The sequence below is a fragment of the Anopheles gambiae genome, chromosome 2 (assembly GCF_943734735.2).
Source record: "Anopheles gambiae chromosome 2, idAnoGambNW_F1_1, whole genome shotgun sequence".
NCBI lineage: Eukaryota > Metazoa > Arthropoda > Insecta > Diptera > Culicidae > Anopheles > Anopheles gambiae.
In genome coordinates this window covers 59,100,606-59,172,694 of record NC_064601.1, presented here as the reverse complement: position 1 = coordinate 59,172,694, position 72,089 = coordinate 59,100,606, and the positions used below count along the sequence as shown (strand labels likewise).

The 72,089-nt window shown below is 41.6% G+C and overlaps 1 protein-coding gene and 2 long non-coding RNA genes across 5 annotated transcripts; 2 read left to right on the top strand and 1 right to left on the bottom strand.

The window, feature by feature from the left end:
• The first annotated feature begins 2,349 nt into the window (after positions 1–2,349).
• On the top strand, positions 2,350–7,428 carry LOC133391495 (uncharacterized protein K02A2.6-like). The gene is made up of 5 exons (XM_061646133.1): positions 2,350–4,478; positions 4,543–5,422; positions 5,494–5,647; positions 5,752–5,886; positions 7,042–7,428. The coding sequence occupies exon 1, from the start codon at positions 2,350–2,352 to the stop codon at positions 3,517–3,519; it is 1,170 nt and encodes a 389-aa protein (XP_061502117.1). The 3' UTR covers positions 3,520–4,478; positions 4,543–5,422; positions 5,494–5,647; positions 5,752–5,886; positions 7,042–7,428.
• Positions 7,429–38,887: 31,459 nt separating this feature from the next.
• LOC133391862 (uncharacterized) lies at positions 38,888–41,105 on the top strand. 3 transcript variants are annotated; one of them, XR_009765319.1, is made up of 9 exons: positions 38,888–38,995; positions 39,252–39,305; positions 39,366–39,419; positions 39,479–39,592; positions 39,652–39,763; positions 39,823–39,876; positions 39,951–39,998; positions 40,056–40,112; positions 40,302–41,105. It is a non-coding gene; the product is annotated as an uncharacterized LOC133391862 (long non-coding RNA). The 3 variants fall into 3 exon arrangements; XR_009765320.1 differs by lacking the exon at positions 38,888–38,995 and having other exon boundaries at positions 39,082–39,305; positions 40,302–40,358; positions 40,424–41,105; XR_009765318.1 differs by lacking the exon at positions 38,888–38,995 and having other exon boundaries at positions 39,082–39,305.
• A 1,710-nt stretch (positions 41,106–42,815) lies between these two features.
• On the bottom strand, positions 42,816–44,802 carry LOC133391470 (uncharacterized). The gene is made up of 2 exons (XR_009764968.1): positions 43,303–44,802; positions 42,816–43,233 (listed from the first exon to the last, which is right to left on the bottom strand). It is a non-coding gene; the product is annotated as an uncharacterized LOC133391470 (long non-coding RNA).
• Between the last annotated feature and the right edge of the window lie 27,287 nt (positions 44,803–72,089).

The following is a 72,089-nucleotide window of genomic DNA, read 5'->3' as shown; positions in this document are numbered from 1 at the left end:
CAGATAATTGCTTCGCTATAGAAAAATTCTGTCATCGATGTCAAACAAAGGGCCACATTCAAAGAGCGTGTACATCTCATGGTACGAAGCGTGAAAACATTGAAGAAGGAGAAAAGGCACCCTTACCAAAAACACGAAAAATCTCAGCACTGACGGCTGAATTAGACGAGCAAGTTGTAAGTGCGGGATATGAGGGCTCTAATCCTTCCTGAAGGGGTCACATTATGTTGTTCACTATTTAGAATAAATTATGATTAGAAGTTCTTTCGTTGGAAAAGAAAATACAATTTGCCTTGTGTATTCATACTTATTTTTTAAGTTTAGAATATTGCACAAAATTCACCAGGGAGCAACGCCATCAGAACAATAGGCGGGGGCACATTCGGGACAGTAAGTACTAGTGTTCAGCGGATCTGTTATCCACAGACTATTGCAGAATCGAAGGACAACGCATGTGCAGCGATTAATCCTGCTACAGCATTATTTAACGGTGCATCAGAAGGAAAAGTAAAAAAGGAATACGTGATGTGCTCATTGGACCGGCTTGGTATGGAAAGCACAGGTTCTGTTATAGGTTCTGTGGCCGGAGTTGCTGTTAATTTTTTAAAAGATTCGGGTGCTGAGGTGAACACTGTCGGGGACGGCGTTTTCAATCGGCTGATGAGTGATCCTTTATCTCACCCAATTTACGCCATAAAGGAAGGAACTGACAAACCATTGAAGGCATACGCAACTACCCAGCCGATAAAGGTCGTGGCTTCTTTCTTAGCCGAATTTACCATCACAGCAGACCGCCCTTGCTTGCTTAAAAAATTTTATGTGGTTCCGGGAGCGAAAGCACTGTTAGAGCGTAGCACAGCAACTAGGTATAGCGTATTACAGCTAGGTCTACAGGTTCCAATAATAGACTCAAAAGAAATGAAACATGTTGCAAGTCCACGAGAAATGTGTGCTGTAGAAGTGCAAACGCATTTTCCAAAGTTTAATGTGCCACCGGTATTGCTTTCCTATGACAAAAATTTGCCACCATCAAGGAAAGTGTTTACAAACATTCCTCCGGCATTTAAAGCAGAGGTTGAGATGAGGCTGCAGGACTTATTAGCATCCGATATAATAGAGAAGGTAACCAGTGGCATGGATAAATCGTTTTGCTCGTCACTATTAGTAGTGCCTAAGGGTAAACAGGATATTAGATTAGTTGTAGATTTGAGAGGGCCAAACAAATGCGTCATAAGAACTCCTTTTAGGATGCCTACTTTGGAAGAAATACTTGCTAGACTTCGAGAGGCTCACTGGTTCTCAACCATCGATCTCACCAACGCTTTTTACCATATCGTTTTAGACGAGTCGTGCCGACACTTAACAATTTTTTTCTCTGGGAGCGATACATATCGATTCATACGTTTACCTTTCGGCCTGTGCAATGCTCCAGACATATTCCAGGAAACTCTGCAGACAGTTGTGTTAGGAAATTGTCCCGGTACGGTGAATTACCTTGACGACATCCTCGTATTTGGGAACACAAAAGAAGAGCATGATCGACATCTTAGTGATGTTTTATCTCGCTTGCGACAACATAATGTTATGTTAAACCCGGCTAAATGTGTTTTTGGTAAACAATCCGTAAAATTTTTAGGCTTCCTTCTTTCTCACGACGGTTGGCGTGTTGATGAAGATAAAAGGAAAGCTATTGCAGGATTCCGCAAGCCAGAAACTGTTCAAGAAGTGAAAAGTTTTTTGGGTCTTATAAATTTTATAGAGAAATTTACTCCCAGCAGAGCCGAAAAGACAGAAAAGTTGAGAGCACTAGCAAATTCAAATACATTTTATTGGACGAAGTATGAAGATTTTGAGTTCGACGAGATAAAAAGGATAGCCTTAAATTCAATCGCAAAACTAGGATACTTTGATCACAAAGATAGGACGGAGTTATTTGTGGATGCCTCCCCACTTGGATTAGGAGCGGTACTGGTTCAGTTCGATGAAGTTTAAAAGCCTCGAATAATAGCTTGTATCTCGAAGTCGTTAACGAAAGTAGAAAAGCGTTACCCTCACACACAGAAGGAGGCGTTAGCTATAGTATGGGCAGTCGAGCGATTTAGTTATTACCTTACGAATATCAGTTTTACCATTTGGACTGATTCGGAAGCAAACAAATTTATCTTTGGCAGCCAATATAGATCAGGGAAAAGATCGGTTACACGCGCAGAAACGTGGTCCCTTCGTCTCTTACCATTTAATTTCCAAATTAAATGTATTCCCGGAGATCAGAACATTGCGGATGTATTGTCTCGCCTGATAAATGAGTCTCAAGTAGATGAGCCGTTCGACGACGACAACGAAAGGCATATGTTATACGCTCTTGATACGTTGAATATGAGTATGTCATGGTCAGATATCGAGCTTGCATCAGAAGAAGACGAAGAGTTAGCAGAAGTACGGCTAGGTATAAAATCAGGCAAATGGCCACGGCATCTGAGTCGTTTCGAATGTTTGTCAAAGCAGCTGAGGACCCTTGATTCCCTAGTTTTCAAAGACGATCTAGTTGTTTTGCCTAAATCGTTAAGGGAAAAGGCATTGACTACAGCACATGAAGGTCATGTGGGCAGCAACGCCACCAAAAGAATTCTACGGGACCATTTCTGGTGGCCCAATATGTCTAAAGAGGCCCAGATTTACGTTAGTAACTGTATGACCTGTTTATCCATGTCAAAGAGAAATCCACCAGTCCCATTAATAAGTCGAAATCTTCCGGAAGGGCCGTGGGAGGTACTACAAATTGATTTTCTTTCAGTACAAGAGTGTAGCTCAGGTCATTTACTGGTTTGCGTAGATACGTACTCTCGTTTTTTGCACGTTATGGAGTTAAGGCTTATTGATGCAAGTTCAACCAATGCATCATTATGCAAGATTTTCAAGACATGGGGTTTACCACTAGCTATCCAAAGTGATAATGGGCCTCCTTTTCAAAGTAAAGAGTTTATAGAATTTTGGGAGCATAAGGGAGTAAAGGTTCGTAAGTCCATACCACTAAGCGCTCAGTCCAATGGAGCTGTTGAACGCCAAAACCAAGGTATTATTAAAGCAATAGCTGCGGCGAAAATAGAAAAGCGAAACTGGCGTGAAGCCCTCGAGGAGTATGTCCACCTACATAACACTCGCAAACATCATGCTAGATTGGGTGTTACTCCTTTCGAGCTGCTTGTGGGATGGCGTTACAGGGGCACTTTTCCTAGTTTATGGGATGCAAGAAGTAACCTGGATAGGGCTGACGTGCGGGAAGCTGATGCTCATGCTAAATTAGTTAGTAAAATATACGCGGATGATCGTCGAGGCGCTAAAATTAGTAGTATCAAAGTAGGCGACAAAGTGTTAGTTTACGTACCCCAGAAAACGAAGACAGATCCTCGTCGTTTTCTAAAGAAAGCTACACAGTTTTGGCTAGGGACGGCGCAAAGGTGGTTGTTCGTGGTGAGAGCGGTACTGAGTTTACAAGAAATGTGCGAGACGTTAAACTAATCCCAAGCAGTGCAGAAAATGAAGGCTTAATGGAAGATGAAAATGACCAAAATATGGAAGAGATGATAGATTCATCACAGGTTCCATGTACGAATGATAGGATAGAAATGCAGAGACCACAACGCCAGATACGAAAACCAGTATGGTTAAACGATATGGAATTATATTAGATTGTACTAGATTCTTGGAATAAGTAGACGAAATTGAATAAAAAAAAAACATATAAAAAACAGGTTTCGGTGTTTAAGGGATGGGATTTTTTTGTTGTATTTTTATAAAATAATTGTTTTTACGTATAATTACTAATTTGAAATTTCAATACCGGAGAGTAGAAGAGAGGTAGATTGTAGGGATTATAAGGTATGGGAGGAAGAGAGTGAGAGAGAAAAGAAAAAAAAGGAGATAGATGGATAGTTGTATCAACAGCGAGAGAAGGACAAGGAATGGAATTGAAGAAAATAAATCGTCAGTTGAGTTAGAACTGTCAGCTGGAACACATATACTGTGAGTGCGTGGCGTATTAATGAGATCCGAAAAGCGTATTTCCTCCTCCGGTCACTACACAAGTGTTTGCGTTGGCGGTGATTTTGTAAGTATTTTATGCAAATTTTATGATATTTATTATTAAAAACGTTTTGTTTTGTAGAATAAACATAAAATCAACCACGGAAGCATGATTTAGTTGTGGTGGAAGCGAAAAAACAATGCTTGGAGCATGGAATAAAGCCGAATGAAATTTCTAACCTTCACGCACGACGCCACCGCTAGGTAAGGTATGTTTATGTGTAATTACGATCATTGTTCCATTTTAGGGTGTGATTTATGCAATATAACCGTTCCTGGCGGGGATAGTCAATAGTCGATACCCTTTGCAGCTGTGAAGGGGTGCAGAAGAAGGGGCTCGTTACCACCCTTCCCACACCCGGACGCTTTTTCCACGGATGAAGAATATGTTCCTGGTGGGTTGAACTTGTTGTGTTTTATTTGAATGGTTTGTAATGTATGTGACCTTTCTCCCGGTAGGCTGTATGCGCCAAATCTAACGGTGATCCGTATCGTGAACGAATCGGCATAATCGGTGCCGGTCCCCGGCGGTTTGTGAAAGTGGTGGTACACAACGGTATAGAGTACGATAGATAACATGCAACTGATCTGCGAAGTGCGCCCCACCTGATGCTGGCGTTCGGCAAGACACAGAAGGAGATGGCACAGGAGTTCAACGTCTTGAACAAGGATGTGCTAGATTTGTTCCAGATCGAGGACCGCGACGATGAGGGATAGTTGCTGGAGCTAATTAGTGACATAGCCAGAAGTGTACAGGCAAGTTGTCGGCGATTGCCGCCCTGCGCCATGCCGTTGTGGTGATGCGAATTGATGGAGCGGTCTTTTCCCGCTGCTTATCTGCTCTAAAGGATGGGTGTGCTTGGGCCAACAATCAATTAGCCGGACCCAACACGAAATGTACCGCGCAAGGCTTCATATTGCTGCGCCAAGCGGCCAACGACTTAAAGTAGGACGTGAACTACGGTGGCATTGCGCTGATGGCATAGCGGTTACATAATGTTTAGCAGTATCATCAGCAACGTGTTCCTCGGCAACATTCGGCATGCGTTTGTGCACAATCCGCATCTTTCTATCCATCTTATGATGCGTTTTCCTCTGAAGCTGTGAAACGGTTGCCAAATGTACTGGAATATTTTATAGTACTGGAGTATTTGGCCGTAAACGTACTAGTAAATTGAATTATTAAAAAAAGACATCAAAACAGTACACTGTTGCCTCGAGTCGAGTACAAGCACCGATTTGAAAAAAAAATGCGCCTTAAGAGCTTTATTGTCATATGGAGCAGGACGACCACGACGAACGGCTTTGCTTGCTTGCACTTAAACATACACACCTTTGGGTAAGTACACTTTGGGGACCTTTATTCCAAGCACACAAGTGTTTATGTAAATATATTTAATATACTTTCAGGTTGTATGAGTCCTGTATAGCCTGATTTGTGTAAAAGTAGATGGTCGAGCTAGCTGTGGCCACACGTCCTCACTAGCGATTCTTAGATTAAAAGCGGTTGATGAAGCTCTTATACACCTCGAAATTGATTAACGCATGATACAAAAGTAAGCAAGTAAGTATACGACAAATGTACAAGTGACCATTTATGTTCTATATTAGTTATTCATAAATTATGTGATTTATGGTAATACCTTGACATCAATCCAATTACGACAGGTCCTTGGCTTACAGAGCATTAATGTGTGCCATTGGATGTCCTTGGTTGGGATCTTCGTAGACTAGAAACCCGCTTTTGTTGACGATATAGGGCGGTATTGATTCCGAGCCAATCCAACGTAATATATGCCTATGGTAAGACTACGCTTACATTAATACATTTAATTAATACACAAAAAGGCATATCATAGTTTAAACAGTATGGTTCTTTTGTTAACATGCCCAGCCTGATCGTTTCTTTTACGATATAGCTTGCAGTGGCACTTGCCTTTCTTGAAAATCTTGCATTAAGCCTAGGTAGCGAGGCGATTGAGTACGGAGACATTAGACAAACCGTCAAATTAAAATGTAACATAGGAGTGAAACTAAAATATGTATCTGAGTCAGTAATTATCATTTCTTTCGGGTTCTTTCTCTACAACACTTCATAAGCGATTTGTTTTAGAATTCATTCGTTTGTTTATTATTTCCATTCTTATAAGTTCACAGCCACAATGCCATATAGTCTTGTAGCATATAAAAAAACTGATTTAAAATATCTAATTTCGTTATTTCTTAGGACCTCCTTTGCTCTTTCGTGTGAATGAGCCACGAGAAACGCTTTTTATTACGCCTGATACATTGGCACTGTTTTTTGCATTTTGTAGTTTTTTTTTGAAAAAAAATTTCAAGTAACGCAAAATCAACTTTTCGGCTACCTACATTTCCAACATCTGCAAATAAACGCAAAAAATTTACATGTTTTCGGAAGGCTACTTTTGGTCCATTACCTCCTCTTCCGCTCCTGCTACATTCAACCAAAAATAATCGATTGAAAATAAGATATAAGGCCTCGTGAAGTCGCGCTTTTGTTTCTGTTGCCTTCATTTTGGCCCGCAATTTACGCTTCACCTCCTCAAACTGATCCTCTGAACCTAGATTCTGCTCAAAATCACCTAACTCCTTTTTCGATGCAATCAACGCAATAATTCCCTCACTTTCTTGCGTATGTGGTGTAATTTCGGGCGTTTCTTGCGGAACAGGATTTTGCTCGTGTTGACTCTGCCACTTAATAATCTCCTCGTTTTGCATTTTAACGTCAACAACGATTTGGCTCAGGGTATAAATCTGTTTGCTGTTTTGCAGGGCAATCTCTGCGCATTTGCATTGATTTCCTGCAGCCCCGCAACAGCAGACAGAAGAAGCTTCGGTGGGCTGACGATTCATTTTTCATCTGCAATTATGAATGTTCATGTTACTTTTATTGTTTGTGTATAGTTTTGATAATAAATAGGTTTGCTTTACTTACAGGTTGTTGCAGAGCGGGTTTTAACGCAGCGATGTTGTTGATATATCGGCCGATTTATTCAACAGAAGGAGGAACAACGATATGACGCCAACGCACAATAGCTTTTCAATAAAATGTACACACACGAATTTCTTTGAATTTTTCATTTTGACAGCATCCATATGGGAGGTTTATAATGCCGGGATTTGGGGATTGAAGCAGACCGAAACGTACCGCAGAGCCGCTGTAAAGCAATGCGCGTGACGTCACGGATCGTTGCTCATTTCGCCTTGTTCTCTGAGTGACAGCCATACCATCAAGGCCAGATCAAGGCGAGAACAAGGCGAACGGTTTCCATACAGATTCTCTCTGAGATTGTTGAAAAGGACACGTACCCGTCTTGCCTGCCTTCTCTCCTCGTTCTTCCTTTCATCCAGCGTTGTCGTCGTCGAATGGTGTCCACACGTTAAAAATTCTTCCTGCTTGCCTCCCTCTCGCTGCTCCAACATGCTGCGCTAGCGCGCTGGATGATCGTCCCTACCTTCCTGCTGCTTCTCCTCTCCCAGGCGGTAACACGTTGGAGGATCGTGCCTGCCTTCTTTCCTCTCCTGTTCTGTTGTTTTCGGAACTGCTAGGGATAGAGGGAAATATTAAATGTTTTGCCAACGGTTGTTCCATTTAACCCGAAGCGCAATACTTACCAACCAATTGAATACAGGGTTTTCCAATTGAGTATAGACTAGCAGCATACTTTTTTTGAATTGTCGCAATAGATTCTTGACTAGCATCCTCTATTTTTGATTACGAGCAGTGGATTATTGACTAGGAGCAATTGATTTCAGCAAACCGGTTGCTGGCGCGGAGTGTCCAGATTGTTTTTAGAGGTTATCGGTAGGAAATCTAAAGCAAATTCGGTAATTTTCATTAAAAACAACTTTTTATTCACTCATAAATTTTATTAAATTCCAATTTTATGGTTGAAAGGTCAATACTTAGAAAAATATTTGATTTTTGGTTAGAAAAACTGAGTTTTAGTGTGTTCAATTGTAAACCGATATTCGATCGAAAATCGATAGAACTACATCTGGTCACTCTGAAAAACTTGCTTAATCTAGCTTTTGGTTAGGTTCCCTACGGACAACGAGCGGGTAATTTTTATCATGGTGTGCGTAAAAACCTAGAGTTAAGCCGATGGAAGATTTCCTAGGCTTAAAAAAGGGGGCGGGAACGGGTACCGCGGTTCTCTCCCGCTCCCATATAAAATACACGGTGCGCTCTCTCAATGCTCGCGCCCATGCGCGAGCATCCTTTCGTGTGCTTGTGTTTGTTTCTTTCGTGTTGCGTTTCTTTCGTTCAGCGATCGCTCACACTTGCTGCGTATTTTTTTGTTATGTAAAACTAAACAAAAAAAAACAAACACGCGTAGATCTTTTTTTCATCACTTTATTGAAACATTTATATTTTAACTTTACACGATTTCACACATTTACGTAAGTTGATACACAATATTTGACTAAAATAAAATTGATCGCTCCATCGATGCAAACGTTGAAATGGTCGAATATCTGTGTAGATCCTTTTGTACACGTTGATTACTGTAAAAAAGGTACGAAATGAAGCTGCGCGATGTACATAACATGCATTACGAATCATTCGCGCAGCTTCATTTGAATTCGCACAACACTTGAACACTTGAACACTTTACAAAATCATAACATCAATCGTCCAGGACTTAGGCTGACGCACGTGCGGCCGCTCGCTGTCGATCTTTGAACTGTACTGACGATTTCGTGTGGTAGCAAGAACGAGAGCACACAGAACTTTCGGTACAGCAGTGCAAGCGAGACACCGACATCAGCACAGCGCTGCGAGCAGATCAAACTGAGCGAGCTGGCCGAAAATGAACACACACATTTCCACATGTGTAACTGTGTTAGTGCCAAAACTGTGTCGAAACCAAAACGCGCTCTCGCCTCCGTGTATTTTACACCAATTATCCGCTTAACTCTAGGTTTTTTACACACACCATGATAAAATATCCCGCTCGTTGTTTGTAGGGTTATGCCTGTTGGTTAACTACTGCATATTTCAATTCAGCCGTTAAGTGCTTTTGTGTTGTATTGTGAATTAATAAAATCAAAACAATAGCACCAAAAACCTATCAGATAAAATATATCTTAGTTTGTGGATGATATATAGCAATAAAACAATCGCTTTTAGCTAATGAGCGGATGATATTTAATATTATCCACAGATTATTATTCAAGTCGATCTGTCACACCGGGTATTATAAACACGACGCTCTTAGGCTGTCATGCAGGGACCTGCTGAAATCAATTGCTCCTAGTCAATAATCCACTGCTCGTAATCAAAAATAGAGGATGCTAGTCAAGAATCAATTGCGACTATTCAAAAAAAGTATGCGGCTAGTCTAAACTCAATTGGAAAACCCTGTATTGTTTCTATCGTGGTCCGTGCTCACTTCCGTTCGTGCGTGTGTTACGATTTGCTGTAGAAAACGAATATGATTTGATATCACGATTATTAATACCATTCAGTTTGATAAAGATTGATGTAACCCTTTATTAAATGCTGTACTTACCAAATAGTTATCCGTAGTGGTTTCACAAGAGAAAAAACGAGCACGCATCGACTCGTCCTTCTGCTTGCAAACTTGATATCTCACTGCCACTTTTTCATATGAACGCGAAGCAGCGCCTTCCTCTGGTGGCTATACAGGTATTCCTCGGTATACGCCATACTCGAAATACGCGATTTCGCTATACGCTTTTTTCTATATTTGACAGTTCTTTGAGCAAATCGTACTTATTTGAGAAATCGAATGGCAAATGCAAAATAAATTCCCTTTTGGTTGAATATTATAAACCATTTCAAAAGGTATAAAATTGTAATATTGAGTTGAAATCAGATCAAATAAATAACTTAGAGGCTAAAACCTACCACTTCATGCAAAATTATACGAAAATTAGCTATAATTTGACTGAAAACCTCGAAATTTGACTTTCGCTAATATTCGAGATACGTTATTGTCTCCGGTCCGCATTGATAGCGTATATCGGGGAGTACCTGTACAATGATACAAATAGCGGAAGAGAGGAGAACGCTTGCGTGAACGATTGGTGTAGCAAGCGAAATTGGACAAGTCCCAGAAAAGCGAGACGCAAGAGTTTCTCTCTAACGATAGAAAGAGAAGAGCCATATGAAACATGAGGATGTTTGGTGTGACACAGCCAAGTTGCGAGCAAAACCAGACCAACACCCAGAAGAGCAAGACAGAATGAAAATTTTTCTGAATGTTAGAAAGAGAAAAATGATAGATACACATAAAAATCGCGCGATAATGCCGGTTGGGAAGGAAGTAATCGCTAAAAAGCATAGTTCTGCTTAAAAAATCTATCCTTTTATATATCGTGTCCTTGACCTTGAACATGTCATATTTACACTTTTAGTGGCAATGTCTCAATCTTATCCTCCACCAACTCCACCTCCAACTTTTATACTCTTTACAAATTTTCAACTTTAATTTTTCCTTACCATCTTCTTTTTCTTATTTGGTGGAACAACTTTTTTATATTAAAGGCCTGCTTACATCATTAACGGGCGAGGCGTGGTGATGAATTGGAGTAAAAATTGCTTTGTGTTAGAGCTATTGCTTTTATGCAATTGATTTTGCATTTGATTTTGTTTGCATTTCCTAAAATATGTATCAGATATTATTGCTGAAATGCTAGTAGTAAAAGAGTCGCAATAGAACCATTATTATGTGTCTAAATTGTATCGTTTTTTCATTTATTTCATTAACAGTTATGTTGTTGCATGGTTTACCTAATCCTTGATGTCTGTTTTTATATTTGGTGTTACCTAATTTTGTATCGCATTATCAATTAAATGCATTGAATACCACCCATTGGAATTGCTAGCAACCAGCCTTGCATTACAAATCATTGCATAATTGTTTAGGAAATTTTGAGCATGTTGTGTATTATACAAAAACAGAATACTAAAAGCAAAACCCAAACACTTTTGTAGTTTTAAACACACAGTTATAATAGTTTTTCTTCACGCTATAAATTTTGCGTAATGTCATACGTCGTACGTAGGCATGCCGACCTATACAGGCTTTCGAGAGTTTTTCAGTACCATCCTGTCGGATAGTCAATTTTGCGAGTTGACCGCTATACCTTAGGACGTACAGGAGTTAGAAAAGTACATTGTTAGTACATGAAGTTCATGAAAAACCCCCAATTGAATGTTTAAAGTCTGCAGGAAACATGGTAAATGTTGTGATATGTTGCGCTACTCAACAACGGCCAACAACGCGGGAAGGGTTTAAGCTTACGATGTAGGTAAAAACCGTGTATTCACTGATAATGTCGTTGCCCTTCTGCCGGCCCGTACCGAGTGCCCGACCACCGCTCGGTTCCCGCTTGATGCCCTCTCATTCTCCCGAGAGACCCGACCTCCTACACTCACACATCACACGAAGACCCTTGCCTGTCGTCGGTGAGTGGCCTAATGTGTTAGGCAGGTTGGGCCATAACATCTCCCCCTTTAAAACACGAACGCGTCGAACCATCGCGGGGGTCTTCTATTCCTTGAAGACCGACGAGGTGAACGTAACATGGTAGTACTGGTCTCCGGGGGTGCCGTCCGCTCCGGGGAGAGTGGTTGAGGGAGAGGGTCCGAGCACGATCCTCCTGACGTATCGGTTAGTGGTAATTCATCGCTCACCAACGGAAGTTTCCATTCATCCAGTATAACATCAATGGGTAGTTGAATGGATTCGCTACCTGGCTGCAGTATCTGAGGGATGTCCTTCGATGCTCGCTTCCGCATTTGGTTTTGATGTCTTCGGAGCATTCTGCCATCTGACCCTTTTAGTTGATACATGACGTTCCCCAACTTACTTATCACTTCAGCCGATATCCATCTCCATGAATTCCGCCCATACACTTTTGTTAAAACAGCGTCACCTGGCATAAATCCTCCATAAACGATATTAGTTTCCCTTTCAATTACAGTTGGCGGGCGCAAAAGATCGAGGTGGGTTCTTACGGGAAACTTAACCATCAATTCCCCTGGCGTTTCATTCCCCTCAAGCGCCGGATTAGGCGTGGTACGATAAGACTGCAGAAAAGTGTCCAGCGCCTCATCTATAGACATGTCTCCTGTTTGTATCTTTCTTAATGTGCGCTTTAGGGTGTCTACAAACCGCTCTGCCTGTCCGTTGTGTAGCATATCTGCTATACACAACTTATTATAATACACACTATCAGCTATAGACACATTGTAACACACTTTGGAAAGCCAAACCACACCATTGTAACACATTCATTATAACACATTCAGTAAATCAGATCATACCATAGCACCGCACCCGGAAGAGTTCAGGCCGTCCATTCAAACAAATAACAGATGTGACACACTTATCAAAAACAACCGAAACGCACAACATAAGCAGGAACAGTATGTAACCCAAAGCAGGAACAGTATATGCGTTAAACCCAAAACAGGAACTTAGTGACAAGAATCGTTCTTGTCAACAAAAGACAAACGTAACTAGCTGAGTGAAAACAATAACTTTCCAACATACAACCCGGAACCAAATGTGAGAAACCCTTAACTTCTTTTGAGTATAAATAAAACCAACTCCGATCATGGCAAGTCAGATTCGTTCGGACTGTCAGGATAGGACTATGTCTATCCTACATCTATCGACTTCTCATTTAAAGAGTTTAGTTATGTCCCCCTACCCAAGGTAAGGCCTCTAAACTCCAACGTTTCCAGTAAGGGAAACCTCCTAAAGGTTTCTATGATCGCCTGGACGATCAAGTGTCGAAAAGTCCGCTCGAACGAAGTTTTATTCCACCTCGGCTCATGTCAGCGAAACACTGACCTACCGCGACGGTACTCGAAGTACAGTTGTACGATCATCGCATTACATGGCGACCGTAACATCATCCGAACTCATTACATGGCGACCGTGACCTTAATCTGCAATCGACAGACAGAAGTGTAAGCAAATTATTTCAAGTAAAATGTGATACGTACAACGGTAACGTAAAGCTTAAGTGTCGTGTGACGAACCAAAAGTATTGTGACCATAACCGGCATTCGGCGGAAAGTGAAAAAAAAGTGTCAAATGTGCAATTTTTTTTACGGAACATTCATCAACGCAGCTGGCGCAAGTAACTCATGTGTAAACAATAAACAAAAACAATAACGATGAAAGAACAGCTACAAGCAGGTCCCGTACAGTGCAGAATGAAAAATAAAAACATTTAGTGCAGTGTAAGTGCGAAATGAATGTTTAATTGATGAACAAACATTAACCGTACACAGTGTTGTGAGAACCTACCTAAATGTGTAAAAACGTATTAACGCCCATGCGATCGGTTTACCTAGTAGAGTAACCTTGAAATGGGAAACTATAGAAAAAAGCTAACTTTTAACAACAATCCAAGTTCAGCACAGTACAGTAAAGCAATCGATACGATTCTTGGAGCAAGTGATATGGAATAATAAAGTGCAGTGCAAAACAAGCTGTGGTCAGCGCGATTGAATGGAACAACCGTTCCCACCGTGGAAGACGAAAAGACAAACCGAGCCCACTGCCCAATATGGATTGGCAGATAAGAATGAACGAGTCGGGGTTGAGACGACAGAACATCGAGCGACGACTGATGACATCGCAGAACTTCACATCCAACACCGAGTATGTACCTAGCACCGATTAAACACCAAGCACCGGTAACGAGCGTAGCATCAGCAACAGCAACAACAACAAATACATGCTATGTACTTAAACAAGGTACCGTAAATTCGAAATATTACTAATGAGGCTGTATAAATTGGCAAGAGTAGCATAAAAAACAGGTTAGGAATGTATCCCCCTTGCATGTTAGATACAGATAATTATCCACAAAAATGATAAAAGCAAATTTGAACAAAAATGCGAAGGCAAGCCAAAAATTAGAGTTTGCGCTGCATCAGACATGCCCAAACGCAAAGAAACGCAAAAGAATCAAGTTATTACTATCAATGATAGCATATTAAAATATTATACCCAGCAAATAATTAAAGAAGTAAGAAACAATTATATTTTCGATACTGATTTTTTTGAGCATCAAGTTTAGAAAAAAAAAAATACAAACACTACAGAACATTTTCTATGACCTATATGTCTAGCACAAATCAAACAAAATAACATTTTTTTAATTAAACTATATAATCTCAAACAATTTAACGGAATTGAAATACATTAAAACGCGAATAATGGCACAGTTCAATTTGGAAGACGCTTTGGCTCTTATACCCATGTATAATGGCTCAAACGAGCAACTTAACTCATTTATAAGATCGATACAATTTGCCAAAAAAATGTTTCCAGTAGATCAGGAATCAATACTAGTTGAATTTATTTATACCAGATTAACAGGAAAAGCTGAATCAGGAATAATTTCAAATGTATCAACAGTAGCAGAAATTGTGGAAGATATAAGATCAAGATGCGAGAAAAAGATAGAACTAGGAAATATAATATCCGATATGAAAGCACTAAAGACAAAGAATACAAAAATCCTATGCAATGAGATAGAAGAGCTTACTGAAAAATTAAAAAATTTATATATACAAAAAAATATACCAGCCGATGTTGCAAATGAATTGGCAGTAAGAAAAGGAGTGGAAACTATTATTGATAAAATTACAAATACAGACTCAAGAACAGCTCTCATTGTAGGAAAATTTGAAACAATATACGAAGCGACTAGAATAGTAAATGCATTCATTTGCATTAGTGAATCTAGGCAGAACATCGCACAGATACATCATTTCCAAGGATCAAATAACTATAACAGAAATAACAACAGGGATTTTCATCATAAAGACACCTTAATTAATTATCAAATTTGTCCAAATTTTAATCAATCAATAACAACTCAAACAACATCCAACAACTACAGTTATAGAAATAATAACAACTTCAGTTTCTATAAACGCCACCATCAGTTAAGCAATTGTAGTAGTCAGAGTCAAGTTAACCAAGGATATGATAATCGCGAATTCAACTATAATACTAGTAGTCAGGACAAATCCAATAATATCCAATGTTATTATATTAGAACAGAACAGAACAGAAACTATGAACAGTTTAATAATAATAATCAACTCCATACAGATCATATTTACCACCAAAATGATGAAGATTATAGAAATACTATTGAAATGAAAGACCATGCTAAGAAGTATTATAAAAAGATTAACAGCAAAGCAAACTATAATGACAGAAAATATGAAGATAAATCAAAAAGAATAAATGCATCAAATAATGAAACAAATAATGATATGAAAAGATCAAGAGACGACTATGAAAGAATAATTAAAGAAAATAATAACTTAACAAAAGAATTTGAAAATGATTATAACAATGATTATAAACATAAAAACATGCAACATATACAAATGATTACAATAAGCAATAACAATGAGAAAAATAAGGTTGAAAAACAAGTAACAGATAGTTTAATACTGCTAGACAACATGGAAATGAGTGATGAAATTAATTGCAACGACAATCATGCAACTGAGCCAAAACATTTAAAGAAAATAAAACGTAACATCAAATCAAAGAAAAAGTATATAAATGAATTAAACAAAGAATTATATTGCCACGATAATAAGGCTAGAAAAATCAATTATTCCATGTTATGTGAAGAAAATGTAAAAGAACCAAGAAATAATGTTACTTACGACAAGATTCTAAAAGAGCTCAAAGAAAAATTTCATAATGTTATCTCCATGCAAAAAGTCATAAGATCTATAAAAGCAGAAAACTCTAGAAACGAACCCAACAAAGGAATCATAGGAAAATCAAAATATTTTAGGAGAAAACTAAATATTCACAATTCTTTATCTCTAGATAATAGATCTATTTACATAAAATATTACCCACCTTAAGAGATAAGTAATGATTTAATTAGTAAACCAAAAAAGCATAACAAATACTCAGTTTAATTAAATGAAAAGAATAACTTCAAACAATTTCATTATTTTCGTTATTCTCCTAAAGGGAGGAGGTGTAGCATATCTGCTATACACAACTTATTATAATACACACTATCAGCTATAGACACATTGTAACACACTTTGGAAAGCCAAACCACACCATTGTAACACATTCATTATAACACATTCAGTAAATCAGATCATACCATAGCACCGCACCCGGAAGAGTTCAGGCCGTCCATTCAAACAAATAACAGATGTGACACACTTATCAAAAACAACCGAAACGCACAACATAAGCAGGAACAGTATGTAACCCAAAGCAGGAACAGTATATGCGTTAAACCCAAAACAGGAACTTAGTGACAAGAACCATCATTCTTGTCAACAAAAGACAAACGTAACTAGCTGAGTGAAAACAATAACTTTCCAACATACAACCCGGAACCAAATGTGAGAAACCCTTAACTTCTTTTGAGTATAAATAAAACCAACTCCGATCATGGCAAGTCAGATTCGTTCGGACTGTCAGGATAGGACTATGTCTATCCTACATCTATCGACTTCTCATTTAAAGAGTTTAGTTATGTCCCCCTACCCAAGGTAAGGCCTCTAAACTCCAACGTTTCCAGTAAGGGAAACCTCCTAAAGGTTTCTATGATCGCCTGGACGATCAAGTGTCGAAAAGTCCGCTCGAACGAAGTTTTATTCCACCTCGGCTCATGTCAGCGAAACACTGACCTACCGCGACGGTACTCGAAGTACAGTTGTACGATCATCGCATTACATGGCGACCGTAACATCATCCGAACTCATTACAGTTGGACTGCGGATGAAATGGTGGCGTAGTTATATGTTGAATGCCGCGGCTTTCACAGAATTCCTTAAATGCATCACTTGTGAATTGCGGCCCATTGTCACTCACAATTGTAAGGGGCATTCCGAAACGTGCAAATAATCCTCGTAATATGGCAACCGTAGCTCGTGTGGTAGTTGTGGAAGTTTTTATAATTTCTGGCCACTTGGAAAACGCGTCCACCACTACTAGGAAGTAGGCGTCCTGAATTGGCCCAGCGTAGTCCACATGTAGTCGTTGCCAAGGGCCGGAAGGTTTCGGCCACGGTGCTGGTATTGCTTGAGGTGGTGACTTGGCAGCCGCTGCGCATAGTTCACAAGTAGCTACGTACTGTACTATTTCATTGTCCATCAGTGGCCAGTACACATAACTTCGCGCAAGCGATTTCATCCGTTGGATTCCTGGATGACCACGGTGGAGCTGTTCCAAGCACTGTGTTCGAAGGTCTGCGGGTATAACCAGCCTCTCCCCGAACAAAATGCACCCTTCAACCGTCGATAGTGCCTCTTTGCGGTCATGGAAACGCGCTAATTCCGAGCCGTAGCTAGTCTCACGCGGCCAGCCTTCTTGTATATAACGATAAACCTCTCGCAGCAAAGAATCCGATTGCGTACTTTGTTCTACGTCTCTAAAACAAAGAGGAGAGGAATTAATTATTGCATTCACTGCTACTGACCTTACATCTTCCTCCAAGCTAAGGCTGGCGATTACGTATTCGCGTTCCGGTTTCACGTGGTTTCTTATAAGCCGCGAGAGGATGTCTGCATTCCCGAAATGTCCTGATTGCACGTACTCAATAGAAAAGTCGTACAGCTGCATGGTCAGGGCAAATCGCTGCAATCTGGTAGCTGTATAGACGGGAATGCCTTTCTTCGAGCCAAAAATCCGGAGCAGGGGACGGTGGTCTGTTTGGAGTCTGAAATGACGGCCGTATAGCATCTTATGAAACTTGGTAACTGCATAAACGAGGGCCAAGCCTTCGCGATCAATCTGACTGTAATTAAACTCCGCCTTGGTCAGCGCTCGTGAAGCATGCTGTATAACCTTAACGCTTCCATCTGGAAATTTATGGCTAATAGTAGCTCCGATTCCAACGGATGAAGCGTCTGCTGATACAATTATTTCTGCCATAGGATCGTAGTGTGTTAATAGCAGCTCTGATGACAGTATTTCTTTAAATTTCTTGAAAGCTGCTTCGCATTCTGTTGTCCATTTAAATTGTTTTTCGTTCTTTAGAAGATTATCAAGGGGGAATCTTAGATCGCGCATCATTGGAACAAATTTTCCGTAATAATTAATTGCCCCTAGGAAAGATCTAACTCCGGCAATATCGGTGGGGGCTGGTAAATTCTGTATAGCGCTAATCTTTTCAGGGTCAGGACGTATTCCCCTGCCATCGATTACATGCCCGAGATATTTAATCTGACACATTTTAAACACACATTTGTCAGGTCGTAATGTGAAACCAAATTCCTCAATTCGTTTTAGTACAAGATTTAGCGTATTATCATGGTCTTTATCTGACATGCCTCCAATTATGAGATCATCCATATAGCCGCAAACTCCTGTTATTCCTGCCAACATGGTATCAATCAGTTGTTGAAATGCTGCTGGGGCTATTTTTATGCCAGGCGGTTGTAGTGGTATAGCCCACGATGGGTATTTATTGTTAGCAGCGGGCGAAATTTTTCATCAATCTGCACCTGAAGAAAAGCATCGGAGAGATCAATCTTACTGAAAATTTGGCATCGGGCTAACTTAGCAAAAATGTCCTCTGGCAGTGGAAGCGGGTACTCATGTGGTCGTAGGATGTCATTCAGCCCTGTCGAGTAATCACCGCAAATCCTGATTTTTCCATTTGCCTTCCGTACAACCACTATAGGGGCAGCCCAATCCGAGTAATCCACGGGAGTAATGACTTTCAGGGCTTCCAAACGGTCCAGTTCTTCATCGACAGTCTGTAGCATTGCATAAGCCACGGGGCGCTTAGGACGAAATACAGGGTGACTGCCCTCTTTTATTTCCAATTTTATGCTCGATTTTAAACAAAGCCCCATGCCCTTGAAAACTGTCGGAAAACGCTTCTCCCATACTGACTTAGGTGTACTCACCGCATCGATGTTACTACAGAACTGGTCCATCGGGATTGATCCGAGCTCAAAAGCTTCCACCACGTCCGCTCCCAGCAGGAAAAGGTTGGCCCGTGCGACTCGGATTGTTGCCTGTTGAGTTCTAGAAGCGATGGTTATTGATGCATCAAACTCACCCTTTAGTTGCAGATAATTTTGCGAGGCTGTCTTCGCTTTTACTGTTGCTGCCATCAAAGGAGGCTGTCCGACATCCCTCCATAGCCCCTCGCTGATCACTGTGATATCGGACGCCGTATCGAGCTGCAGCTTAACAGGTGTTCCATTTATCAACACGTTCACATATTTCCGCCTTGCTTCTACGTTGCACACATTTACGTTTACGACTCGCGTTGCAACTTGTGTGCTCCCTCTCTTGTTGTCCTGTCGCTGAAATCGATTTGCTCTTTCACAATATCCTTCCCGATGTCCATATCTTCCGCAATCCGTGCATACGTGTGACTTATATGGACATTCTCTCTTCCAATGGGGACCACCGCACGACCAGCACGCATTCGTTGGCTTTTGTAAATACATGGTGTTTCCTCTGGGATGTGTCTGAGTTTGTTGACCGAAAGGTTGGTACTGCTGCCGATAAAACTGCTGTTGATGCGATCTTTGGCCACCGTTTTTCACCGCAAACACTCGTTCTCCGTGATCATTAGCGATCAACGCGCTATCCACCTTTATATTAGTTATACGCTGGCATTCCGCCGATAGTTGCTCCAATTTAACGTCATTCTTCTCCTCAATGCGGGCAAGCAGCCGATTGCGCATGTCGGTATCGATTTCTTCCTTAAGCCCGCACACCAGGATAAGGCACTTAAATTGCTCCTCATTCATCCCAGCGAACTCAAAATCGACACACGCCCTATTCACACGGCAAGCAAACGTGAGCAGATCTTCTTTGCACGATTTAGCTATCTGCATACACTTGTAGCGTTTGCTTAGTAGAGACTCTGTTCTGCCGAAAAGCGCCGTTAATTTTTCAACTGTCTCATTGAATGACATGTCACGGGGTGCGCGGGGTAAAATAAAACTGGTATAACGTGCATGTTCTACGGTGCCCAGCTTACGTCCTAGGAGCCTTACTTTTGCACCGTCGTCGAGTTGGGAAGCGTCCCGTAGAAACAGATCTTCATACCGCTCAAACCATGCCTTAAATGTTGCTCCCGACTCTGCATCATACCGGAATTCACTTATATTGCTTGCTAAAGCTTCGAGGATAAGCTCGGGGTTTGTCGGTGTCGAACTTTCTTGCGGAGGCTGTGGATGCTGTAGCAACTGTGCTGCCGGTTGCTGTTGATATTGCAATATTTGCGTCATAAGCTGTTGTTGCTGACTCATTTGCTGCTGCAATAGTTGAATCATCTGCGAAAGCCCAGCGTCCGGGCTCGAGGTCGATGCACCTTGCTGCGATGGCGCTCCGGCCATGTTCTGCGACTGTGGCTGAGCTGGTAACGCTGCACTGTTTGGCAATGGCTGTTGCAGTTGCTGCTGCCCGTTGCTAAAACCCGCGTTTCCCCAATTTTGCGATAAACGTCGATGTTCTTCATCCTCCATCATTTCGTCCGGGTTTAACATCCTTCTACGCTTACGCGAAATTGTCCCGTCTTATTAGCGCGATACACACAATATAAAACACTTAGAGTTCCATAAACGACACACTTTTAACAAATAGCACGCAAATTAAAATTCGTCGGGTTCGATAAAAGAAATAAATACTTGTTTGGAATAAAATAGTCTCTCTTTTCTTTTACTCTCGTCGCCACTGTTGTGATATGTTGCGCTACTCAACAACGGCCAACAACGCGGGAAGGGTTTAAGCTTACGATGTAGGTAAAAACCGTGTATTCATGATAATGTCGTTGCCCTTCTGCCGGCCCGTACCGACCCAACAGTCAAAAGCCGAAGATTTTATATTGACCTTTCACTTTTTCTATCTGTCTCTCGCTCTAATTTGAGCGATTTTCCCTTCGTGAGTATCCACGAGCTCCCTCGTGTGGTTGTTGTTGTTGGAAGTTGAAACCGAACCCCCTTCGTGCGCTGCCAAAATCAGCGAAGAACGAAATCGAGTGGCTCAAGCGAAAAAACGAAAAAAAATGACGAACGAGTGTGCTGTGACAATAACACACACACACACACGCACAAGGCGACACCCGAAATCTGGTGCGATACCGGCTTTCAGTGGAGCAAGTACACACATGCACACATTTGGCCACACCAGCGCTCTGTTCTAGTGCAGGTAGTTTTCTGCAGTCCACGGTGATACTACACACAGCCACGCACTTGGCGATACACGCTGTGTGGTGCGGTGCGGCGGACGTTCAGAATTCAGTGGTGCAAATACACACATGCATACACTTGGCGACACACGCTTTGCTTTGCGGTGAGATTTGTGTTCTGTGTCCAGTGGTGCAAATATACACACACACGCACTTGGCTACACACGCAGTACGGCGCGGTTGGCTTGGCAGAAGCGCATACACACATTCACGCAGTAGGCTTTACTTTCAGTCCAGTGAGGTTGGTGCTTGTGTGGTGTTTCAGCTCTTGGTGTTCAGCGGATAAACCCCGTAAAAAATGGAGTTTTGTTTAATTTGAGGTAAGTAAAAGTGATTAAAATTATCAACCAACATCCCCCCTTCTAATTAATATCATTTTTTCCATTTCATGTGTGTTTCACGGCGAACGGAGACAACAAAAACCTGTGGCTGTGTCGTAGTGTTGGAGCAGTGGCCCGTACAGTGCAGCGAGAAAAACCAGGAGCAACAGCGATGAGGAGCAGAAAGTGCTGTGCTGAATTTGTTGTTTTTCACTGTGCGAGTGTAAAAAGTGTTTTTTTTTTAATTATGTGCGGTGATTTATAATTAAGTGCAGTGATTATTGTGCAAGTGTTGTGTTTTTTTGTATTCTATGTTGGTTCGATATTCAATAAATCGAATTACGATAGTATAATGGTGTGCACTGTATCATTTCGGAAAGAAATCCTGGCAAAAAAGGGGGAGGGGGCTATTTTAACGAAGGGTCGTGCCGAACCCCGTTCGGGTTTTGCTTCGGCTTCGGGTTTGCTTCGGCTTCGGGACCCGATGGATCGGTTGAATAATTTCGCCAACTCAGCTTCAAAGTCAGCTTCAATCTCAGCGGATCTCTGAGTGCTGGTGACCGGTGGGGAGTGCCCGACCACCGCTCGGTTCCCGCTTGATGCCCTCTCATTCTCCCGAGAGACCCGACCTCCTACACTCACACATCACACGAAGACCCTTGCCTGTCGTCGGTGAGTGGCCTACCCACCGGTCACCAGCACTCAGAGATCCGCTGAGATTGAAGCTGGCTTTGAAGCTGAGTTGGCGAAATTATTCAACCGATCCGTCGGGTCCCGAAGCCGAAGCAAACCCGAAGCCGAAGCAAAACCCGAACGGGGGTCTGCACGAACCTTCGTTTAATTAGTCCCCTCCCCCTTTTTTGCCAGGATTTCTTTCCGAAATGATACAGTGCGAACCATTATATCAACATTATTCGATTTATTGAATATCGATCCAACATAGAATACAAAAAAAAACACAACACATGCACAATAATCATTGCACTTAATTCTAAATTAACGCACATAATAAAAAAAACACTTTTTACACTCGCACAAAGAAAAATTAAAATCAGCACAGCACTTTCTGCTCCACATCGCTGTCGCGCCTAGTTCTTCTCGCTGCACTGTACGGGCCACCATCTCCAACACCACGACACTGCCACAGGTTTTGTTGTCTCCGTTCGCCGTGAAACACACATGAAATGGAAGAAAAATGATATTAATTAGAAGGGGGGATGTTGGTTGATAATTTTAATCACTTTTACTTACCTCAAATTAAACAAAACTCCATTTTTTACGGGGTTTATCCGCCAAGCGCTGAAAAACCACACGAGCACCAACCTCACTGGACTGAAAGTAAAGCCTACTGCGTGAATGTGTGTATGGGCTTCTGCCAAGCCAACCGCGCCGTACTGCGTGTGTAGCCAAGTATGTGTGTGTGTATATTTGCACCACGGGACACAGAACACAAACCTCACCGCACAGCAGAGCGTGTGTCGCCAAGTGTATGCATGTGTGTATTTGCACCACTGAATTCTGACCGTCCACCACACAGCGTGTATCGCCAAGTGCGTGGCTGTGTGTAGTATCACCGTGGACTGCAGAAAACTACCTGCACTAGAACAGAGCGCTGGTATGGTCAAATGTGTGCATGTGTGTACTTGCTCCACTGAAAGCCGGTATCGCACCAGATTTCGGGTGTCGCCTTGTGCGTGTGTGTGTGTGTTATTGTCACAGCACACTCGTTCGTCAGTTTTTTTCGTTTTTTCGCTTGAGCCACTCGATTTCGTTCTTCGCTGATTTTGGCAGCGCACGAAGGGGTTTCGGTCCCAGATAGCAAAGCCGAAGGCCTTTGTATGGGAGCCATCGCGCTGATCAAGGCTCACTTTTTCGCGCGCATAAAGCAAAATGTGCGCGAAGGCGAAAACACCCGAAAGCGCTTCGTGTGGCCCTCTCTCGTGTTTCTAGTGTTATTCTCTCTCGCATGTCATCACTCTCTCCCAGTTTTTCGGATTGAAATGAGAATTCACTCTCTTGATTTGGTTGCGGCAGCCTAGCTGCTTCACACTCTTTATTCTCTTCTTTTTGCAGTTCCCACAAGAGGATTCACACATGTGTTCTCACATACTTACATACACACACACGGTGGTTGGAAGCCTGGCGCGGCTGTTTCCAATTCTGTCTTCTCTTCTTTTTCCCTCTTCACACCGCGCTGGAGCCCGTTTCGTGGTGCGTGTGTTCAGCCTGCTTGGTTCAGGGAAGATGTCATCAGATTTGGCGCGCCTCAACCGCGGTGTTGTATGAAGGCTGTTGATGAAAATACACAATTAATACACACACTTTGTTAAAAAGATTACACTTGATATAAAGATGTGACAAACTTACCTTTGTGCTTGAGGATCAAATGAAACTTGAACGCCTGTGCACACAGTGTCACACTTTTTAAGTAGTTTGAGGAACAGCTAGCGGTAGCAGCAAACATCTGAAACTTGTAATGTGCAAAACATTGCATATTAGAAGAATATTAGAATTAGAATAAATATCACATAGCACTAGACACTTAGAAAAGGACACTTACCCAAACAATGAGATGATAAAAATTCGTCCTCCGAAGCAGAAAGAACACCGCGGATGGCGCAGTATGGAAAGTGTTTCACGCAGGAAAAATAGTTCACGCAGCACACAAACACACACTCTCACATCCACGGTTCAGAGCACACTGAAGTCGCTCTTTGGGTTGGATGGAAAAGAGCAAACACCCTGATGAGTGCGATGGAAGAAAATGACGTGTGTTCAACAGGGATGGGTAGAATCCAACACACGAAGTGTGCAGGAGAATTCTCTTCGTGTGGCAAGAGAGAATTGACTAACACCCTGATGAGCGAGAACGCAACAAACGTTGTGGAATGTAGAAACGGGATAGGAATAGTAAGCGAAGGCAGTTTGTGGACATGAGGGGGTTGAAACTGGGAGAAAAAAGCTTCGGTTGCTACTTGGGGTTTCAACTTCCAACAACAACAACCACACGAGGGAGCTCGTGGATACTCACGAAGGGAAAATCACTCAAATTAGAGCGAGAGACAGATAGAAAAAACGAAAGGTCAATATAAAATCTTCGGCTTTTGACTGTTGGGTAATGTGTTAGGCAGGTTGGGCCATAACAGTAAATAATGTCATAGAAATGAAATATGCGATTTCATGGAATAACCAGCTCCGCTAGGCTCCAGGCAACCACGGCTCTGGAGTCGGTTATAACGCAAAACACCAAAACAATCCCTATTCAATTATATATCAAACGGAAAAATGTGCTGGAAAATGAGGAAGTTACTTAAGCTAAGGGGCGGTTCCATGATACACTCGTCAACTCGTACGACTTTACAACATGCCCGTTGTGGGTTTAAGCCTCGAATGGACCGATTCCCCGTATAAGGACTGTATTGAAAGCCTGTATGGGCCGATATGTCCACGTATGACTTTAACGCCAAATAAAAGAAGAAGAAAAAGACTGTAGTTTTAGTAAAATATTAAAAGAAGTGAAACTATGTTCAATAACTCGGCCTGTAGTGTTCGGAAGCGTAACGATCGACAATGCTAAAATATATTGCCCGCATCCGCCATTCTTTTGAGGAGTTCATCCATTCCATTTTCTCGTACGCACTTAAAAATATTTCACGACCTCGGTTAAAAAACTGCCGAAATCCGTCGGCTCTTTCGATTCTTGCTGATATGTCAGTTGAAAAAACCCAGTAGCCGAAAATCAGTACCATTTAAAACTGAAATATCAGTTAAATAAATATTTGAACCGAAACTCGGCAACACAACATGCCGAGCACATAAGTTAACACTGCTGTCACCGAGATAATCCGTCAAAATAACCGAGATTTCAGCTTTACTACTTGGATTAGCCGAGGCTCGGTATTCTATCTGTCATTCGCCATTCTGTTAATCTCGTGCTAATGAAACGAAAACCTGTCGGAGTGATGTTGTGATGTAAAATAAAAAATGTAAAAAAGTGAAAATGAGTCTCTCAGCGTGAAAAAACGAGAATCAGTAGCGTGCGATCGAGCACAGGTATGGAGCGGGGTTGGGGCTAGGAAACTCCATCAGCGCACGCAACCGGTGCTCTTCAGAGCGTCGCTCGGAGCAGTCCCTATTCAAGGATCAGATGAGGAAGCTAATCCGGTTGTTTCAACCTTTGCCAGACCGTTCAGACTTCCAGGATTCATTTCCGGTCACCTACACGAGGTAAGTATCAACACTCGATCACATGAAATCTAAAAAGGGTTTACTCAGACTTGTTTCACTCTGCCCGCTTTACAGAACCGTGCCTGTACCAGTGCCCGCTCCTTGGCCGGCTCATTTTCCTGTAGGGGAAAGCGGGGCAAAATGGGCATGTGGGGCAAAATGGGCACCCTCTATTTAAGCATTATTTGACTACAAAGCTACTTTCCAATGCTCAAAATGTATTCATTAGAGTGTTTTATGAACACCATGTAAGTTTCATAACCCTAACACAAAAAATAACCAAGATAAGTGCAAAATAAGGTTTAGTAGCATATTGATGTAATTTTTGTCACTTCGAAAATAAGCTTAACCCAGTGTCACAGGGATGCGTTGAAGTTTTACATTATATACTATTAAAGATATGATATTTCTATACAATTTGTCTGAAGAAAGCAAGGCGATCGAATGCGTATTTTTACTAATATAACATAAAATACAAAAATGCTTCACGTGGGGCAAAATGGGCAGTTACGCTTGGGGCAAAATGGGCAGATACTTTTGACAAATGGCGTTTGGTGAGGCTATGGTGTTGTATTTGTCGCCTCAATAATGATAACAGACACAGCTTCAAAAGAATCGATTTTGTAGATTTAAACGTGTAAAAACTGTTTTAATTTTGATAACATATTTTTGGAAGAATTTTAAGGGCTTTCCTGACCAGCAAAACAAAAGATAGAACGAAAATACAATTCACGAAACGGTGCGCAAAAGCATAGACCATTACCTAAGCGCAGTTGTTGTGGCCCATTTTACCCCAGTGTTTTGACGTTTCACAGTTTATTTACATATGCCCATTTTGCCCCAGGGCTATGCCCATTTTACCCCGCGTGTCAAAATAGCTTCTCGTAAATCATCAACTTTTATTTTACACTGTTTTCATGATTTTAAGTTGTTTTCATTCTATGTGGCAATTTTAATCCATAGATAAATAGTGGAGGCATACAATAATGCATGAATAATTGTATTTGTGGCATATTCAATGGAATATTAAGTAAACTGCTTAACATGCCCATTTTGCCCCGCTTTCCCCTACCACGAGAATTGCCGATCAAAATTCATGAAATTCATATTATTTATCGAATGAAGGAAGTAATAAAGATGATAAGTATTTTTAGCAAATTGGAATTGTTTCGTGCAATTATGAAGCTAATAAATGCAATGGTTGTATTTCTTGCTGGTTTCTTTCTTTTGAAATAAAGAACCTGATATTCACATTGCGGAATATCGTTCACTTCCCTAATTAAATTTTCCCATGAACGGTTGCATCTGTGCCGCACATGCCGTTAAGGATGTTATTTGTGTGTTCGTTGATTTTAGCGTGAGATGAAAACGATATAGTAGGGAGAATGAAAAGAGTACATCACAATGCAACCATCACGGCCTATGTGTTAGCTTCCCTCTTCACTTTTTGTTAAGCGTTCAGAAATAAGGATTGTGATTAAATTCAAATATGTATTGTTTGGTATTTGAATTACTTCATATCAATTCTATAATGTCTTTTCACACAATATAGACTGATCAAATGTTGAGAATCAGTGAGATTTCCGGATGGAAAATTGAAAAACAATAATAGACAATAATAGAAAAACAATTTTGACATTGGACTTTTCAAAAAATCACTAGAAAATTGCTTGTCTTTATTAATTCATTTATTTAGTGTATTTATTTGCATGGATTTAATAGTGGCCTAAGTAACTTTAACCAACTATCTTAACACTATGTGTGACGAAATAACCTTAATTGGGGTCAAGAGTAAACTAAACTAAACTAAAATAAAAGAGTGTTAAAAAAAAGTCAATAAATGATTTTTAAACGTATCAATCGACATATTATAATCAGAATACGAATAGGACGAGTTAAAACTGCGAGATTTATTATTATATACCAACCGATTTACCCGGTTTCACACGGGATAGCATTATTGTCTCGTTTTAATTAAAAATAAAAGACTATCTGAGAAGTCTTAGAACTATTACAACGATTTTATCCCAAAGCTTCGTTTGTTATTTTCTGGCGTAATTACCGTAGGTAGTTAAGATCTGCCATAGTAATCATTCATTTGGATAGCAGTGAAGTTATTGGTGTATCCAAATACCAGGATAAATAGCCTTGAGTGTCGAGCCCCTGACACCATGAAAGAGTTGGGCACATGGCAGGTATTATTTTGATGATATAATTTAAATAATTATAATATATATATCTATTACAGAATGTTCCGTTTTAAATTATGTTCGCCGAAGGCAAACTGAATTTAAGTTATTTTATTTACTCATTGTAAGGCTCTTCCAGTTTTGTTCAAGTGACAGTAAACGCAATGAATTTATTTTTTACATCAAATTTCGACAGTACGTAATTCCTTATTCTTATTCTTCTTATTTGTCAGAACTATCGGTATTGATCTATCAGCGACTTATTGAATACCCAAAGCAGGATAATCAGTGCTACGTATTGAGGACTCGGTCCATACCAGGCATAAACCCAGGACTGGCATCATGTAGGTAGGTCTTGCGTGTTGACGACATTACCACGGGACCGGCCATTCCTCGCGACTTCAATACGATTCCTGGTGTACAAACATTTGCAGTACATCAATACTTTTGATTTGACTTTTTTCGATAAAGAAATTCATTTAAAAATGTGTAAAACCTAGAGGCGTTTACAAAACTTTTTTTGGCTCCATCACGACACAATTGGTGGGCACAATTGCCCTATGGCACACTTGCCCCAAATTCCGCGTCTCAAAACTAACTCTTGACAACTTGGTTACATATCGACAACAATAAGTCTATCAGAATGCAAATCATATATTATGTTACGATATTTTACCCGTTGATAAAGGTATTTGTTGAGCATCTAGATTTGCTCGTTATGCGAAAAATCGTTATGCAGAGTTCCACTGTGTATAGGTTTTCTATATTTATTAGCAACACCCAATTGTATAGTCAATCGTGGTAGGGACAGATGGTCCCGAAGAAAATTGATTTCGTTTGAACATTTAAACGAGCGTTATCGGCCAAGGCCTACCTGCACTGCTAATAGACTTGACTTACAGCGAGTTATTGAATATCATAGCAGAATAGTCAGTCCTACATATGGGAGCAGCGGTCGATTCGGAACATGAACCCATAACGGGCATGATGTTAAGTCGTGCAAGTTGACGACTGTACCACGAGAATTGCCGATCAAAATTCATGAAATTCATATTATTTATCGAATGAAGGAAGTAATAAAGATGATAAGTATTTTTAGCAAATTGGAATTGTTTCATGCAATTATGAAGCTAATAAATGCAATGGTTGTATTTCTTGCTGGATTCTTTCTTTTGAAATAAAGAACCTGATATTCACATTGCGGAATATCGTTCACTTCCCTAATTAAATTTTCCCATGAACGATTGCATCTGTGCCGCACATGCCGTTAAGGATGTTATTTGTGTGTTCGTTGATTTTAGCGTGAGCTGAAAATGATTAAGTAGGGAGAATAAAATGTGCACATCACAATGCAACCATCACGGCCTACGTATTAGTTTCCTTTACATAATCACTCGTTGTTAAGCGCTCAGAAAAAAAGGATTGTAATTAAATTCAAAGATGATTTGTTTGGTATTTGAATTACTTCATATCAATTCTATAATGTCTTTTCACACAATATAGACTGATCAAATGTTGAGAATCAGTGAGATTTCCGGATGGAAAATTGAAAAACAATAATAGACAATAATAGAAAAACAATTTTGACATTGGACTTTTCAAAAAATCACTAGAAAATTGCTTGTCTTTATTAATTCATTTATTTAGTGTATTTATTTGCATGGATTTAATAGTGGCCTAAGTAACTTTAACCAACTATCTTAACACTATGTGTGACGAAATAACCTTAATTGGGATCAAGAGTAAACTAAACTAAACTAAAATAAAAGAGTGTTAAACAAAGTCAATAAATGATTTTTAAACGTATCAATCGACATATTATAATCAGAATACGAATAGGACGAGTTAAAACTGCGAGATTTATTATTATATACCAACCGATTTACCTGGTTTCACACAGGATAGCATTAATGTCTCGTTTTAATTAAAAATAAAAGACTATCTGAGAAGTATTAGAACTATTACAACGATTTTATCCCAAAGCTTCGTTTGTTATTTTCTGGCGTAATTACCGTAGGTAGTTAAGATCTGCCATAGTAATCATTCATTTGGATAGCAGTGAAGTTATTGGTGTATCCAAATACCAGGATAAATAGCCTTGAGTGACGAGCCCCTGACACCATGAAGGAGTTGGGCAGGCATTATTTTGATGATATAATTTAAATAATTATAAAATACATCTATTCAAGAATGTTCCGTTTTAAATTATGTTCGCCGAAGGCAAACTGAATTTAAGTTATTTTATTTACTCATTGTAAGGCTCTTCCAGTTTTGTTCAAGTGACAGTAAACGCAATGAATTTATTTTTTACATCAAATTTCGACAGTACATGATTCCTTATTCTTATTCTTCTTATTTGTCAGGACTACCGGTATTGATCTATCAGCGACTTATTGAATACCCAAAGCAGGATAATCAGTGCTACGTATTGAGGACTCGGTCCATACCAGGACTGGCATCATGTAGGTAGGTCTTGCGTGTTGACGACATTACCACGGGACCGGCCATTCCTCGCGACTTCAATACGATTCCTGGTGTACAAACATTTGCAGTACATCAATACTTTTGATTTGACTTTTTTCGATAAAGAAATTCATTTAAAAATGTGTAAAACTTAGAGGCGTTTACAAAACTTTTTTTGGCTCGATCAGACGATTGAACGAGTCCGTTGCCAACGCGCTGGCAGAACCACCTTTTAAAGACGTGGAAAAACGAACTTCTGACACTGACACACTGATCTTTTCAGTTTGAGATCTAAATAGCAAGTCTTTATTAAAAATTCAAAAAATTCTTATAATCTATTTTACATTCTAGGCTAACCTGATTTTCCGGGGTACGCTTTACTCTTATTTTTTGCCTAAATCGCATGTCTGATTCTTTTTCCGCGAGGACCGAGGATGTAAATGTCCGCCCGCATTATCCTTCGTTTTCCATGGAGTTTTTTACGGCGTTCCCTTTTTGACTCGCTTGGCCTGTTTTATTGCTTTACCCTATCTAATGTTCGCCGTGTGCGGGCGTGGGTTGTTCATCTTATTCGCCGTGAATGAATGCATGGATCGCTCTCGTATCTCCTGTTGTTTTATTACAGCGAGTTGTGCACATGTAGATCGTGTTATGCTTATTTCGTATCCTCAAAAAGGATATTGTAGGATTGCGGTCATGGTCCCTAAGTATGATGTTTTGCTAGTCTAAACTGTTGATTGTTCTGTACTATCCTGTTGCAAAGTTTGTTCGACTGAATGTGCTAGAAATCTGAACTTATTTATAATACGCTTTTTCGTACAGCATTTCGTGTCTATGTTTTATTGCTTTGAGTAAACACAAAAAGATGGCTTGCGAAGTATGTTGATTTTTACGAAATCTGTGATTATCGTTACATTCGTAAATTACCGTTAAGTTTGAAATGTGATCGTCGTGGCGATTGCTCGTAAGAGAAATTGATTTAAATGAAATTCATAAAATTAAGGGTGTTATGTTTGCTACAGTTAAAATAAGAAGAAAATTTTATTTGTGTTTACTTCGAGAAATGCTCGTTAAAGTTAAAGCTAAAAATTTTAAAAAAATGTTCGTTAAAAATGATTGATTTAATTAAATTATCGCGTTCTCAATATTCAGCCCCTAGTAAAACTCCTAGTTCACGCGACCGGTAGTACATAGTGGAGACATTATTGTTACAGGGTTTCACACTTTATCTCAAGACCACGGGACCCCTTCCCGATTATGTCTTAGCCAAAGACAAGACTGCGGTATGATGTTTGAAAACGTTGATGATACCTGAAAACGTTGATGATACCTGAATTCATCGGATGCAATGCTGAATCTGCCGCACATTTCTCGAACATACTGTTCCGCGCTGAGGACATGAGGTCGAATATTTTTTTACACGTATAACCTTTGTGTGCGTCAGTGTATGAGAAACACCCAATTATCCTTCTCGTGTTCTGATTTCGTATTTGTAATATACCAACGCGTTTTCCCACGTGTAATCTGCCGTACGGTACACTCCGCCAACGCATGATGATCCCTTGATGCTGCCGATGACGAGCGTTTGCTGTCTTGTGGTGTAATTACGTTTAAGATCCCTAATCTTGTAGTCAATTGTTAAAGAGACTCCCCCTAAATGTTGTGCTGCCCTGTATTCACTCGGTGTGAATTCTTTCAATGTGTATGAATAACTACGCTCGTAATCTGAGGTGTGCGAGAATGCTCCACAGTGTCTGATAGATCGTTTAATTATTACCTTACATCAGTGGTCGGTGAACTTTTGAATCAAAGGGCCAAATTTAGTAAATAATTGAGTGCCGCGGGTCAGGAGAATGCTGTGTTTTTTTACTATTGCACTTTAATTTTTACATTTTAAACTTTTAGAAAAATTTTAGGCATAATTGTTGCTTTTTCTGAAATTATATCATCCAAGCATGGTTAAAAAATGAAGACACCTTCTTTAAAAACTAATAGTAATCTTTAAACAGTTGAGAATCGGCAACAGATTGTCAAAAATGTGATCAGTCTAAAAATAACAGAAAAGGATCATTATCGCTTCTTGATAATCCCATCCTCCCACGCTGCAAAAAATATTGACGTTATTTTGGGGATGATACAAAAGTCTCAATGACTGAAAAATTATCGAAGCAAACATGCATCAGTATATATCAAACATGCGCCGTATATTATCAAAATGCTTTATGGACAAGTCATGCCATGTCAGATACATTGGTAACGGATACGTTATGAAAAAGCACTTTTACAATCGTTGTACTTGTAAACAGTGACAGTGTGGTATCATCGTTCTCGTTAAAACAACAGGGGGTTTAAAATGCTCGTTTTTGCTTTCCAAGACAATCGAAAATATCCCTGAAATAGATTTAAAGGAGACCAACAGATTATTGTGAAATTAAAGAGAACGAATAAAACAAAAAAAAATCGTGAAAATGTATGGAGCTATTTCACAAGTGGTTACATTACTGGGTTATCTGGACCGGGAGATCGATACAACCGGCCAAACAGTGAAAAAGTACTTGGGAAACACGAACACACATATCAGGAAGCAGAAATCGCGTCCACTGGCTTCGCAGCAGCAAACAAGGACGCAAAAAAAAATCAATGCGTTCATTTTAGGTTTATTTCGGCACAATTTCGTCATGGCACTTTAGTGCAAAAACTGGAACAACATCCGTCACATGTGTTCCATCGAATTTTTCTGGACCAACATGATGGAAAAGCTTTTCTCTAAAATTTTTGTCGAGAAAAGATGCCTTCGTCCATCGTGGTGAAAATTCCGGATAACTGACAAAAGGCAACTCGCAAAACCTGAGATTAATTTGTGCAGGTGAGCTTAAATAATTACGTTTCAAATGATGTACATGTAAAGAAATTATCTCTACTAGTTTTGTTCTACAGCCAGCCGAAAAAAACGCATTTTTTTATGTCAACTTTAAGGGAATATTGATCTTGAGTTTGAACTTACTGAGCGGTCCGTCATTCCATAGTACTTTAATTAAAGATGAAAGAGTAGGATGGTATAAAATGTTATTGTAAAAGATATTCGGTAATTTGTATACGAATAGATTCTTCCCATCTTTCAAAATCAGTCAAAGCTTTTTATTCAGACCAAAATCGACAATTTTCATTATTGTCGAAATTCTAAACATTAATTTCCACCAGTTTGAGAATTTATGTTCTTGAATGTAATCTGTTTTAGCTTCATGCACGTTCAAGTAATGGACTTCTTCCTCTTTCGTTTCTGACAATATGTTTTGTGGCCTTTCGTTTTCCTTTAACAGTAAGAATGGCGGACCCGTCACCCATTTTGATGGTCCAGAAATGTTTTTTGTAGCTTCATCAGCTGGATTAGAATTAGAGGGTATCCAACGCCATTGATTCGTTGTGTTAGTGTCCAATATCTCACCAATGCGGTTAGAATTAATTGTTTGTATATTCGGTGGGATGAGTTTATCCAAGCCAACACTGTTTTTGAATCAGACCAAAAGGTGGTGTTTTTCACGGGAGCTCGCATCTCGTTAATTACTGATTCCAGCAACCTAACGCCCAACAAGGCAGCTTGCAATTCCATACGCGGAATTGACAGTCCTTTAATTGGGCCTCTCGCGCCTTAGCCGCGATCAGTTGTACGTGCGGGACGCCTTTCGGCGTGCTCCTGATATAAATTACGCGTCCACAAAAACGTGTAACTCCAATTCTGTTGTTGGACAATTTAATACCCATCTGGCAATATGTATATCCTTTATAGGATCGATTCCCTTTAACCAGTCTGTAATGAGTTCGGACGATAGTCACGGTCGCCATGTAATGCGATGATCGTACAACTGTACTTCGAGTACCGTCGCGGTAGGTCAGTGTTTCGCTGACATGAGCCGAGGTGGAATAATACTTTGTTCGAAGCGGACTTTACAACACTTGATCGTCCAGGCGATCATAGAAACCTTTAGGAGATTTCCCTTACTGGAAACGTTGGAGTTTAGAGGCCTTACCTTGGGCAGGGGGACATAACTAAACTCTTTAAATGAGAAGTCGATAGATGTAGGATGGGCATAGTCCTATCCTGACAGTCCAAACGAATCTGACCTGCCATGATCGGAGTTGGTTTTATTTATACTCAAAAGAAGTTAAGGGTTTCTCACATTTGGTTCCGGGTTGTATGTTGGAAAGTTATTGTTTTCACTCAGCTAGTTACATTTGTCTTTTGTTGGCAAGAACGATGGTTCTTGTCACTAAGTTCCTGTTTTGGGTTTAATGCATATACTGTTCCTGCTTTGGGTTACATGCTGTTCTTGCTTATGTTGTGCGTTTCGGTTGGTTCTGTTAAGTGTGTCACATTTTGTTTTTATATGAACGGTGTGACCTGAGCTCTTCCGGGTGTGTATGGTATGATCTGATTTACTGAATGTGTTATAATGAATGTGTTACAATGGTGTGGTTTGGCTTTCCAAAGTGTGTTACAATGTGTTTATAGCTGATAGTGTGTATTACAATATGTTCTGTATAGCAGATATGCTACACCTCGACAGCACAGCTCCGTTCCTTGCAAACCATCGACCATGAAACTATTTGCCGCAAACAGTACGCCTATCCAAGTGTATGGAGAGTCACTCTACACGTTGGATCTTGGTCTTAGACGCGCCTTTCTGTGGAACTTCGTGATCGCAGACGTGGGTACCGCAATAATAGGAGCCGATTTCCTCCAGCATTTTCACCTTTTAGTGGACTTGCGCGACAAATGCCTCGTAGACGCCTTAACCAACTTACGAACGCCGGGTTTTCCTGATCTACATCCTGGGGAGCCAACCGTAAAGGTGTGCGATTCGACCTCGCCAATCGCCACCTTGTTGAGGGAATTCCCTGGGTTGACTGCACGGACCGCGCCCGGAACGCTCCTGCAATCCGACGTCACGCACCGCATAGAGACTACTGGACAACCGACCTTCGCCCGTCCGCGTAGGTTGTCCCCCGAAAAATACGCTGCAGCTCGCGCCGAGTTCGAGTCTCTCGTAGAGCTAGGAGTGTGCCGACCATCTAACAGCAGCTGGGCCAGTCCTCTGCACATGACGAAAAAAGCAGACGGGACGTGGCGACCCTGTGGCGACTACAGGGCCCTCAACGCGAAAACAATTCCAGATCGTTACCCACTACCTTTCTTGCAGGATTTTACTATGCATTTGCAGGGAAAAACCATATTTTCTAAGGTTGACCTGCACAAGGCATATCACCAAATCCCGATACATCCCGAAGATATACCGAAGACGGCGATCACAACCCCCTTCGGATTATTCGAGTTCACCACGATGCCCTTTGGCCTACGAAACGCTGCGCAGACTTTTCAGCGACTCATTCACGATGTCCTCCGAGGTCTCGACTTCGTGTTCCCATACATAGACGATATGATTGTCGCCTCGTCGTCAGAGGAAGAACACCACGAACACCTGCGCCAGCTGTTTCAGCGTCTCGAACAACACCACCTGGCCATCAATCCGGCCAAATGCGAATTCAACCGAAGCGAAATTGCCTTTCTTGGCCACTTGGTCAACGCAGAAGGGATACGTCCTCTCCCAGAACGGGTACGAGCGATCAGCGAGTTGAGTAAACCAGCGACGATAATGGAGCTGAAGAAATTCCTCGCGATGATCATTTATTATCGACGCTTCTTGCCACATGCCCTGACGACACAAAGCATCCTACTTGAGATGAAACCGGGGAACAAGAAGAAGGACAAGACACCGCTAAAGTGGACGCCCGAATCTAGCGAAGCATTCGACCGATGTAAAGAGCAGCTACAACAAGCCGCGCTTTTAGCTCACCCTGCCTTAAACGCAGAGTTGTCACTCTGGACAGACGCTTCCGACTTCGCCGCTGGAGCCGTTCTCCACCAACGTATCGACGGCCAACTCCAGCCCTTAGGATTTTTCTCCAAAAAGTTTGAGAAGGCCCAGCTCAACTACTCAACATACGACCGCGAGTTGACCGCTATTTATCTGGCTGTACGACACTTTCGGTATCAGTTAAAGGGTCGTGAATTCTGCATCTACACGGACCACAAACCTTTAACTTTCGCTTTTCGCCAGACTCTTGACAGCTCCTCGCCGCGTCGAGCTAGACAACTCGACTTCATTGGACAATTCTCCACCGACATTCACCACGTATCGGGAGAAGAAAACATCACCGCCGACCTACTCTCACGGATCGAAATTGTAAACACATCACCTGCAATCGATTTTGAACGTCTCGCCGAAGAGCAAACAAACGACCCTGAGCTCGCCGACATACTCAGCGGTAAAACACGAACCGACCTTTTCCTTCAAAAAACGCCGATACCAGGAAGCACCCAATCGCTATACGCCGACTGCCCTGGTGGAATAATCCGACCGTACATCACAAGATCATTCCGGGATCAGCTTCTACACGCCGTACACGACCTTAGCCATCCTGGAGCGAGAGCCACTGCCAAATTAATGACAGAGCGATTTGTTTGGCTGGACATCAAAAGGGACGCTCATGAATTCGCCAGGAACTGCTTGGCATGCCAACGCGCTAAGATAGGCAGACACACGAAAAGCCCGCTCGTACCGTACCCGGCAACGCAAGACAGGTTCAGGCTACATATAAACATCGATATCATCGGGCCATTTCCAATCAGCAACGGCAACCGATACTGCCTCACGATCATAGACCGATATACCCGCTGACCGGAAGCTATACCGATTCCAGACATAACCGCGACTACGGTTGTATCAGCACTGCTGTACCATTGGATTGCACGATTCGGAGTTCCGTCTCACGTGACAACCGATCAGGGACGACAATTCGAGTCCGCCCTGTTCAAGGAGTTGACGCGAGCTCTTGGAACAAAACACATTCGAACGACCGCGTATCACCCGCAGGTAAACGGGTTGATCGAGAGATGGCATCGCACTCTCAAAGCTGCAATTTGCTGTAAAGATACGTCGAAGTGGAGCGAGCATCTCCCACTTATACTACTTGGATTACGCACTACATTCAAGAACGATATAAATGCGTCGCCTGCAGAACTCGTGTACGGAACGACCCTCACCATTCCCGCCGAATTCCTCGTCGAAAAACCGCAACCAGCCCTGGTCAACCAGTCCGACTTTGCCAAGACACTCCGAGAAGCGATGAGTAAAATTCGACCTTCTAACACCGCCTGGCACACCAACCGAACATCGTTTGTGCACTCCGACTTGAACAAATGCTCGCATGTGTTTGTGCGCAATGACACCGTCCGTCCCGCGTTAACCACACCTTATCACGGCCCATACCAAGTACTTACTCGAAATTCAAAGTCTTTTCTGATCCTACTAAACGGACACCCCACGCTTGTGTCCGTCGACCGCCTAAAGCCAGCATATACAACCGAAGGAATAATCTCGTCAGCCCCGCAACAACCGTCACCCGACCAACTGCTGACGAGCCAACGACACGCTACTCCGGTGGCCCAACCACCGTCGACGCAACAATCGACGATGAACCAGCGTCTCACAACTCCGATGCCCGGACCGTGGACGCTCGACCAGCTGCCATCGTCCAACCAGTCGTCACTGCCAGATCAGCAGCCAACGGCCACACAGTCGCCTTCGACCATACAGCTGCCGTCAACAAACCAACCGCCGATAGCGCGGAACCGCGCCACACGAACATCACCCATGCCGTCGCTACAACCAGCCAGAGCAACCACCAGCTTCGCCCCACCACTGCCTATCTTACGCAAGGATCAAAACGTATCGACCGGTAGTAGAGTAGTAATTCCTCTGCGATACCGATAACACCGATCTAGGAGGGGAATCCTGTAGCGACCAGAGTTCCATCTGGTGCATACACCTTAAACCACGACCAAAAATGTTCGACGGGCGAACTAGAGCGAGACAACCAGTGACAGCACGCTTCACCGCTTCGATTATACGGTGGCTTGCTACACACACTTCTTCTCCGGCAACTCTCGAACGAGCAACACTAATTTTCGCGTCTCTCCCGAACTCACCGTTCCGCGGCTTAAAAGAAAAAAATAAATCGAATTCTACCAAAACGTAGTTCGCAAAGCGTGTTGCGTATCTCTTTAAAAAATTAGGGACCACTTTTGTGGCGCCCCTAAAGACTTTTTTTAGTTAAACTTACCGTGGCGCTGCTGGTATTCGATTCATCGACGACATCAAGTAGGGCCTTTCGCTACAGTCGGCGTTCTCATTTATCTATTGGTCTGGATCGAATACGAATGTGTTACGTTGCTATATAGAAATTGCATATAGAAATTAATATTGTGTTTACCACTTTCATGATGCGATGGTAATGTTTCATGATTGTTCACAGATATGGAAAACAAAAACAAAAACGTAAGCATCGTAGACGAAAATGGGAATCCTGGTAAGCCGCCCCTAAGCATGCTAAGAAATTTTGAAGAAGAAGAAGAAACAACACTTGGTACGTATTTAAATGTTATAGTTCGATTTTCACCATTCTTAAACTTTGTACTTAATTTGCGTTATGTGGCTTCGATGTTGCTTTTATACAGATTCTGGAAACGCTAAAAAGCAGCAAAAAAAGCAACCATCTGGGACAATGAAGAATTATATTGTTTTTCCAAATGGAGAAAAACTAGAAATTCGTGGCACTATTTGCCTTCTTCTGCCTATTTTGCGTTCTTACGTTCATGAGTAATTTTATCGTTTCCATGCAGGTGCTGTCAATCTGGATCAAACTGTATGTGCGAAACCATTAGATGCTAATCCGAGTGAGTTATTTCAAGATCCTTTATGTTACTTCGTTATTAACAGTACTTTTTTTCTTACAGGCTCCACACAAACACAGCAAACTATTTTTTTAAAAACTGCTGGAGCTACTCCATGTAAGATTCATGAACACCCTTCCCTCAACCTTTTGAAATAATCGTTATCTTTTTTGCAGGTACTACCAAACCTGTACAACAGCCATTAGATGTTAAAAAGTCTGCTGGAAAGCCACATCCCGTTACACAAACACAGCAAACTATTTTTTTAAAGACTGCTGGAGCTACTCCAAGTGAGATTTTTGAACACCCTTCCCTCAACCTTTTTAATAATCGTTATCTTTTTTGCAAGTACTAGCAAACCTGTACAACAGCCATTAGATGTTAAAAAGTCTGCTGGAAAACCAGGTCCCGTCACACAAACACAGCAAACTATTTTTTAAAGACTGCTGGAGTTACGCCGAGTAAGTTTTATTTTAACCAATTTCGTACGCTTTGTAATGACCATATTCTTCCTGCATAGGTTATAGTAAATCAATCCAACAAACGTCTTTGGAAACGTCAGGAGATATTATGGGTAGGTTAATTGACGACACCTTCTTTAAATATGAGTTCGTTACATTCGTGACAAATAATATGTTTTCCATTCAGAGTATAGCAAACTAAAACAGCATTCCAAAACATCTTACGCTACTCCGGGTAAGCAAATTGAAACATGTTTTAATTATAATTGTGGTAATCTATCTCATTTTATAGGTCCGATCAAACCGAGTCTGCAAATGGTTAATACCGAACTATCTGGTAGTTTGCTCGGTGAGTGAAAAAGAATTAAAATTTAGTTCATAGACCTAATCAACTTGTTGTACAGCAGCCAATACAACTCATTATGAGCAAACATATTCAGAGCGTAGAAACAAAAAACCAAATAAGGCATTAAATATATATTGTAAATATATTTGTTTTATTTTCAATATTTGGTTTGTTCTTCCATCTTTATTTCAGATCCCGACGATACTCCATTCTTAATCACCAAGAACATATTACGACAGCTTATTCGTGGTTCTTATATGGGTCCGAAGGGTGACTTGAATATATGGTAATTTGTTTTTTATTTGTGATTTTAGATGAAGTTACTAGCGTATTCCAGGAACAAAGGGATAATTTCATGGAACCAATGTTTCGACGCATGGCCGAAATGGAAGCGACTTTTGCTTCACTGTATAATCAAATCTCGTCACAGACCAATCAAACGAATGTTGATCCAAAAGTGTTGGAAAATTTCGAGTTTGATACCATCGACAGTGGCGAAGCATTGACTGAACTTGACGAGCGACTTAAAAACGATGATCAGTATAAAAATACGTTTGTTGCATGGGTTCAAAGGTACATTAACGTTCCAATAAGTACAAAAAGGATGTCGAAACTGCTCAAAGCGTTATTTCTTTTACATTTCTTTGCCTTCTGACATGGAGTGGAAGAGGAAAAAGAGCAATGTACACTTTGTCAAATTATAAAGGAATAATAGACTTGTTTAAAACTGTAGGAAGTACTGAACTTTCCAAAGTAGGGGACCGTGAAGTTGCAGATTTCTTCATCCTTAAATTGAGATACGCTACATACTATCTAAGCCGGCAGGAATGCAACCAAACAAATAGTTGAGGAATCTTTAAGTTTAATTGAGGTTTAAAAGCCTTTGACTTTACACTTCATTGAATTTCGCCTCTTAATTCATGTGATATCTTAGAACTCTTATATATACAATACAATGCAGTACAAAATAAATGAAATCGATGTTTTGTTAACAAATTATAATGGTTTTTATTATTCACTCATCAAGTTATTTTGTATTAGTCATTGAGTGTATTTAATAATGGAAATAATACCATATCTCCCTCAGCTTCTTTGATAGTTCTAGCAAATTTAAGTTTGACATCGGAGCATTCTAATAAAACCTCGTCATTTTTCAAATCATCGTTATAAACAGAGTATATATGTAGCTTTGTGGAAGAAATGTGCTCGTCAAAATATTCGAAAATACGGGAAAACATTTTTCCAGCTATCATCAACTCATCCTGCTCTTGTCTTACTGAAACAAATTTTAAAATTACGTTACGTTGTTGGTCATAAACAAATCGTTGACATCATCATTTCGCAGCTTTAAATTTTTCCTCACATTCATAGTAATAGTTTGCCCTCTTTGCGTATAAAACGGCTGACGAAATGGTTGATCGTTTTGTTGAGCTCCTGTAAAATTTTCAAATTCCGATATTCTACGAATTGCCTGTTCTAAACATCTATAGTTAGTTATAATGAGCCTGTTTTTTATATTTCCTAGCTTGCGTTCATATGCATATGTTGAGTGATAGTCCAGAGGACCAAACCGCTCTACTTCTTCTTCGAGGTGGATTAGACTATGTACATTGGACGTAACAGCTTTTTTATGATATACATCGGCAAATGTTTCTACAAAAGTTTTTAGCATAGTACCAGCAGCTTTCCAGTGTTCTTTATGTTCGGTTGATGAAAATATTGTTATAGCACAGAAATAAAGCATAAAATGCTTATATTCCTGCTCACTCAACAATCCTTCCAATACTACGGAAGCCACGTAATGGAGAAACGTTTTGCAATCTGATCCTTTCCAATATGCTAGGTCGTCAATCGGGCGCATTTTTTGGTTCGTTTCAAAGGGGAGTTTTTGTTTTAGGAGTCTTTGTTTAAATTCTTCACGTTGCTGGCGATTCCATCTTTTCCATTCTTTTAACACTCCCATGTACCAAATGTGAAGTAGTTTTTTTGTAAGACCAATGTCTATTTGATGGAGACGATCAACAACAATAATATCCAGAATGATGTCAAATTCGTCCAAATCAATCAACGGCGTAGACCCCGTACAATGCAGAATATAATCTCTATCTAAAAATCCTTTGTGAGTGCGCTTTGGCGCAGACATATCCAAAAAGACCATTCGTTGTGACACCGATTCTCCTTCACAGCAACATTTTAAACAGGAGTGTCTTCCAGTATGACCTTGGACACCTGCAAAGAAACAACGTTTAGAAAATTTTACCTGTCATAAATGCTTATATTTTATTTTTAATGAAAGCTTGTGCTGGTGTATCTGCGATGATGGCTCGTAATTTTAACGTGATGGCATTTTCTCCCACCATCAGTCCAGTGCTCGATAATAAATTTATCTCATCGACTAGCTGCCGCAGATAAAGCTCATTACTTTCCGGTTTTGTTGGTCCGCAATAGATAGCCACGATCATCACTGGCCAATCCGGCTGGTCAACAATCTTCAACAAAATTGGCCAGAACTGTGTTTTAGATCGCGTATGAAGAGGAAGGCCATCGATGTTAAGATCGTACTGAAGCGTCTGTGGCACTGCAGTATGTTTTGTTTTAAAAGAGAAGGTTATTTAAATTACTACTTAGTATTCTCACATCAGCTTTTCGGGAGCCTTCTAAACAAATGCATATATTCGTATTCATAAGCAATGTAGATTTACTTACCGCATTTCACTTGTCAAGCAGTGGCGTATTCCATTATACCAAAATTTGCCATTTCCTATGGACGAAAGGATAGCAGGATTTCGTCGTGTCCGCAGCAATGTCCTTGGAACTTTAGGCACACGGAGATCTGTGTTGGCTCGAAGATATTTTAACAAACTTTTTAAAGATGCGTGCGATTCTGATCGAGCTAGCGCCCAATACCGTAAGCCCTCTTCGCTTGTCATTTTGGTGTAGTCAGGATCGTTTTCATCGTCCTCAGATGCTATGTCCTGATCGTCGTCCATCGATGCTTCATCTTCCGATTCACTTAGGTTCAGTTCCAAATCCTGAGTTTCTTGAAAAAGCATGTGTTCGGGATCAACTGATGATGCCTTATCGGTATTCTCGCCATCGAACAGCTCCGGTGAAGTCGACGCTGCTACAAAGCCAACAAGAAATGCTAATTGTAGAACTGTAAACTTAATAGCTGTTACATTAGAATACTTACCTTGTAGTTCTGATGGCGATACCACATTCACAATATCTTCCACCGATTCTTTATACTGCTTTAACAGTTTTGCGGCTCTTCGGTATAAAACGCCAGACTTACGCAGAGCCTGCAAATGGCGATTTTTGCCACACAATTTGTTTATAACCGAGAGTTTTTTCTCATTTGAGTCCATTTTCATAAAGAAAACTAACTTAAATATCAACACAAATGCGTACAAGGTTGCTGTTGTTACGGATGTAGCTATCTATTTATTATTAGTAGCTTGGTAGACGTTTTTAGAACTGGCTATGTATGTTTCTATTTATTGCGCAGTTTAAAAATTCGTCTGTCCTTTCTGGCTTAATATTTGCTACTAACCGCGTTTCGCGATGGCGCCCTGTTCGTCGATCAGCTGTGCTACTTGACCCTTTTTGACCTGCTCCCGAATTGGCCCTAATTACGGAGATCTGGTTGTCGCCCAATCTAATCGTGTTGTCTCTCTTTGTGAATCTTGTACGCCATCTGCCGGGTATTTTGGATATTTGATCGAGTTGTCAAGTCAGCCTAATGTTTGTAAACATTACTGTTCCCTGTCCGATCACACGCGGTCGATATCGTGCCAACAGTTGCTAAAATGCTGCGAAAGACGCCACGAAGCTGCGAACCACAAACATGCAAAAGACGCTACGAAAAATGTTTTGATTATTTCCTTCTTCTCTTCCAAACATATTCTCCCTCTTCCCTTGCTGCCAAGTTTCTCAGTAGCGTCACCTATCGGACTTTGCACAAAGCTCTGAAAAGTGTATGATTTTGTTGGATTTCGACACTGTTTCAGACAGAAAGGCTCACAAATCTGTATTTTGACAGCTTCGGTGCTGCTGGTGTTGTTGCGGCTAAGGTCGCTACATATCATTACACTTTTTTTTTAACGAAAGTGCTGCAAGAAAAAATTTTATAGTGCCGTTTTTTTCGTGCAAATCGATATCGCCTTATCAATTGATATCTCTGGTTTTCGCATTTCGGGAGCAATTCGGTTCCTATCAATCATTCAACCTCATCCGCTCAACCTCGCCAGCTCAACCTTTCATTTCGCGTGCGTTGTTTAGTTTAGGTGTTGTTTTAACATGCCTTTTATGCCGTGTGCTTTTCGTTGGTGCCTTCAGTGTTGATATGTGTTTGCGCTTATAGTGTATATCGCTAGGGAATGTGTATCGATTGCTCACGGGAATGTTAGCTATAGTCGCCTTTATCTTAATATCAAATATGCGGCTTCACTGTGCACTAGTGATGGGCAAAACGGCTCCAGAGCCGGCTCCGCTCCGACGGCTCCAGAGCCGGTTTTAACACAAAGGACCAAAATAACTTTTTCAATGCAGTTTCAATCGAAATCCGTAAATAGCGGAGTAGGTCATGTTTAAAATAATTTATCAAAAAAAAAAAACATCGATTAGTTTTTAATATTGTTAAGAAAGACGAGACTAACGAATGCTACACAACGGCATGCATGTCAATACTGCAATCATATCGTGTGTTAGCTCTCATATATATATATATATATATATATATATATATATATATATATATATATATATATATATATATATATATATATATATATATATATATATATATATATATATATATATATATATATATTTATTTATTTTTTTATTACGCTATCATACAATGATGTCTCTATTGAACCGTTAGTGCGGAACCGTTGGTCCGGAGCCGTTGTTTCATCGCCGGCTCCGGAACGGTGGGCCCGATACCGGCTCCACAGCCATTGGAACGGAGCCGTGAGTGCAGAGCCGTTATTCCGGAGCCGGCTACGGAGCCGTTGGTGCGGAGCCGGCTTCGGAGCCGTGGGAGTGGAGCCGGCTCCGGAGCCGTCGGAGCGGAGCCGATGGTGCGGAGCCGTTGGTGCGGAGCCGATGGTGCGGAGCCGGCTCCGGAGCCGTGGGAGCGGAGCCGGCTCCGGAGCCGTTGGTGCGCTCCGAAACGCGCATCACTACTGTGCACTACTAATACATCATCTATTGAGTGTCTTTGGGTGCGTGTAAAAGTTTTGGATGTTTCCCTAGTCATCGGCTCATTCTACCTCCCTGCTGACCAAGCTGCCAACCCCGATGTTATAAATACTTTCTGTACTACGCTACATGAAACTAGGAAAAAATATAAAGATGATCATTTGATTATTCTCGGAGATTTCAATCAACCCAATCTTAAATGGATTACACAGAACGATTTTCCTTCGTTTGACTTCAGCAACTCCCGAATACATCCTACATGAAAATTCTCCTCGATGAAATTAATTTGGCCGGCCTTCAGCAAGTTAATTCAATCACCAACTGTAACAATACTATACTTGATTTAATTTTTGCGGATGACCAGACCGCTGAACGATTGAGCCCATTAGAACTGAGTTTAGAATCTATAGTTGAACCTGATCCACATCACCCTGCTCTACTTACCAGCTTCATGGTTCCGCAACAGAATTTGTCGTCTTCTGAGTCCCAAGAACGGAGAGATTTGAACTTTAGACGTACGAAATTTGATGAATTAACAATAGCGCTAACTCAAACCAATTGGGAATTATTAAAGTCTAACCACGATATCAACGATAGCGTGTTAAGCTTCACAAATCATCTAAATGGATTATTCGAACAGTTTGTTCCCTGCTTTAATCCTCCATCGAAACCACCGTGGGCTAATAATGCACTACGCGTCGCCAAACGCCGGAGATCTAATGCCCAACAAAAATTGCGCAGTCTTCGAAACAGCACCAACCAAGCAAACTTTGCTCGCACTGCTCGGATTTACAAACAGTTAAACCGTTTTGCGTATGCTGACTACGTTAGAAAGATCGAATTCAGATTCAAAAAGGATCCACTAGCATTCTGGAAATTCATACGAAATAAGAAATCCTGCGACCGTCTTCCAGCTGTAATGAACTTCAAGGGAAACATCATTTCGGGTGAAGATGACCTCTGCAAAGGTTTTGCAGAACATTTCGCTTCCGTGTACACCTGCAATTCTTCGAAACCTCTCAACCTATCTTCAGCACTTTCCGCAATCAACGACGCAGTTGACTTATCCACATCTATTATCAGTGAAGATGAGGTCGATGCTGCCATACCGCAACTGAAGCTTTCGTATGCCTCTGGGCCGGACAGCATTCCCAGTGCAATTCTTATTCACTGTAAGGCTGCTCTTTTGCCTATTCGGACTCAACTTTTCAACAAATCCTTACAGTCGAAATGCTTCCCGCAAATATGGAAATCTTCTTACATGTTTCCTGTCTTTGAAAAAGGAGACAAATCTGATATATGTAATTATCGCGGAATCTCTATGTTATGTGCTTGTAGTAAGCTATTTGAAAAAGTTATGTTTCGCCACATGTCCTACGCTTTCCTGCCTGTTATATCTGTTATGCAACACGGCTTCATGCCTAAACGTTCGATTGAAACTAACCTGCTTCATTTGCTTCAATTTTGCTACTCCAATATTGACAAGGGCCTCCAGGTTGATGTCATTTATACCGACTTCTGCGCTGCCCTTGACAAGGTCAACCACTACTTATTGCTTGCTAAATTATTAAAATATGGTGTACACTCAAATTTTTTAGCATGGTTAGAAAGCTACCTAATGAACCGTTGCATTAATGTAAAAATTGGAAAAACTTTTTCTGACCCTTTCTGTAACTTTTCTGGTGTTCCACAAGGAAGCATATTAAAGCCATTATTATTTATTATATTTATTAACGATATTGTGTTTGCTGTTCCCAACGTCAATGTTTTACTATATGCAGACGATCTTAAGATGTTCCTTGCTGTTGAAAATTCAAATCACTGCGAAATACTTCAAGATTCTATAAACCGTTTTTTGACGTGGTGCCATGATAACGAAATGTTTGTGAATGTACAAAAATGTAACTGCATTACCTTCTCTAAGAAAAGGGTTCCAATAACTTTTAATTACAAAATTGGTCAAGACAGTGTGCCGCGGTCATCTGTAGTTCGTGATTTAGGAATAATGTTAGACAGTAAACTTATATTATCGTGCCATTTCCACACAATCATCTCAAAAGCATTAAATGTGTTAGGTTTTATTCTACGTGCTTCTTCCGACTTTAAAGATCATTTCTGTCTTAAATCGTTATACTGTGCCCTAGTCCGTCTTATACTAGAATTTGCTTGCGCTGTTTGGTATCCAAACCAAGTGACCTATATAGACATGACAGAAAAAGTTCAGAAAAAGGCTACACGCGCTATGTTTTATCGTCTTCCTTGGTCAAACCAAATGCCACGCCCCCCGTACCATGTCAGGTGTCAGTTATTTGGTCTCGAAACGTTAGAACACAGGAGAAAGAATGCTCAATGTATTTTCATGCATAAATTATTAAATGGGCTTATTGATGCACCTCAAATTTTAAATCTCATCAGCTTTTCTGCACCTACTAGGGATCTTAGAAGCAGGTCTTTAATTAGGATCCCATTTCGATCTTCCTCATTTGGCGCTAACGACCCTTTAATTAAAATGTGTGTCAGCTACAATAGACTTGAATCATCTGCAGATTTTCATATCCCTGTTTCTCGCCTTCGTCAGATGTAAAGGGCTAGTGTTATTAATGTTTAAGTTGTTTACTAATTAAAAATTTGTATCTGTTATTAAGGCCTATTGCCCGATAACGTAAATAATAATAATAAATAATAATAATAATAATAATAATAATAATAATAATAATAATAATAATAATAATAAAAATAATAATAATAATAATAATAATAATAATAATAATAATAATAACAATAATAATAATAATAATATTAAAAATAATAATAATAATAATAATTGTTAGCTCCCGAACTAGTCGCGTAACGGAATAGAAATTGTTTTCTCATAGGAGTCAAAAAATGTTTATTCGCCGAGTTTCGCTTTGGGTGGAAACTTTATTCTGTCGCGGTTTTTGTACACCTTTAAAAAGTTTTTGACTATTCTCGCTCGCTGTCGTGATGCTACTGGTGCAATCGCGATGGCGAGGAACCCGATTCCTGATCTTGAGGTCATTCGCCTTCCCTGTACCCGAACCCGTTACAGTGCCCTCTATAGGTGAGATTAAGGAATCTCTCGCGATCGCAAGTCCTGATAGTTTGGCTGTCAGCTGCGGTGACAGTTCTGCTCTGTTTGTTTACGATCGTCGCAACACCCCACCCCGTGAACCGGTTATCTGTCAATTTTCTTACCGGGTTCACTCCATGTGCTTTAGCGATCTATAAATTAACTTCCTTCCTAATCTCTAATAACTTCGCTTCCTGACTTGCGCTTCCTAGTCGTATTACATTTTTTGTGTTTCGCTTTCCGTCTGCTGTCGTAGCGGTAAAGCAATCGTAGCGGTCAATGCCATTGAGTTTGTACGGGATATGCGCGACGGCTGTTGTGTATCGTACGCGTTGTTGTTGCTGCTGGGATTGTTGCTGCAAATGTTTGGTTGGCTGCAAATGCTTGCATTCGGCCGTGATAGCGGTTGTTTATCGACCGCCGTGCTGCTGGAGGGTGTCAGGATTCGTCGACGCTGCTGTATGTTTTTGGTGATGGATACTACCTCACCACCCGGTATCGTCACTCGGTGATGATGGTAGTCAGCGCCTCTGATGGTACGGTAGTTGGCGGCCGTTGCCGTTGGTGAAGAGAAGTTGCAAGGGTACTGCTGGTTTGCCACAGCATGATCACCACAAAGCAGCGATACTGCGTTCATCTCTGGCACATGTCCGATAGGGGCCGATAAATCTTGCTGCTGGCTTGCACTGTTGCTGTTGGCCGTCGTTGGTTGACGCTTGGTGGTGTTTTCCTTATGTGGCCCGTAAACAGACTATCCTAACACCGTCCTCACTGCGATCGGTCCTCCAGATTGACCAGACCGAGACTCCAGCGGTGTAAGTAGGTGCACGTTCTCCAAGCCGACAAGGATTCTCGGCATACCATCTTCGTGTTGTTCAGCTGGCAGATCCTGTAAGTAGTCATAAGAACTTATCAGTGTGGAATAATCATTTTTTTGTTGTGGCAAACTTAGCTGTTTAACCGTATGAGCGGCCGCTATTGGATAGCGCCGCTCTCCCCCGCGTGCAGAGATCTCAAGGCTGGTCAAACGCGAAGATTCCTCCTTGCGCTTTACGTTGGCGGTCCACTGCAGCTCAAGTGGGTCCGGATGGCCCTTCAATCCAATACTCGCAGCTAGCATATCTTCAATCAGCGTCAATGATGATCCTTCATCGAGAAATGCGTGCGTGTCAACTCGCCTGTTCCCATTGTATATCGTCACGGGCACTACACGAAACAGAGTTGAATTCGCACTATGTTGATGCGTTTGACACTGTGCTGTTTGGGTGGTCGCCCCTTCCATCAACCGGTGCAGTAAGCTGTGATGCCGTTCACCACAACCCGGGACGCCACAGGAGAAATTCGACCGACAAGGCTTCGTTCCGTGGTTTGCAAGGCAGTTGCGGCACAGCTTCATCCGTGTCACAGCCTCAACACGTTCCACGGGAGACATGCGCTTGAATGCTTCGCATTCTCTTAGTTTGTGACCCGTGTTCTTGCACAGGTGACACGGTGTCGAAGGAATTTCGAGTGTAGGTGTTTGTCTCTCGCGAGGTGGTGTGCTTAGTACAACAGACATTTCACTACTTGCACAGCTATGCACGTGCATGCGATGTGCTGGGCGATGTACATTGGCCTTCGGTTGAACGTACTTCGTGACTGCACTAGCCTCGTCAACCAGCTTGTCCATAAACATGCCAAACTCCTTCAATGTTGGATGTAGGTATTTCTTGCTGTATCTCACCCATTCTAACTGTCTCGTTGCAGGTAGTTTTTCCACCAGTTCTTCTAACAGCTCCGGGTTAGAGAGGTAATGTGCCAAGTCTGCGTTGCTAAGATGGTCGCACAAATGTAGTACCGCCAGTCCAAACGTGATGAGCTCGTGTAGCTGTTCTGGCCTGGGTGCTGCTGTGCGCCGTACCTTTTCCAGCAGATCCTTCACGACGAGTGAAGGTCGCCCGTACAGTCGCTGCAGCGTTTTGATCACGAGCGGCACTGACGTAGGATTATCGAGCCATCCTTCGACAGCGTCTCGTGCAGGTCCTGTGAGACACTCTTCTAACCGGGCTGCATTTTCGACTGGAGAAAGTCCGCAGGCTTTTGTTGATTCCACAAAATAGTTGTGGAATTTTGGCCACTCTCGCGGTTTCCCTGAAAAAGAGGGTAGTTTTTTTGGCCATACCTGCCTAGCCGCTATGTGGTCCGCTGGCCTCCATTTCGCAGCAGCCATTACTGGTCCGGCTGCAGCTTCTAGTTGTTGCTCATCTTGCAACATGGGATTGTAGCTAGAACACCTTTGCGGCTCGACAAATTCAGATTGCTGTTGCACCCACTCTGCCGTTTTGGACACACCACTGATGCTTATGGAGCATTTCAAACTGATCGCCTCCTCGAGGTTGTTTCTCTGGGTCTCGTGTTGCAGTTCCAGAGCGGCCAATTTACATTTTAGTTTGGCCTCCGTCGCCTTTTTCTCCTTCTCAGCCATCATTTTTTCCTTTTCGGCTATCAGAAGTTTGACCTGCAGGGCTTGCTCCCTTACCAGGCGTTCTAATGCCGAATGTTGTGAGGACGTTGAGGACCGTTCTCGCTTCGAAGAAGCAGCCTTGCTGGAATGCCGCGATGCACTCTGCTCGCCGTTGGGATATAGCGACCCGTGCTCGTGCTTTCCACTGTCTACTTCTTTCTCTACCTCTTCGTTCACGCGGCGCTCTAATGCCGAGCATTTCGCTGTAGTCGAAGATCGTTCGTGCTTCGATGAACCAGCCTTACGAGGATGGTGGGATGAGCACGGCTCGTCGCTGGGGTGAAGAGGCTTGCTTTCCTGTTTTTCGCATGCCACCTCTAAGGGGGCTGCAGGATCGCGATTTTGGCTAACTTTTGCCGCCATTATCCTCTCGCTCTTGGGTCGACGAACTTGCGCTGCTACCGCTGTTGCGGTTTTCTCGCCCGGTTCACCTTGCACTTTCGGCGCATTTGCACGATCACTCACTGCGCCGATAGCTTTCCTCATCTGCTCGGACATTTCACAAGTGTACACTCGCGTAAACTTTTATTTCTCCCGGCTTCACTCCCGGAACTTTCGTAATTCGATAATCGAATAATTTACTCTTCGATTAGTAATTTGGAATATTCGCGATAAAAGTCTTTGCACTTATTGCTAAAAAAACTTTTTTAAAGCTTGTTAGCTCCCGAACTAGTCGCGTAACGGAATAGAAATTGTTTTCTCATAGGAGTCAAAAAATGTTTATTCGCCGAGTTTCGCTTTGGGTGGAAACTTTATTCTGTCGCGGTTTTTGTACACCTTTAAAAAGTTTTTGACTATTCTCGCTCGCTGTCGTGATGCTACTGGTGCAATCGCGATGGCGAGGAACCCGATTCCTGATCTTGAGGTCATTCGCCTTCCCTGTACCCGAACCCGTTACAGTGCCCTCTATAGGTGAGATTAAGGAATCTCTCGCGATCGCAAGTCCTGATAGTTTGGCTGTCAGCTGCGGTGACAGTTCTGCTCTGTTTGTTTACGATCGTCGCAACAATAATAATAATAATAATAATAATAATAATAATAATAATAATAATAATAATAATAATAATAATAATAATAATAACGTGTTCCGTTGATAACGGAAGATGAAGAGGAGAGAGAGAGAGGGAGGCATCGTGCCACACGGAACGACATTTGTAGTTGACGGTAGGCACGTACGTATGTATCGAATAATAAGTCGAGCGAAACGCCATTCGGTGTATTGGTGTACGTGTAGCCTTGTTTGGCAAGTAAGTGTGGGAGCAAGAGCACGAGGCTAGAAACAGGCGAGCAGGTAGAAACGCGTATGCGATGAATTTATACTGGTAGTGGTAAGAGCGAGCGGTGAATTTCGAATTGAAACGGCATTCTGTTTGTAGCAACCGGCTTAGCCAGACGCAAACGCAGCGGTGTTAAGTTAGTCAATAAAGCGACACAAAAGATCAAACTTTTCTTTCGTATCCACTGCTTCCCAGAGCAAATTATCCATTGGTCCTTCGAACCGGATGTTAGAAAAGTGTTAGAAGTGTGCATCATGATGACTAGAACATCGAAGTCTGCGAAGGAGAAGCCCGACGAGGAACATGCGGAAGAGGTGCAATCTATTGAGATTGATCCGGACGCGCATGGTTTTATGCGACAAGCAGCAATCGACGAGGTGGTGAGAATAAGGGACACTTTGCTAAAGGCCGCAGACGAAGGGAGCGAATTCTCCAACGCACGGTTGAGAATATTTCAAAGGTCAGTGGAAGGTGCAAGTGTACAGTTTCTCGATCACCATCAACGTTTGTTGAAAAGCTTATCAGCGAGTGATCGTCAGAGTGAAACCGCGACTTACCAGGAATTCCGTGTTCTATACGAGGACACAATGACGGAATTGGAGTCAACGTTGGAAGGCCGATCGCCGCCTGTGGTTGAAAAGAAAGAACCAGAAACAATACCCGTGCAAGCGAGTGCGCCTGTAGTGGTGCACACATCGTTGCCGCGTGCCATTCCATCGTTCAGCGGACGATATGAGGATTGGCAAAAGTTTAAGGTAATGTTTCGGGACGTGGTTGATAAAACCAACGAAGAACCACGAATCAAGCTCTATCATTTGGAAAGAGCTCTAACGGGTGAAGCATCGATGATAATTGATGCAAAAACGATCAGTGATGGCAATTATGATCATGCATGGAAATTGCTCGAAGAAAAGTACGACGACAAACGACGGATAGTGGACTTGCACATCAAGGGACTTTTGGATACGGAAAAGATGAAGCAGGAAAATTATGAGTGTTTGCGTGAACTGGTGACGGGTATAGAGACACATGTTGCGAATCTGAAGTTTCTTGGTGAGAGTTTTGATGGTCTGAGTGAGAAATTTGTGGTGTACATTATTTCACAGTGCTTGGACAATGAAATGCGCAAACAATGGGAGTCAACTGTATCACGGAACGAGTTCCCGAAATACGAAGACACTATAACGTTCCTGAAGAGTCGTGTATCAGTGCTTGAGCGTTGCAAGTGTAGTGGTAAATCGGAGAAACAAAACAATTTCGTCGATAAACCCGGTCGTTCTGGATACAGGGCAAATACGGCTATCACTGAGCAAAGGTGTGCGGTTTGTAAGGCTGCACATGAAACGGAAAAGTGCCCCGAACTAAGCAAATTGAATGTGAAAGAACGAGGAGCGTTGCTCAAGAAAAAAGGGTTGTGTTTTGTTTGCTTGAAGTATGGTCATTGGAAAAATCGGTGCAAGTCACAGATCAAGTGTGAAAGGTGTTCGGGTTTTCATCACACAATCATGCATTACGATCAAGCAGTGTTCTAGAAGCAAAGTTCTTTCTTCAACTCAAACTTAAAACGTGATCTTTTAACTCGTAGTTTACTGCACTACTTTATTGAACAAAATCTTACAACGTAGCAAAGTAAGTTTCGCGGCGGATTGGTGGTTAAAAAATTTCACGTACGCTTTCTTACGCTTTCTGACTTGATCTCATGGCGCTCGCGCGATGGCCGTTTTTCGATTCGCGCGGCGATGTTTTTTTCTGCTCCCTCTGGTAACGGCAAATCGGCGACGTTTCGGTTCGGCTGTCAACGGCTTATCAATAAACACAAATTGTAAACAACAATTTGTCACTTTTCGCCGACCTCGTTGTTTTCTACAACATTCTCCCGCCCGGTACGTTGCTGGTATACGCAACTTACCCTACTAAAGTCGGCGATCTACTTCAGTTCATCGTTCAACCGTTACGCTGGTGCCGCATCACCACAAATACGTTCTGAGTTTGGTGGGTTGACCGTATCGTTCTTCATTTGTTAGGTCTACGAACGTCCAACACGGCTATCTTCGTTGCAGGTCTTTCGATGATTCCGCTTGCTGTCTGCACGGTGGCTCGCCTTACTTGGCCGTCGTTGGCTTTAACCACTTCTATCACCCTTCCTTTCGGCCAACAATTCCTCGGTAGGTTGTTATCAGCAATCAACACTACATCACCTTCCTCGATCGAACGAGATGGAAGGAACCACTTTGTTCTGCGGGTCAGGGTCGGAAGGTACTCGGCTATCCATTTTTTCCAAAACAAGTTGGCGTTACACTGCGACGCTTTCCATGTCGACTTTACGGCCGTCGCTGTATCATCGAACGGTGCAGGTGGCTTGATGCCGTTTGAGCTGCCCAAGAGTAAGTCATTCGGTGTTATCGGTGGTGCCAAATCGTCGTCTAACGGCACGTAAGTCAGCGGTCTCGAATTGATGATCATTTCTATTTCAGCCATGGTAGATTGCAATACTTCGTCGTTAGGCAGACGTGGCAATTCGAGTTGAGCGAAAACCTTTTTCACTGACTGGACGAGGCGTTCCCAGCAGCCTCCAAAATGTGGAGCGGCCGGCGGGTTAAAGGTCCACTTCAAATCAGGGCTAGTAAACTCTTCTATCAAAGTGTTTTCGTCGACACTCTTTCTGGCCTCCTTGAGCTCTCTCGAAGCTCCTACGAAATTCGTACCTCGATCACTAATGATCTCTCTCGGCGTTCCACGCCGAGCGATAAAACGCCGGATCGCCAGGATGCATGACGAACTCGTCATTGAATGCGCGATTTCTAGGTGGATGGCTCGTGTTGTTAAGCAAGTGAAGATCACTCCCCAACGTTTCTCCACGCGGCGACCAACTACTACGTTGATCGGCCCGAAATAATCTATTCCGGTACATGTGAACGCACGCTGAGCTATAGCCGTTCTTTGTTCAGGAATGCACCCCATCAACGGCGGCTCGGGAACAGCTTTCCGATTAAGGCAGTGTTGGCAGTTTTTTCGAACCCGTTTATACTCCGATAGCAATCGCGGTATATAGAATCTGGATCGCAATTCATTGATGACGGTCTGATGGTTGCAATGTTGATATATCACGTGGTAGTGATGAATGATTAAATCTGTCCCTACATGTCGCCTGGGCAGTATCACGGGCATCCGAAGCGGTTCGTCCACTGCAGTGCAGTTTGCAAGCCGGCCACTTATTCTCAACACACCATGGTCGTCGAGTGTTGGTGAGAGTTTGTACAGTACGCTACATTTTTCGATGCCTTTTGACCACGGATGTTTTAATGTTGGAGGATTCTCGAGGCACTTGATTTCTTGCGGAAATGCTTCTCGCTGAATTTGCTTCAGTATTATCTGTTCAGCTCTTTGAAGCTCTTCTTGTATCAGCGGTTCTGTTGCGATCGGTGTTTTATTGGCCCTATGAGTGCAATTGTTCAAAAATCGAACGACATATCCAACGGATCTCAGAAGTCTATTCCACTTAGAAAATCGATCGATTTGGATGAGTGGCTTAGTTGTGACATGGAACAGCAAGTTGCGACGTAGTTCTTCTGCTGTATCATCTGGTCGTGTCGGTGAAGCTGGCCAATCGCTCTCCGGTTGCCATAGAAAGCTCGGACCCTTGAGCCATCTGCTGTTAGTGCTTAAATCGGGTATTTTTGCCCATTTCGTACCATCGTCTGCAACATTGGCTTTCGTTGATATCCACTGCCAATCGTCTACTTTGGTCAACTCTAGGATTTCTCCGACTCTAAAGGCCACGAATTGACTGTATCGTCTGTGATCTGAACGTAACCAACAGATGACGTCCCTTGAGTCCGACCAAAAGATTGTTCTTGTGATTATTAAACGATGTGATTTGTGTATCGTATGTGCGAGCCGTGCGCCAATCACTGCTGCCTGCAATTCTAAACGGGGAATCGATAGAAACCGTAGCGGTGCTACTCGAGTTTTTGAACCTATTAGAGCGCATTCTATTGTTTCTCCTTCTTCAAATCGGAAATAGGCAACCGCTGCCATCCCGTTTTCACTTGCGTCGCAGAATATGTGAAGCTGTACGTTACGAGGTAGGGCCGACGTACGCTGGCGGTAGCACCTTGGTATTTTGATCTGGCAGACGGCAGGTAAAATGCTAGTCCACCTTTCCCACTGTTCTGCTAAACGGCCGCCAATCTGCTCATCCCAGCCGACACCAGCGCGCCATATTTCTTGCAGCAATACTTTCAGGAACATCAACACGTTCCCCAATAGACCCAAAGGATCGTAAATCCTCATAAGGATACGCAGCACTTCGCGTTTAGTCGGCAGTTTCGCTCCTGCCAGTAACTGCTCGTCGTTTCTAGGTGAGACTTTGTACATGAATGTGTCGGCTTGCGTGTCCCACCACATTCCCAATACCTTTTCTGTTCTCGCATCTGTGCCAACGTTAACATCCTTCTCTATCTTTACAGGTACATCAAGCTGTTCCATCACCAAATGCGAGTTCGAGAGCCAGTTTCTAATCTCGAATCCGCCATTCGCATGCACGTGACGTACGTCCTTCGCCAGCTTAATTGCTTCGTCTTCAGTTTCGACACTGGCGAGCATATCGTCGACGTAATGCTCCTTGACAATACATTCAAAGGCACGAGGAAACTCATCTCTATACTTTTCAGCGTTCAAATTCTTTACATAATGCGCGCAGCAGGGCGAGCACGCCGCCCCAAACGTCATAACGGTAACAACATACACGTCTGGAGCCTTATCAGTCTCGCCACCGTTCCATAGAATCATTTGACTGCGCTGATCCTCGGGTCGCATAGCCACTTGAAAGAACATCTCCTTGATGTCTCCTACTACGCCTATTCGATGCTCTCGGAACTTATACAGGACCGTCAGGAGGTCTACCAGCTGATCTGGACCTTTGAGCAGGAACGTGTTTAAACTGACTCCGTTAGACTTGGCGGCTGCGTCGAACACTATACGGATTTTTCCTGGCTTGTTAGGATTCGTTACCGGAAATGTCGGCAAGAACCAGTCTGTATTCCGTGTATCAGCTATTTCGTTTGGTGTGAGGCGCCGGATGTAGCCCTTTGTTTCGTAATCGTTCATCTTGTCGATGATAGCAGCTCTCAACACCGGATCTTTTTGCATTTTTCTTTGCAGGCATTCGAAACGTCTTATGGCCATGAGCTTACTTGGTGGTAGCTGAACATTGCTATACTTCCACAGTAAACCTGTTTCATAACGATTTCCTTTTAAATGAGTCGTGGTTGCAAGGATCTCCAACGCCTTTTCATCATCTTTAGAGCCAACTGGATGGGGCAATTTGGTAATGCCCATCGAATCGATCGCAAAATATTTCTTAAGCTCAATATCGATTCTATCGTCTGCGCTATCTACACACGGGCAAACTTGTGGGCTATGATGGTTTAGGAAGCCATTCGCGCCATTACCGGTATTCGTTGGGTACGATCCATACACTATCCAGCCCAATCGTGTCTTGGCGGCAACAGGTTCATGTGGCTTTCCCTCACGGTATGTCATCGGATTACCTAGATGGCAGTTATCCATACCAATGAGGATCCTAGGCGTGATGTCAGTGTATGAATTAAGCTTTAAGCCTCTCAAATGATCGAATGTGCTTTGAAGTTTCTCTGCGCTAAGTGACTGTCTCGGTAGCGCCAGACTCTGTACGGTATGCACATTTGGTAAGACATACACCTTGCCGATTTTATCACGTCCTGACAAACTTAACGATACCCTCACCGAATTCTTCTCCTCTCTTTTCTGATTTCCGGTCCACCAGAGGCACAACGGATGAGGAGTTCCTTGCAGGCCAAGTTCTTCTACCAAAGCATGTTCGACGAACGTGGCGGACGAGCCGTCGTCCAAGAACGCAAACGTATCAACTTTGCGGCCATTGCCATGAAGTGTTACCGGGACATAACGGAAGAGTGGCGGCTTCGCTAACGCGGTTTGGTGGTGGTTGCTCATATGGTGTCCGCCGGTTCCGGCTGATAGCGCTTCGGCTGTGGTTCTCCGACCATCATGAAGCAATCTGTTGTGTAGGAAAACGCAACCATTTGTGCCACACGGCGTTCTTCTTTCACAACGATTAAAGTGTCGTTCAAGACATTTGCGACAAAGATGTTTCTCTCGCACTGCTCGCCAACGGGCGTCTATGTCCATGGCAAGAAAGTCAGGGCAGCTTTCTACGTTGGCGCATTGTTGTTGGCATACTGGGCAACGTGGTGTGGCTCTGCTGGAACTCGATGCAGTGTGTCGCGCTGGAGCGGCAGTGAGATGCGCATTCACGTGTCGATGTTGCCTGTTCGCTGTGGCATTCGATGCAGTTCTTGTATACGGACTTTCTGGGACGTGTACCGAGGAAACAGTCACCAAACTGGCTGCTTGGACCAAATGATTCAGCCAATCATTGAAGCTTGACAACGTTACACGTCCCAAGTTCATTTGATGACATCCCCAATTGAGCTTTAGCGATGAAGGCAAGCGCTCCGTCAGCTCGTATAACAAAGCCACGTTGAACATGTATTCGTCGAGACCTGTGGCTGTGATTGTCGCACAAAGATTCTGGACTGCGATCCCAAAATCTATCAGCGTATCGAGACGATCCTGTTTAGGTGCGGGCATGGCGCGCACCTTGTTTACTAGCGAGTGAACAATAATCTCAGGACGACCGTAGAGCATTTTTAATGTGCTGATAACATTCGGTACATTGGACGGATGCATCAAGAGGCAACGTACTGACTCCAACGCCTTTCCCTTCAGAGCCTTTTGAAGTCGGTCTAGGTTGTCCACATCACTGTAGACGTACTCCTCCGTGGTGTATTCGAAGGAGGAAAGAAACATCGGCCACTCTTCGGGGTTGCCGGCAAACGTCGGCAAGTCCCGTAGCCGTACTCCACCGTGTCTGACCGTGTATTGCATCTGCGAAGGATCAAAGGCTGAGAAAACATTCGCCTGAAATCTTTCCGGAACGATACTCACGCGTGGTTGCTGAGAAGACGTTCCCTGATGACCAGTTGCGCTTGTTTGCTGATGCGTTGTTCCCTGATGACCGGTGGCCTGGAACGATTGCATCAACTCGTTCCGTTCTCTGAGCTGCTTGATCTCCAGGTCTTCTAAAGCTCGCTGTAGGTCACGATCTCGATCAGGCTGCGTGGCTGGAGGCTGGCTGGGTCCAGCGTTCTGGTCTGCGTCTCTACGCCGAGTCGCAGAAGTGCTAGCTCGCGCGTTGTAACGCAGAAAATCCGGGAAAGCAATGCTCGATCGAGACGGTGCGCTCGCAGGTTCACGGTCCGTGTTGCCGCGGCCAGGTGTACCTTGCGTTAATCTCCGCGGTACGGGCACGGCCGAAGGAAGGAGCACATCTTCGGCGGTTCCCTGGCTGACTGGGGAGACCGTGCCTCCACATTGCGCATTCAGCGACACTCCAAGGCCCCGTGACACACTCGGGCTTAACTGAGCGATTTGCGCGGTTAACCGGATGAAGCTTTCGTTAGCCTCCCTGGCTTGCTGGACCAAGTCCTGTATCGAAACAGTGTCTTCCTCTAAATCGTGCACCGGGGAAAGTTGTCGCACTGTCGAATTCGCGGCGGGGTTGGACTCAGCGTTCTCGCGGTTCATGTTCACTCAACTAAGCTTCACACGGGGAACGTAGCAAATTAAGAAGTGAAATTTTTTAAAATGTTCTAGAAGCAAAGTTCTTTCTTCAACTCAAACTTAAAACGTGATCTTTTAACTCGTAGTTTACTGCACTACTTTATTGAACAAAATCTTACAACGTAGCAAAGTAAGTTTCGCGGCGGATTGGTGGTTAAAAAATTTCACGTACGCTTTCTTACGCTTTCTGACTTGATCTCATGGCGCTCGCGCGATGGCCGTTTTTCGATTCGCGCGGCGATGTTTTTTTCTGCTCCCTCTGGTAACGGCAAATCGGCGACGTTTCGGTTCGGCTGTCAACGGCTTATCAATAAACACAAATTGTAAACAACAATTTGTCACTTTTCGCCGACCTCGTTGTTTTCTACAACAAGCAGAGAGTGTAGTGAATCAAACAGCATCCGATGAAGTGCCAGATTCCGATGTGGCAGTGTTTAGTGTGAGCCAACACTCAAGGGTTTCAACGTTGCCGAGAGTGCGTGTAATCTTACAAACAGCTCTAGTGAACGTAATAGCCAATGGCGGAAGGTTAGTGCGTTGCCGAGCATTGTTGGATAGTGGCTCTCAGATAAGCTGCATAACACGGCAGCTCGTGAATAAATTGGGGTGTCGAATGGTGAATACTAACATGCCAGTGTCAGGGATCGGGAACGTTAAGTCACCAGTAAACAAGTGTTGTTCGGTGATTGTAAAATCAATGTGTAGAAACTTTACTGTTGACTTGCGTTGTCTTGTGTATGATGAAATAACGGGAACCCTTCCAGCGTCTTATTTCAGTATTGATAATCTGAAAATACCAAGTGATCTTGACTTAGCTGATCCTGACTTTAACAAGCCGGCGTCAATAGATTTGCTTATTGGCATGGATCGTTTACCTTTCATCATGAGGTCAGGGTTCGTCAAACTCTCGAATGAACTTCCAGTTGTGATGGACACTGAATTAGGATGGGTGATTGGTGGCTGTATCGACAGCAGTGACATTGATGAAGGTGTTCATTCGAACATAGCAGTTTCTGATAATTTAGATCAGTTATTGCAAAGGTTTTGGGAAATAGAAGAGATTTCTAACGAACAGTGCGTTCAAACGGAAGCGCAACAATGTGAAGAACATTTTAAGAAAAGTCATCATCGCGATGTGGACGGTAGGTATATCGTTCGGCTTCCATTAAGGTAAACAGTTGACAAACTTGGCAACTTACGTTCGATGGCTTTGCGTAGATTTTTTGCTTTGGAAGCTCAGCTAAGTCGCCGTCCAGAAGTGAAGGAGCAGTATACCATGTTTATGGAGGAATACAAGGCTATGGGCCATTGTCGCGAGGTGGATGAGTCGCTCGATTTAGCTGAAGTTAAAAGGTGGTCTCACCTTTTAACCATGCAGTTTTGAACCCCAGCAAGAATACCACCAAATGCCGGGTTGTATTTGATGCATCGGCTGAAGTGAATGATATTTCATTAAATGATGTTATGATGACGGGTCCCACTGTGCAGGCTGATTTATTCTCAGTTCAGCTGAGGTTTCGGATGCACAGATACGTACTGAGTGCTGATGTTACCAAAATGTTTAGGCAAATCAAGGTTGACCCGAGGGATACGCCCTTACAAAGAATATTTTGGCGAGCTGAGCCATCAAGTCCTATCCGTGTTTTTGAATTAACAACTGTAACTTACGGGACTGCTGCAGCCCCTTTCTTGGCAACAAGAACCTTGCTACAGTTGGCTGACGATGAACAGCTACGGTTTCCGTTGGCTAGTCGTGTAGTAAAGGAAAACTTCTACGTGGACGATGGACTTTTCGGTGCGAACCATGTGGAAGAGTTGTTAGAGGTGCAGCGTCAGATTGTTCAATTGTTCGATTCAGCTGGGATGCATTTGCACAAGTGGGCGTCTAATTCTGAAGTGTTGCTGAGTGAAGTGCCGAAAGAAGATCGAGATTCATTTACGGTGTTGGGCGAGAGCAAGGCAAATGAAATAATAAAAACTTTGGGTATCAAGTGGAATCCTGCTACGGATGAATTTATTTTCATCACCCCACAGATATCGGAAAACTCGGCCCCAACGAAAAGAGAAGTGCTTTCGGCATTGGCCAAAATTTTTGATCCTCTTGGCCTCATTTCACCAGTGATTGTGATTGCTAAAATGTTAATGCAAGAGTTGTGGAAGGCACAGCTTGGCTGGGATGACAAGGTGGATGATTCTCTTTTGCATGGATGGACGAAATTTCTTGCTGCGTTACCAAGAGAGAATCAAATACGTATTCCGCGTCAAATGGTGAACGATGACTCAGCCTTCTTCGAGTTGCATGGGTTTGCAGACGCTTCGGACAAAGCATACGGTGCGTGCGTGTACATTCGGTCGGTTAACGGACATGGTAGTGCTGAGGTGCGTTTAGTGACAAGCAAGTCTAAGGTTGCTCCTCTGAAACCTACTTCGATACCACGAAAGGAACTGATGGCTGCGGTGCTTCTGTGCCGATTGACGATCAAGGTTGTGGATGCTTTTGTAATGTGTTTGATGATTTGTGTTTATTAAGTGTGATGAGAATTGCGTGTGAATTGATTATAGACAGTATAGCATGTGCATGTGCATGCTACACCTCCCCCCTTTAATAGAATAACGTAATGAATTACAATGATTGAAGTTATTCTCCTGTGTACTTAATTAATCTATTTTTGTGTACTGTAGAGATTTTCTTTGTTGTATTATTTTGTATTACGCAATTAGGCCCTTGGTCACTTACTACTGTGAAAGGTCCAATGTAGACTGGATCTAATTTTTTCCTATTTTCATTTTCCAAATATACCTGATCTCCTAAGTTTATAATAAGTGGTACTGTACCTTTATTTAAGGTTTGCTGTCTTTTAATTTTTGCTTTTATCAAATTTTCTCTGGCAATTTCGTTTGATTTTTGGAGTTTATATTTCATTTCGAAATAATATTGGTCAATATTATAAACTGGTTCAATTTTTGTTTTAAATATATCTTGTGGTAAATTCGCTTTTCTACCAAATACTAATTCGTATGGTGTGTAGTTTGTGTCTGAGTGTTCTGTTGTATTGTAAACAAATTCGTAAAATTTTGTCCAATCGTCCCAGTCATCATGATGTTCGTTTGTATAGCTTCTTAGGTATTCGTTTAGACATCTATGATTTCTCTCTAATGATCCTATTGTCTGTGGGTGGTAAGCTGTGCTAAAAGTTTGTTTGATTTTTAAAATTTCTGAGATTTTGTGTAATAATTCATTGTTATATTCTAGTCCTTGATCTGATTTTAATTCTATAAATGTTCCGAATGTAAGGATGAAGTTTTCTACCAATGCCTTGGCTATAGTGTTTGCTTCTTTGTTATGGATAGGTATTACTACGATATATTTCGTTAAGTCACATTGTATGGTTATTGCATACCTGTTGTTTTTGTTAGTTTTTGTTAGAGGTCCTACTGTGTCGATTGAAATTATGTTAAATGGTTTTGTCGGTGTTGTAGTTACAACTGTTTTTTCTTTAGTATGTCTAGTCGTCTTATTAACTATGCATGCTTTACAATTTCGTACGTATTTCTTGATATCATCTTTCATATTTTTCCATTTATATTTTTCCCTTATTTTCTGGTACAGTCTGTACTGGCCTATATGTCCTCCCGAAGGGGTCATATGATAATCTGAAATTATTCTCAGCCTATCTTTTTCTGTTGTTATCCATCTAGTTTGAGTAAACAGGATTATTTCAAACTTGGTAATGGCTCTGTTGGCTATTTCCTTAATAGTTTGTTGGGAATATTCTTCGAATAAATGATCTTCTTCTGACCATGCTAGCTTATTTCTTCCATATTGTTTCGCGATTTTGCACATTTCTAGAAGAGCAAACTCTAATGCTTGACTTCCATTTACATCATTTCTCAAAAGAAATTTTCCTAGTGCTTTACTGTATGAATGGTTGTATATTATGAATTCAACGTTGTTCTTAATTCTCTGCGTACCTATTTTTAGTACCTTTCTCACTTCTAAAGGTCTATCTGTTTTCCACATCGCGGGGTGATCAGTCCCTGTTGTTGCGATTGGTTCGTCTTTGTTTATATCAGTTTTCTCGTTATTTTTCTTAACCATGGCTCTTGTATTAACCATTAAAATCGTTTTGGATTTTGGTATTGATGCTTTTAGGTCATCTGAGTTAAGGATTATTCTTGATAGTGCGTCTGCTGCAACATTAGCTTTACCTGCTAAATATTCTATTTCAAAGTCAAATTCTTCTAAATCTAGCCTCATTCTAGTAAGCTTAGAAGTAGGATTTTTCATACCAAATAAGTAAGCTAGTGGTCTATGATCTGTTCTAACTATAAATTTTTGTCCATATACATAAGGTTTAAAATAATTAATTGCCCAATGTATAGCTGTAAGCTCTTTCTCGATAATTGGCTTATTCTTTTCCCCTGGTGTAAAACTTTTACTCGCAAATGCGACTGGCAAATCGTTTCCATCTGTTATTTGTGATAACACTGCACCACATGCCATATCTGATGCATCTGTCGTAATAATGAATTGTTTTTTAAAATCTGGATATTGTAAAATTGTGGGTGAGAGTAAGCTTTGTTTCAATGTATCAAAAGCTGCTTGACATTCTGAAGTCCATGCAAACTTAACGTCTTTCTTAATCAAATTATTAATAGGTTTAGCTATCTTAGCAAAATTCTGTACAAATTTACGGTAATAATTACAAAATGCGACAAAACGTCTTGCTTCATCAGCATTAGTAGGAATCGGGAATTTTTTAATTGTGTCAAACTTCGCGTCGTCTGGATAAATTCCTTTATCTGTTATTTTATGACCTAAGTACGTTACTTCTGTTTTGAAAAAACAACATTTTTCTGCATTTAGTTTAAGGTTATATTTTCTTAGCCTATCAAAAATTTTACCTAAATTACTGATATGATGCCGTGCACTGCATCCAGTAACTATAATATCATCTATATATACAAATGCTAGCTCTGGTGTTAAACCAGCCATAGCGATAGCCATCATTCTTTGAAAGCTGTTTGGGCTAATGTTGAGTCCAAATGGCATTCTTGTAAACTGATAGTGGCCTGTAGGTGTCGAAAAAGCTGTGTATTTTCTCGAATTTTTATCAAGTTTGATTTGATGAAACCCTGACATCAAATCCAATGTGCTGAAATATTTGGCTCTTCCTAGCTGATCTAGTATTGTGTCTATGCGAGGTAAAGGGAATTTGTCTGGTAAAATTTTCTTGTTCAATTGCCGAAAATCCACTACTAAACGCCATTTCTTTTTTCCTTCACCTGACTTCTTCGGTACTAATAGTATCGGTGAATTATATGATGAAACAGAATGTTCTATAATGTTATTTTTCAACATCTTTTCTACCTGTGATTGCATTTCCTCTGTTTGTGAATGTATTTGTTTATAATTTGGTATATAAGAAGGAATATTATCTTTTAATGAAATTTCCTGGGTATAAAAATTGTTAGTAGAGACCGGTTCATCTTCTAAACAAAATATATCCGAGAATTTTGTGATAAGATTTTCTAACTTTTCTCTTGCTATTTGTGGAATATTTTCTATATGGATTTTGTTATGAATTTTCTGAATTCGTTCCTTAGATGTGTCCAGTTTCTTCTGTAATTGCTCATACTCTCTTAATGGTTCAACTTCTGGTGTATAAGATTTTATGTTAAAAGAAACATCTTTATCTGTGGTATTAATGAATTTGATATACTGATTACGTTTTGAGACTATTGTGTTTCCGCAAAATACCCCTGGTTGGATTTCTTGTGATAAGATGATTGAATCTTCTGTCAAGTTTGGTATACTTATTTTTCGTACTACTTCACTTCGTTTTGGTAAAATATAATTTCCGTTTACATTGTCTTCTATTGGGTGTGAAATCAATCCGTTATCAGATGAGAAGTATATCATCCAATTAACATAATCAACAATACATCTGTGCTTTATAAAGTCTTTTCCTAATAGTCCGTCGGAAAAAATGGATTCTACATCTTCTATTATATGAAATTCGTGCATAATGGAATAATCGCCAAAGTGAATTGTTGTCATAGCAGTTCCTAAAGTCTCTGATTCATGATCACTAGAGCTTATCAAGGTTAATTTTTTTGATGTATTGATTTTACAACCTGGTTTTAATTTACTAGCTTTAAGTACGGATACGGTTGCTCCGGTATCTATGATAAGTGTGCTATAGATTTCCTTTGTAATTTCTATTTTTACTTTAACAAAATTATCTGCATCAGGATTTATGGTTAGTATTGGGTATTTTCCGATGCTTGAGGTTGCCCTAAAAAATTATTCTGTTCTTCGGCTGTTACTGTGTTATGAATAGGCGCTCGATTATTTTGCAAATTGCTATTATTTCTCTGATTGGATTGTACGTACTGATTTCTGTTGGAATTATTTTGTCGATTTGCGTGCTGATTTCTAGTGTTGTTAAAGTTGTTATTTCTGTAGTTATTATTGTTTCGGTTATTGTTATGTCCATATCTTGCGGGTGGGAACCTGGGTGGGTTTTGTGTCTGATACCTATTATTATTATTATTTGAGAATCTATTGTAATTGTTCCTTCCCTGGTAGTTGTTACCATACCCTCTATTGTTCCTAGTAGCGTTTGAATATAAAATTTTTGTCTGTTCATTTTTTCCTTTTTTCGTTCTGTCTTCTAGTTCCAATTTTACTGCTTGTTCTATTGCTTCATGCAGGGTTTCGAATTTGCTTGATCTCATTATTATTTTGGTTTCGCCATCCTTAAGTCCATAACTCAATGCGCTAATTCCAGACTTAGTTGCTTTTTTCCTGGCTACTTCTGGTGTTATTTCTTCCGCTATGTATGCTTCTTCAAGTTGCTGCGTTAGTTTTTCTATAATGCTTCCGAAATCTTCTATTGTTCCTGTCTGTTTCGTATTATCCATTTTGGATACTACTATTTCTGGTGTTACCTTTATGCTGCATCTGTCTTGTAGTTTGTTAACTATATCTTCTATTGAGTTTGGGGCTTCTCCTACAACAATTCGCGCTTTACCTGTCAGACGTCCTAATACTAGCTCTATTATTGTTTCCCTATTCTCCGGCTTCACTATTTTCTTTAATACATTTAAATTTGACACCACACCTTTTAAATCTTTCTCATTACCATCATACTTTGATATGAGAGAAGTGGTGATTTTAATTAGTTCTATAATGTCAGCCATTTTGTCAGATTTAGTTTCTATCGTTATGTCGAACTAGTTTTCTGATAATGTTGTATTTAACGAATCTGGATGTCTTTCGAAATGTATTTTAATGCACTTATTTATTTCGTAATATAGGTGTCTACTTTTTTTAACGAAGGTTGTTAATATTTCGTCTTTAATGGATGATTCGTGCTTTCGTAGAAGCTCTTGTATTTCGTCATATAATTCCTTAGTGTTATTTCTTAGTGTGGTTAACGCGCAGAGCCTATAGCATTTGTTTAGCTGTCTAACCTGATCATACGTCCTATCTAGTATTTCTATTTTTTCTAACAGCTTTTGCATATTTATGCAGCTTCATCCGTAAAAATTGCATGTGTACGGTACCTTTTTAAATACATTTGTTGTTGTTGCTGCTCACGGTGCTACGTTGTTCCCGGTGCTCGGTGAACTGCTGTCCCTTGGCCCAGGGATCTCTTCTTTCACCTGTCCGTCCGACAGTGAGCAACCGTCCATTCTTGCCTTATTCTTCTCGTCTTCCGCGTTGGGAACGGCTGTTCCAAACCATACCGCTGGTCACAGTGTTTTTACACGTTGAGGTAGGTTCTCATACGCGCATAATTGTTTTTCATAATCGCGGTCAATAGCTGCATTGGTGAGCTTACGGTACTTTCCCACAGCCTTTACCTATTTTTGTGGGTCAAATAGCATATCACCGTTTTCGTATATCATTCATTCACTGTTCTCGATTCAATGTTAACGTTGCTACTTTGGTAGCGTAAGCACTTTTAAAGCGTGTTTTTGCGCTTGGTTACGAAGGTGTTTGTAACAAGTTTTCGCTATTTTAACAATGCACAGGGTGATCAGCAGCCCTAAAATAATGTTTAGTTTTAAATCCTGAGTCAGATGATATTCTGTATGAATATTCTGAGTTTGAACTATTGTGAGATCATGGTCTCCTTTTATATTTGTTTCAGGTTTTGCAGCCTTGCCTCCCATTTTGAAAATGATTGGTTTTCACTCGTAGTTCACTATTGTTGGTAATTAATCACTTTCCAAGTCATTTCAGAAGCACTTGCGATTTTTATAAAACGTTTCCACTTTGCACTTTTTGTCCGTGTTTGAGGTTTCATTCGTCACTTTTTTTTTGCACATCCGAAGATTACAGTTTAAAAGTCACGGTCGCCATGTAATGTGTTTGATGACTGTTACGGTTGCCATGTGGTATGTTTTGAACTCGCGTTGGTCAGGGTGGCCTTCGTCATCGTTTGCCGAATTAAGTAGAACTGAAGTGGACACTGTTTCGAAGCGGACGTTCGACACTTGATCGTCCAGGCGATCATAGAAACCTTTAGGAGGTTTCCCTTACTGGAAACGTTGGAGTTTAGAGGCCTTACCTTGGGCAGGGGGACATATCTAAACTCTTTAAATGAGAACTCGATAGATGTAGGATGGGCATAGTCCTATCCTGACAGTCCGAACGAATCTGACCTGCCATGATCGGAGTTGGTTTTATTTATACTCTCTATTTTGTGTTAATTATGCTGAATGTCAAGTTTTGAGTTTACATATGGTTGTGCTTATTATGTAAGGTCAGTTCTGGGTTCTGACGCTTACGCGGTGTTTTGTTTCCTACGCTTACGGTTCTGTTTGTACACACGAGGTACGGTGTCTCCGTTGGTTGCTATTATGCAATGTTATTGTTTTTACGCTTTACGCACTTGAAACGTTTTTGTGCTGGGTAATGTTTTTCTGCTGTTTTCGCACCTACGGGGCTGTGTGCGGGTTGTGTGTTTTAAGTGTTTTTGGACAAGGGTTTTTCTGCTGACTTACAATTCCTGGCGTAAGGTTATTTATGTGGTTTGGGTTGTGTTAATTTCTTGAGTGGTTATTTTATCCTTTTTTGTGTGTTGTGTGGTGTTGACAATTTGTGTTTATTAAGTGTGATGAGAATTGCGTGTGAATTGATTATAGACAGTATAGCATGTGCATGTGCATGCTACACTTTGTTTAGAACAACGTTTAGAAGCATCAACGTATGGTCCGACAGTCAGGTGGTGCTTGCCTGGTTGAAAAAACCTTTAGATCGTTTGGAAGTGTTTGTACGGAACCGAGTAGCAGAGATCACGTCTCATCGCGAGTTTACATGGCGGTACGTTAACACAGCAATCAACCCAGCGGACATCGTGTCAAGAGGACAGTTGGCTTCTGAACTTGCCGACAACGAGCTTTGGTGGAACGGGCCAGCATTCTTGAGAGAATGTACGGTAGAAGCTGAGCCGGTAAGGGATCTTCCTGAATCTGCCATTCCGGAACTACGCTCGGGGATTAAAATTCACGTGGCAATGGCCAAGGAGGAGTTTCCGTTCTTATTCAGGTATGAGTCATTTCGTAAGGTTCAAAGAATAATGGCATATGTTTTACGATTCGCAGACAACACCAGGCGTCTGAAGGAGAATCGTATCAAGGACTCTACCTTGCGAATTATAGAACTACGAGATTCGTCAAGACGGATTGTAGGATTAGTTCAGCAGATGGAACTATCGAGCATCATAACGGCAGTCAAAAACGGTAGCCGCAATCATCGTTTTGCGAATTTGAACCTGTTTCTAAAGGATGGTTTGCTAAGAGTGTGTGGACGTCTGCAACATTCTCAGCTACCATACGAAAGCAAGCATCAATTGTTGCTGCCTAATACGAGTGTGATTACGAGCAGAATCATCACTATGATACATCGCGAGCATCTGCATGTGGGGTGCTCGGGCGTTATCAACATTCTACGACAACAATACTGGTTGACGAATGCGCGGTCCACGGTGCGCAAGGTTCTTCGAGGATGTGTAACCTGTTTTAGAGTCAATCCAACGACTGTAAGCCAACAGATGGGGGACCTTCCTTCGTATCGTGTGAATGCAGCTCCGACGTTTGAACGTGTTGGTCTGGACTACGCAGGACCAATTTTGCTTCGATCAGGAATACGGCGGGTTTCCTCATCGAAGGGTTACATTTGCATATTTGTGTGCATGGTAACTAAGGAAATACATCTGGAGGCTGTCGAAAATCTAACGACGGAAGCGTTTCTGACGGTCTAGTAAGGGTAGCAGAGGTGTTCACGAAGGGTGGAACATACAAACGGCCAATACATAAGTTAGCATATACATAACATAGTTAGCAATACATAAGTTAGCATAAGTTATGTGTGGGAGTATGTTCCGTTGATAACGGAAGATGAAGAGGAGAGAGAGAGAGGGAGGCATCGTGCCATACGGAACGACATTTGTAGTTGACGGTAGGCACATACGTATGTATCGAATAATAAGTCGAGCGAAACGCCATTCGGTGTATTGGTGTACGTGTAGCCTTGTTTGGCAAGTAAGTGTGGGAGCAAGAGCACGAGGCTAGAAACAGGCAAGCAGGTAGAAACGCGTATGCGATGAATTTATACTGGTAGTGGTAAGAGCGAGCGGTGAATTTCGAATTGAAACGGCATTCTGTTTGTAGCAACCGGCTTAGCCAGACGCAAACGCAGCGGTGTTAAGTTAGTCAATAAAGCGACACAAAAGATCAAACTTTTCTTTCGTATCCACTGCTTCCCAGAGCAAATTATCCAATAACGACTTGCATCGTTTAGAGTTCATTTACACGGCTATTTAGACGTACGAGTTCTCAAAAGAATGGATGAACTCCTCAAAAGAATGGCGGCTGCGGGCAATATATTTTAGCATTGTCGATCGTTACGCTTCCGAACCCTATAGGCCGAGTTATTGAACATAGTTTCACTTCTTTTAATATTTTACTAAAACTACAGTCTTCTTCTTCTTCTTTTATTTGGCGTTAAAGTCATACGTAGACATATCGGCCTATACAGGCTTTCAATACAGTCCTTATACGGGGAATCGGTCCATTCGAGGCTTAAACCCACGACGGGCATGTTGTAAAGTCGTACGAGTTGACGAGTGTACCATGGGACCGCCCCTTAGCTTAAGTAACTTCCTCAGTAACTTCCTTCACCGACTCCAGAGCCGTGGTTGCCTGGAGCCTAGCGGAGCTGGTTATTCCATGAAATCGCATATTTCATTTCTATGACATTATTTACCATGTTTCCTGCAGACTTTAAACATTCAATTGGGGGTTTTTCATGAACTTCATGTACTAACAATGTACTTTTCTAACTCCTGTACGTCCTAAGGTATAGCGGTCAACTCGCAAAATTGACTATCCGACAGGATGGTACTGAAAAACTCTCGAAAGCCTGTATAGGTCGGCATGCCTACGTACGACGTATGACATTACGCAAAATTTATAGCGTGAAGAAAAATTATTATAACTGTGTGTTTAAAACTACAAAAGTGTTTGGGTTTTGCTTTTAGTATTCTGTTTTTGTGTAATACACAACATGCTCAAAATTTACTAAACAATTATGCAATGATTCGTAATGCAAGGCTGGTTGCTAGCAATTCCAATGGGTTGTATTCAATGCATTTAATTGATAATGCGATACAAAATTAGGTAACACCAAATATAAAAACAGACATCAAGGATTGAGTAAACTAGGCAACAAGATAACTGTTAATGATATAAATGAAAAAAATGATACAATTTAGACACATAATAATTGTTCTATTGCGACTCTTTTACTACTAGCATTTCAGCAATAATATTTGATACATATTTAAGGAAATGCAAACAAAATCAAATGCAAAATCAATTGCATAAAAGCAATAGCTCTAACACAAAGCAATTTTTACTCCAATTCATCACCACGCCTCGCCCGTTAATGATGTAAGCAGGCCTTTAATATAAAAGAGTTGTTCCACCAAATAAGAAAAAGGAAAGGAAAAATTAAAGTTGAAAATTTGTAAAGAGTATAAAAGTTGGAGGTGGAGTTGGTGGAGGATAAGATTGAGACATTGCCACAAAAAGTGTAGATATGACTTCCCTACCAACATTAAACGGCTTTGAAGGCATTCAGAAGGCATTTAAGGCCTTAGTCGCCTTAGAAGGCGAATAAAGATTTCAACCGAAACTTTCACGGC

Bases quoted from the DNA above. Each gene is read 5' to 3' on its own strand.
- LOC133391495 (XM_061646133.1), top strand. From the start codon at position 2,350: ATGTTATACGCTCTTGATACGTTGAATATGAGTATGTCATGGTCAGAT.